Source organism: Vitis riparia, chromosome 10 (genome assembly GCF_004353265.1).
Source record: "Vitis riparia cultivar Riparia Gloire de Montpellier isolate 1030 chromosome 10, EGFV_Vit.rip_1.0, whole genome shotgun sequence".
Taxonomy (NCBI): Eukaryota; Viridiplantae; Streptophyta; class Magnoliopsida; order Vitales; family Vitaceae; genus Vitis; species Vitis riparia.
In genome coordinates this window covers 3,780,235-3,852,323 of record NC_048440.1, presented here as the reverse complement: position 1 = coordinate 3,852,323, position 72,089 = coordinate 3,780,235, and the positions used below count along the sequence as shown (strand labels likewise).

Here is a 72,089-nt window from a genome sequence, read left to right as displayed (position 1 = left end):
TCTTTGCTTCAAATATCCATGCTATATGTCTATTCTTGTATCAGATGACTCCATGTACAAAACTTATTGGATCTAAGGATTTCAACAAGGCCGTATATGCATTTGGAACAATATTGCATTCCTTTGAGGCTCTTGGATTCAAAAAATAATGATTTTTAAACAAATCATAGGACTTGTTTGATAATTGTTTTCGAAAATAATTTTAAAAAATAGTTTTTTTTTCAATTTTTGTAAAACAAAAGTCGATTCAAAAACCTAAAATGTTTTTTATTTATTTTTAATAATTTTAAATATATTCTAAAATAATTTTTATATGTACTGTTTTATTTTTAATTATTTATATAATTATTTTTTAAAATATATTTTCAAAACAAGTAAATAAAATAATTAAAAGATGTTATTTTAAAATATCTTATTTTTTTGTTTTTACTAATATAAAACCGTTTTTAATTATCAAACATGCTTTTATATAAATAGTAATAACTTTTATGTAAGATATAAAAATAGTAATTTTTTAAAATAATTTGTAAACATAGAAGATAAATATATATATATATATATATATTTAATATAAAATGTTTTATCTTTATATAAAAAAATAATTTAAAAATAAAAATAAAAAGGGTATCCGATGGACCCAAAAGTATTAATATGTTTTTAAGATTTGAAATTTTAAAAATTTTCAAAATAAAAAATAAATTCACTTCTCTTTTATTATAGTTTCTGAAATTTATATAATTTTTATTTTTAAAAATAAAAAAATTATCCTCAAGCATAAATTGATTTTTAAACAAATATTTTTATTGATGGTTACTTCAACAAAACATTTATAACATGGAAAAAGTACTATTTTCGATATAAATTAAATATAAATAAATAAGATAAAATCAATATTTAAAAAAAAAAAAAAAAAAGGAAAAACATTTCACAATAGATACAAATCAATGAGACATCAGTTGTAAATAAAATTGTTTCGATAGATAGCCATTCTGCAGTGCAGCTGGAGCCATTTTCAAAACCTATAATGGAGTCTGAGGAAGTTGGAATTTGGTTGACTGAACACGGCCCTGGAATCTCCATCACAATTGGGGCGTGAGAGGTACGTGGGGAGAAAGGAGAGTGGGGGAAGTGAGGGGGTGGGGATCACCTATCATTTATGTGGTAGAAATGTGACAAATAGCTGCTCAACTGAGTACACAGCAGTACGTACCACTGAATAGCAGGTATGGCATGCCAAAAGACTGGTCAAAGGCAGACCAGTCAATGATCTGAAACACTGCTCCTGTGAAATTACCATACTCCCCTTTTCTCTCTTATTATTGTTGGCCAGTTGCCAGTTGCCAGTGGCCACCACTCCTTGTATTATTCTCTTCTAAAAGCCAAAAGGGCTGGGATAAAAATTTAAAAACCAAAAAACTTAACCGCCCATTTTCCCATTTTGCCCTTCTCTTTAATTTTTTTATTTTGATGGGCATGGAGAAGCCACAAATTATTATTGGTAATTTTGGTGGCCATTACTGAGCTTTTCTGACAAAGGGGTTCACTAAAGTTTGATATCAAAGTATAAAAAGGCCAAGCAAATCCATTCAAGCTGACACATCAGCAAACCCGAGGTTGACGAGAAAAAGATATGGTGTTGCCTTGCCTTGGGGAGACGTCTATACCTTAGCATCTCTAGCCGATGATGTGCCTCAATCCAACGATCACACGGCTGGAATTGAATTTGTTATAAGCGTTAACCCCCAGCACCCATCACCACTGCAAATAAATAAAAAGAATTTTAAAAAAAGGCCCAATTTAATTTTTCGCCATTTGTGATTTTAATTTATTTTAACAATTAGTCACATAATCTTAAGAATTAACTAGAATTATGAATAAAAGTAAAAGTACGTTTCACAACTGTTTTTGAGAGTAATTTTTTATTTTTTAAATATAAAAATAAGAAAACATATTTAATAATTAGAAACCGTTTTTATTTTTTTGTTTTTTTTAATAACATAAAACATAATATTTTAATAAAACATCTTTTAGTTTTTTTTATTTTCACTTATTTTCTAATAACTATTTTAAAAAATAATTATATAAACCTGTAAAATGATAAAAAAAATAAATGTAAAATTTATTTTTAAAACAAATTAAAATATTTTGGGTTCCAAATAAAGACAATTTTTAAAAACTATTTTGAAAAGTTGTTTTTTAAAAAAAAACAGTTACTAATTGTAAAATTTGAAATCTTAATTAGAGTTTTTCAAATTCAATATGGTATTATCCTATTATTGATTTATATATAAGATATAGTCTAGGGCAAATCTACATTAAAAGACTAAAAATAAGAGGACGTGGTACCCTAATCATTTGGTTAGCCTCATAAACCTATGCTAACACTCTCAAAATCAATGATACACGCACATGATCATATAATATTAGAAAAAGAGGGCATAACAACGTTATGAATTAAAATTACGAAACTACCCCAAATTTGGATTCATTGACGGAAAATAACAACTTGTAGGGTTTCTTTGTAACATTTTTTAAATTTGGAATCTCATATATGAAAAATAGTTTTTAGCATTTTCATCCCATAACAATATTATATATAAAATAAAGGGAAAAGTAAGTTTTGATTGGCTAATTTTATGAATTAGTTTTATGTTCATTCACTTAAAAAATATTTTAAAATATATATACTTTTTTATAATTCAGATAATTATTTCGTATATGACATTTTACTTGTAAGGTTAATAATGTCAATTGACAATTTTATATGAGAACTTATTTGAGATTAATAAAATAAGAAATTTTAAAAATTAAAACTAACAAAACTTTAAAGTTAAAAATATAAAAATAAAACATGAACTTTCACTTAACTAAATCACAATAATAAAAACTATAGATTCTAGAAAAAGTTTAAAATGTAATGGGAGTCAATATTTTATTTTTTTAATTTTTAAGTTTTTTGGATTTAATTGTATTTAATTTTTTTTTTTTTTAGTTTTAATTGGATTTAATTTTTAAGTATTTGACTTTTAATTGTATTTTTAATTTTTAAAATTTCTTATTTTATTATTGATGTCAACTAAATTTTTTTTTTTTATTTTTAAAAAAAATTGAGAATATGAGTGAATTTATATAATATAGGATATAAAATCATTATTCATTAGGGAATTAAAAAAAAATTACTTATTACTCGAGGATCTTTGGAATTTTTGAAATATAATTTGTAAATTATATAATAAAAAAATCTAAAATTTATTTATTATAAGATACTTTTATCAAATTGAAATGATAAATTAATTTTTTTGATAATTTAATTTAATATTATCAAGTAAAAGGGTAAATTATAAAACAATTATAAAAGTTGATATATTTTAAAATATTTTTAAATGAATGAAAATAAAACTAATTTATAAAAGTTGAGTGTTCTTTTTATATATATATATTTTTTAAAATTAGTGAATTAAACCCCACTTTTCCTTAAAATAAAAGTTCTAAAATATTCTTCATATTTTTAATTATTTTAAAAATATTATATAAAAAATAATTGAAAGCACCTAAAATTTTTTTTAAAAAAAAAAATAGATCGTTTTAATAATAAATTCTTAAAATTGATTTGTAATAAAAATTTTGCAAAATAGATATTTTTTGCATTAAAGAAATGATTTTCCTTATCAAATTAAAACAAAAGATTATATATGCATCGATTTATACCCATTTTACACATCTACCTTAAAAACCCTAACTTTCTAACTCATCTACCTAAATTTAAAGCTAATTTCAACTAATTTTATGCATTTTTTTTATCTATACATAATATTACGTTTGTCGAAATATTTTACAACTTATTATCTACATAATTTTCTTTATAAATATTTGTAGTAAAAATAGTTAAAAATATATATTTAAGAATAATTTTGAAATAAAAACATTTGAAAAAGTAGAAGAAAAAAAAGTTTAAGTACAAACTTGAAAAACTAGACACATGTCTAAAGGTTAATTGGGTGCTTCAAAAACCATCAAACCCTAGGCTTTAGACAATACTTCTTGATTTATCATTTTCCATACCTCGACCAAGTGAAAAAATAATACAAAATGAGGTGAAAAAAAACATAAAAAAGGCTCTCGTAAAATCTTTCGAGATAGGAAATAATTAGTTCAAATTCAACTTATTTTGATTTCTAATTTGAAATACTTAACCCAAGTTTAACTCATATCATCTTTTTTTTTTTTTTTTTTTTTGTCATATTAAAATTAGATTGATTGAAGTATACTTGAGTTTTTGATATCATAAAGTAAAAATAAAATTATATCTTTTTAAAAATCTAACATAATTATAGTTTTATATTAAAAAAAAGTATTATTATTATAATAATATCCATTATAAATATTCTAAAAATATTAATTCAGGTTTTGGTAAGATTTAGGTTATCCTAACCTTGGTTGGAGCCCAATCTACATCGTGTTTAGATTGGAAAAACACAATCCAAATATAAAAAATAATTGTTTAAGCACCTCCCTAAATATTGAATTGCATCGGGGCTTATCCAAATAAGTTGCATTCCTAATTAGAGGTGATTTTTTGTTTATCCACTATTGAAAAATATGATTTCTTTTGAAGAAATTTGTTAAGGATTGAGAGATGGAAAAAAAAGAAATAGAGAAAGAAGAGTTGGAAGTGAACTTTGAGGGTATTTTTATCTTTTCGTGAGATGGTATTATTAATTATCTTAGAAAAATCGTAGTACAAATTCATGTACATTAAAGATTAAGGTGATGTTTGTTTTTTTACTTAATTCTAAATAGAACCTTAATGCTTAATAGTATTAAATATTAAGTTGTTTATTTTTGTAATATTTTATTTCTATTAAGTATTAAAAAAATAAAAAAATCAATATGTTATTTTTTCTATTTAGAAAAAGTTACATATTTTATCTTTTTCTATTAAGTAAAAAGTTTATAATAAGTCATGAAAAAGTAGAAAAATAAACAACTTAAATTTTAAAACTAAATCGCTTTAAGTAAAAAGCCTAAAAAATAAATACCACCTCAGTGTGGATGTGTTGCAAAGAGTAGTAGTATGGATGTGTAATTCCTGTTTCAAGACATAGCATGAGTCTTTTCACCAAAATGCAGATGTCAATTTCGCCTTTTAAGACGGGCCATTTAAAGCCTGTGAGGGCTACATGGGTAACAATTTTTTGATACTTTTTTTAGATATTTTATGATATTATAATCATGTTAATCGGGACACCAGAGGTGCACATGTCAAAGCCACTTTGACTAGGGCTTTAACCAGGGAGGATGACCCAATGGGCCCAATCGAGGGCTTGACCCGTCCCTTTCGGTGTTAGTTTTTGGACTCGAGCCTACAGAGTTTTAGGCATAAGAACTGAGGGGTATAATGGTCATTTTGAGTAGGGACTTTGTGGGAGGTTTCGGCCGTGTTTGTGTATTTAAATAGCAGGGTGGAGGCCCACTTGTCAGCATTTATATGGAGTATTATGGAGATGGGTGAACAGGGGGGTGTGAAATGTTCACACCAAAGATCAAGTCAGTTCCATTTATCCAACACTATTTATTGTGTGTGGGTCCTTCATCTAACTCTATCCATGGATGCTGGATCTTGAAAACGATATGGGCTTGCTCTTTTTATTTATTTATTTAATTTTTTTTTAAGGTGTTAGAGTTGAGTTTAGATTTCTAAGTGGGTTGGTTGAACCGGACCCAATAAATAAAAGAAATAAGGAAAGTAATTTTTAGGTGTTTTAAAATTACCTAGAAATTATTACTATTAAATAAATAAATAAATAACTAAAATTTTCTCTTAGTGAGAACTCCCTCTCCTTAAAAACCAAAAATAGAAAATATATGTTTTCTCCTCTTTATCTAAAAAACAAAGAAAGAATACATTTTTCTTTCCAAAAAAACAAAAAAATTATTTCTCAAAGGTTTTCCTATTTTTCTTCATGAAAACGCAGGTTAAAACTCTTGTGTTGTGAGAAAAGAGTGATTCTTGTATTCATAGTTCCATTTTTGAAACAAAAAAATTGGTCAGTGAAACAATTAATTAGGATTCTTGAGTATTTCAAAAAGTAATCGAAAAACCTTATTTTTCATCACTAATTATAATTTTTTTTTTTTATAAAAAAAAAATGCATATCAATAAAACAATACTAAAGATAACAAAATATGATCCAAATAAAAAAACTTGTAACACCCAATGGAAAGTATTACCAAGAGGATACAACAAAAGTATAACATCAAGAAGTTAATTTTATTTAACATAGGTTTATCCATTATTAGAGTAAGGTGGTATTAGAGCTATTTTTATTAGTTTATATTTTCTTTATATATAGTATCCTTTTATATATTAAATAAAATTTGTAATTGATATGGAATAAATGTCTACAAGTTTTATAGATTTCATAATTTCTCACATTAAAATTTTGAAATATACATAATCTTGGAAGTTATTGTGAAAATATTTATTATAAACAACCATCATAATGAGAAAAAAAAAATCAATTTGCTAATAGATTAAAGTTAAACTATATTGCATTAAAAAAGTTGTTAAGGGTCAATTATGATATATTCTAATAATAAATTTAACTCTTTCCAGTGATGGAGTTGTAAATAAATTTAAAAGAGAAGTAATTATATTCCCTTAAAATAATCTTAATGAATTTTCATGTAAAAAAATCAATTGCCTAGGAAAGTTACCTAAGATGGGGGAGGAGGGTTGGTTGAATTAGGTTTTTAAAAATCTTTTCAAAGTATAACAAATTTTTAAAAAATAAAGAGCAAATATAAAGAGATTGAGTTGGAGAAAGCAAACACAAAGTTTTATAGTGGTTTGACACTTTTGACATTATTTGCACACACCCACTTTCTTCAAGGTTTAATCGAGTGAGAGTTTCATTATCCTTGAAATTTCAACTAAACTTCCAATGTTCTACACTTGGATTTCAGTTTCAATGGGCGCTTACAAAATATCTTCAAGTATTTCTCAACTTGAAGCTTCAAATACACACAATCTCAGTTCAATAATCAATGAAAGATACTCTTAACCTAGTACAATAAATGCACTAATACAAAATAAAGCTATGATGAATTACATGGGTGCACTAGGATGGTTTGCAAGTGAAAATCAATGCACCAAAGAAGGAAATGAAAGCTTTTAATGAGAAACAAGTGGTTGGGAAGATAATTGCAATTGTTCTCTATCTTATAAATGAAGTGGAACTTGTTGGCATCTTAGATCTAAGCAATGGAAGTAATAATAATTTTATAAAAAAAAATAATTTTTTAGGGTTAAAGTACTAACCTTTAGGTTTGGATGTTCCCAAATCTTAAATTCCAAGTGTTGAAGACGACCTTGAAGTTGTTGGAAGTCTTGTAAACCGACGATTTTTCACTCGATGACTCAACTTTGTTTTTGGCACACTTCCGGTGGGGAGGAAAGGAGGGTTGAGGCTATGACTCTCTCTTTGTGTGGATGGTGGAAGACAACAGTTATAGAAACTCTAACCCCTATAGGTTATTTATAGAGATCCCAACTAGGCTAAAGTGACTTGAGCCCATATGGGTTTGGGTCACTTAATCTAGCCTAAAATGGGTCATAATTGATTAATTAACCCAATATGGCCTACTAATTAATCAATTAGACAGATCTAGAGACTTTGTTCACTTACTCCTATGCAACCTTGCGTAATTATTAAAATACCCTATTGCACAAAAGTGAACCTATAACTAATCCGACCCTCATAATCCATGCTAACAAGGTATATGAGCTCAAAGCGGGGACAATTAGGACTCATTGGAGTATCAACTCTCTCAAAATCTAATTTTGAAGTTAATTCAACATCCCACTATAGAGAATCAACTGAACTCCAGTATCCTATGTAAATAACAATAAGACACTAAGTGCTTGGGTCTATGACTTATTATACACTACATGTAAACTCCCTATAAACTGATGTCCGTAATCTAGTAGTGTTATCACCTATCAAGATTACTTCTCAAATCCTTGAGTTACAGATTTTACTTATTATGTGATCAATTGACATACTTTAACTTCAAGGAGCATATGTCAAATTCCACTAAAGGAACTACCATGGTCAGAAATTTCATGATCACATGCCCTTTAGATCACCCAAGGGGACACGTACACTGTCTCAATCTCATGAGATATCATGGTGCCTATATTGGGAATACTTGTTGCCACCAACCTCCATCAATAGTGACCCAATTTATAAGGATATATGACCCCTTTAGGGTCTTACCCAAAGATCAAAGCTTCATGTTGATTTTGGCACAAACTCAATATCCTCTCAAGGTTGAGAGTCCATGCAGTATAGCAACTTGGTGAATCATGACAATTGATAGCCTTGTGTCATGATTCACCATAGGTTCTGTCTAGTGTGCACTCACCATGAGAAACCCATCCCGATGGTCAAGACAAGCCATCCCTCCAATTAAGAGGTGGTGCACTATAGTTTGTATTGGATTGCCTAAATTTATGAATCAACTACGAATAACTTATCTACTTATAAGGAACCTATGACTTGTATCTTTTGTGCAATTCTTAATGCACCCAAGTCATGTACAATGTAAGAGACATAAACTGAATCCTCAAATCAATGTCAATGCACCAAAAGGATAGTAAGAGGATGGTTAAGTCTACTTTGTTACATCATGTCTTGCTTTTAGAGGTTCAATCTCAAAAAAATCCCATTAGCCATAAAAGCAGACTAGGCACTGCAAAAAGATTCTACTCCATAGTCATATCACCTCTCTATACAATCTCATAATAACGTAACACTTCCTTTTTATGCGTTTCCTCCTCCAGTGGTATTTTTGTTCTTTAGGCCATGCCACCGTCCCACTATTATCACATAACAGGATCTTAGACGATATAGCCAAGGGAACTACCCATAAGCCAAAAGGCTTCCTTTGTTGATATAAAAGCAATAAAAACCACTTAGAGTGTATACATACCTAGAAGTAGACTTGTGAGAGTAATTAGACTAAAAGTCAAATTTCCTAGTACAAAAGGAGTACCAACTTATCGCAAATACTCACAAACATATAATCCCTCATTCTTTAAGGATACTTGAGCATATGTTTGACATCCGCCTAAAGCAATATTAGGAAATGAACTAAAATCCACTCATTATTCCTACAACAAAGTAAATATCAAGTCTAACACATAGTATTGCATACCTAAGGCTATCCATTATAGAGGCCTTGGATACCGTCTTAATGCAATCTTTCTCCACAGATGTCTAAGGACATTGATCCTAAGAAAGGCAACTCCAAATCCAAAGAGTTATAAACTCTTCTTGGAAGTTTTCATCATATACTTGACCAAATGCTCATCAATGTAGGTGATATGACACAATTTTCCTATTCTTGTTATCTTAAAGGACCTTAACCCCAAGAATATATTACGTCTTCCTCTAGATTTTCATCTAAAACTAAGTAGACTTTCAGATCTTAACTGAGGACAATATTCCTACATCATATCCAATGAGTAGATTGTCATTTACCTACAAGATCTTAGAGCATCACCATGCTTCCCTGTGCTTTCTTGTACACATAAGGCTTTTTGCTATGAAAATGTTTGGTTGCTTTATCTCATAAATGAGACACACTGTAATAGATAGAAGTAATTTGATGGATTTGAGTATGACCACTATTGAAAAGGTTTTCCATAATTGAAACAAAGTTTCAAACTATAACCTTCAGCTACAGTCTTAGTCACATAAAACTCAAGTTTTCCATCTACTTCTGTGTTTCTTTTGTAAACCAACTTACACCTAGGGGTTTTATCTCTTTAGGTGTTTCTACGAAGTAATAAAGACATAAATAGGAGAAGACACACAAAAGGTAAAGAGAGAAATGAACAACATATATGTGTGTGTGTATATATATATATATATATATATATAATGATTTTGGATACAAGAGATAAGGAATGAATAATAATCCACATCAACAAAAAAATACAAATAAAGATAAACTAAAATATATAAACATTAGGAGGAGGCAAAGGAGATAAGGAGCTTAGACCGCTTTGAGCATGGATCCAAAAAATAATGTAGGTCAACTAACCCTAGATCTCACAGAGTTAAGTGTCTTATGAGTCCAACCTCTGAAGCACTACAGACATGGGATCCATCTCTTGAGAATTTGAGTGTGCGAAAGACGATGCTCCATGAGAAGCTCTAGATGATCTGGCACAATCTCGATTGGAGTGAGTCCTTGGAGTAACCTTTGGTATGGGTGCATCCTACTCCATGGCTCCAATCTCGTCCTTCTTAACAAGTGCTTCCTAAGCAGCTTGCTGAGTTGGTGTATCATCTTATGGGCCATTAGGAACCGAAGGAGCCATAGGACTATACACATGTCTATAGTGCTTGGCCCAAGAGCTTTTATCCAACAAGGCATAAATAGCTTGGACTCTCTATGAAGTAGCAATCTCTAAGCCAATATGCTCCAATAGTCTAGAGAGGAGGAGTTAAAAAAAAGTGCACCATGATGGAAAGAGGAGTCATGGTAGGGGGTGATGGTATTGATAATCACCTAACTAATATCGTACTACTGTCCATATGGCGTGGATGAAACAAGTAGTTGATCCTTGAATCTTGGTACGATGGGACAAGGGATAGAAAGAATATGTAAGGAAAGTAACAAGAATCTAAGTTGGCTTGGAGAAGCCAGCCAAAGGAATATATGCGAGAAGCTCACAAAGAGCATTGTATAATGAAACTGGAATCGAAAAAAGCTCTCTTGTAGTGAAAAACTAAAATTCTCGAAGGAAAGAAGGAAAACATGAAACAAGTCTAAGCATGATGAGTATACACCTAATTGACAAAGAGGTGATATGAAATGACTAACCAAACATGGTCACCTAGAAGGAGCGACTAAGAGAAACAATATGCATGTTCTCATAGAACATGTGAACCAACAGAGGATGATACAAACCTTGCAAAGTAAATAAGGATTCCCACCCTCTCTCTTTGAGAATGACGAGAATAGGAGTATCTTGAAAGACACAAAGGTTGATAGAACGCTTGACCTCGATATGACGGATCTTAAAATGAGCATAGAAACGATCGTGTGACTCTTGAGAGTAGAAACACTTTACAGGAAAATCAGAAGGGTTAAAATGACCTTAAAGAGTGAAGCCTTGAATGGGCTCAAGTGACCTAAGAGGAGTCACCTCTTGTTGACACCTACGACTAGACATAGCTAGTGGAATGCTAAGAGACTCGAAAATCGAGAAAAATACAATGAAAATCTAATCCACTAGAAATGTCCTAGAAGAGGTGCATAATAATGTTATATAGTTGAAAACTCAAAAAATGAAGAAAAATGACCTTAAATGACAAATAGATGGAGTCCTAGAGTGTTTGAGAGAAAAAAAAACGTTTGAAATATCAAAATATGTGCTAGATGGGTTTTTATACTCATACATATTGCTGGATGTAGATTACCACTTGAGTGGGATGCTCGATGGATGCCCTATTAGATGCAACTTAAAGCGCTTGAGCGTTAAAGCCATTGGATGAGGCTTGAGCATTGGATGGAACACTTGAGTGATTAGAGCCTAATTTCAATTCTAACAATGGATAGAATACTCAACTAACTTAGAAACTAGGATTGACACCAATTGAAACAAAAGTTAATGATAAATTAAGATGAATAGATAATTAAGTTAAAAAAACGCTCAACATTAGATTGATTGGTAATAACTTAAGTAAGTTACTTTAGATAATACACATCAATCCATCAAGAATGAGGTTTGAAGATTAAAGGTTAGACTTAATCATAATCTTAGTTTTGAAAGCCCAATGCATAACCATCAATGTATAAGAGAGGTAACATAGAAACATAAGTATTGATTTTCAAGGGAATATGACTTACTGTCTAGTTCTATATTTCGAAATTGATCACTTATAAGAGATCTAGAAATGCCTTTGGTCAAATTAAAGAACAAATCTAGTCAATTTGAACTAAGATCATTGGATTTCTATTTAACATGGCCTCATTGATCTAATATAGCACAACTTGACTCTCCCTTAATTTGATATCATTTTTCTTTTTCTTTTGAAAGTGGAGGCTTTGTAAACCATGATCAATATTGATTTTTCTTTTTGTTTGCATTCATGGTTGCCTTGGTATCCACCTTGGGGGTGTTTCCAAATGTTGCAAGAGAGTAGCATACATTTAAGAGCATGAATCTTAGAAAGAGAATGAAAGTTATGCTTAACCAAAAATTCAATATTTTGTACTGACTCACCTTAGGAAATAAATAATCATCATAGTCAAACAAGGTACGTGGATGATAAAATTTGAGCATGAAAATGGATCATTCCAAAGCAATCAAAGTCTACTTTATAAGTTCAACTTAAGAAGTCTCCTTCTTGGTCAAGTACAAGATGTAACCAATATTGAATTTCTCACATACAAAGACATTTAATTATTAGGGATCAAATACATCAATAGTGATTTACAAATATCTATGAATCTATCCTCATCAAATCTTGTAGATATAGTATATTTCTCTAAATCATAAACTCGAGGTATTACGAATCATGTTAATATATCAAGTAAATAAACAAAAATCATATGTCCAAAGAAAAATAAGGCTAAATGAAACAAAAAAAATATAAACATTAAGTTCAAAACCTTTGAAGCCTATACCTATGATGATCAATCGATTAGGTATATGCCTAAGGATTTCCTACGATACTTAAACCTAGGAAAATCCAGGGGTTTGGTAAGAATATCTGCCAATTGATGTTTAGTGGGGACAAACTCTAGAGAAACGACCTTTTTTTCAACAAGATCTCTAATGAAATGATGATGAATTTCAATGTGTTTAGTACGAGAATGAAGAAAAGGATTCTTTAAGATATTTATAGCACTAGAGTTGTCATAGTACACATTCATGGTTTCTTATTTAATTCCATAGTCTTTAAGCATTTGATTCATTCACAGGGTTTGCATACAACAACTCATAATAACAATATACTCAACTTCGACAGTAGATAAGGATATAGAGTTTTGTTTCTTACTAAGCCAAGCCACAAGACAATCACAAAAAAAAAGACCAATTGAGAGGTAGTTAATTGATTTGACTCTTCTTGGAGTGTGGTAGTCCAAGATTCATCTTCCAAAGCTTCCTTCACATTCTATGGCTCTAATTGAGAGGTATAGCATACAAGACCCATCTCATTTAATTTTGATTGTCTCCTAATAACCATTTGTTCATTAACATTTCCTATAACATTTGAGATTGGGTGGTTCTTAGGTAATCTGGATCTGTGCTTATTCCTTATTTTTTTAGAAGTGTCATCTAAAGGTACAACTTCATCATTGTTAGGGTCAATATCTCTTTCAGGGATATCATTAAGGATATCTTTAGCGATCTCCAAGTCTTTGGGGTTATCCCCAATTGACTCGTTGGTTAAAATTTGGTTGTCAATTATATCATGATCATGCCCAATATCATTTATAACCACATTAGAAGACTCTTGGATAATCTGTGAATTTTGATTATAAACTTTATAGGCTTTACTCATAGTAGAATAACCTAAGAAGATACATACATTAGATTTAACATCAAACTTTCCAAGGTTTTTCTCATCCTTTGGTATATAGCATTCATTGCCAAAGAACTTAAAATATTTAAGATTAGGTCTTCTCCCAGTCCATAATTCATAAGAGGTCTTCTTTGTTCCTAGCCTAAGAAAAATCCTATTAGTAGTGTATCACGTTGTATTAATAGCTTCTACCCAAAATTGCATAGGGTTATTATGCATGTGAATCATCACCCTAGCCATCTCTTGTAGCACTCTATTATTTCTTTCAACTACTCCATTTTGTTGAGCAGTAGATTGAATTTTATTATTTACTTCCATCTAGTAAGTTTTTACATATAGATACCTCTCAATTCACTCAAATTTAACTTCTAATTTGCATATATGATCTCCTTCATCTAACTTCTGATAACTTGTTCAAATTTGACCTTCAAAACAAATTTTTTTTTTAACATCTTTTTTCTTTCTTTAATATTTTTAGAAATCAAATGTAGTCAAAATAAATAAATTAATGAAAAAAGTGATTAAGAATATCATCCTTTCGGTCACTCTGCCTTGTCTTATACCATATGTGTGCCAACTACGCATGTTTTTAAACTTATAATGGCTTTTAAGGTGAAGTGGATTTCATTTTTTCATATTTTTATATTTTTGAAACGGAAGAAATTCTATTAAAGGACAAGCCTAAGAATACCTGCATTTTTCAAGCCACCTCCCAATTAGAAGGGAATAAAAGGGTCTGAGGTCGCAGAATATGACTAACCGAAACCAGCAACTTATCACCATCCCCAACTCCAAGCATGTGTTGGAAGAATCTTTTCGGGTAAGAGAGTTACCAACTTCGAGCAAGTCTATACAGTGCTTCACAAGTCTTGAGTTTTGTGTCTTAGCCTCATTGATAGGTTGAAGAAATTGGTTTCTTGCTAGACAGGAGACTACCCATTGTACTATTGACACTAACATAGGGGAAATATAAAAGGATGCACATAGGTGATCCTTCAGTTCTATCACACTGCAATTCCATTAGGTACATTTTTACGAGTAACCCAGGACTCTAAGATGTGTATAAGTAACTTATATGGTGAAGTGGTAGCGCCACATCTATTCCTACATGTTGGATCAGCATGATCAACATTCCTTTTCAAAAATCTCCTTCTCCATCCTTCTGACTTGCACTAAGAATCTGTAGAATGCTTCAATGATCTCAGTGTCACCTGAGAGCAGGGGGATACTCTTTGTTTGGGGAGTGTTCAGATATTATTTTAATAACATGAACGTCTGTCGCTTGAAGCAAACTTGGCAGTGATGACAGGAAGTAAGCCTGCGGGTCTTCAATAAAATCCACATAATTATAGGATCCTGCTCCTTTGGCACTAGTCGTTGCATTAGTGACCATATGGGTATTGTCCGTAGTTACCTACGGCATGATGTCCTGACAGAGTCCTCATGATGGTAGTGAGAATGAAGGTAAGATCATTTAGAGCGGAGAATGTGGCCACCAGCTAGCATGTCAAAGATCAACATGGCCCACACTTTTGGACTCATTGTAACTGGCCTGGAACTCCGTGTCAGAACCAATCAGATTTGCATGTGAGTAGTCGCAATTCGGGATTCTAACAGCTATATAATAAAATAAAAAAGTTGCTGATTCCCAGTTGAACGAAGAGATACCATGGGCGTATCTATTACATTATAAATATATAATTTATATATTATTAAAATTAAAAATATTATAAAAAATTAAACAATTCAATTTTAAGAACATTTCATCATTTTATCATTATTGATATTGATAATTAAATTATTATAAAGATTTATTAAATTATTAATAATTTTAATTTTATCATCATCATTTTTAATTATTAAGATAAAATAAGATTTTATTATTTAAATTTGGTTGGATTTGAATAACAATATATTTTATTATCTTCAAAATTATTAGTTCTTTATTTATATTAGTTTGATATTTATTATAAAAAATCATAAATAATATTCATTTAAAATTTTTTAATAATGTCTATATAGCTTTCTAATGTTTTTGTAACGGAAAGATGTCAACATAGCTGGGTGGCCATCTTTTGATTCATCATGCCAAAGATCCAGGTTTAAATCCCATGGCCATCTAAGTCACTTCCACACCGGAAGGATAGGAAGCAAAGTTAGTCTATAAAATTGCCTTCAATCAGCGTGCACCAAGAGCAAGGGCTTTGGGCGAAGAGTTTGGGCCTCACAATGGGCCTGAGGTGGTCGAATCTTAGCTCAGCTTTGGAGGGAAGAATGGGGTAGCTCAAGCATGGGCTCCTTGAATTAAGAGATAACAAAGAGGAATAAGTTCGATCACAAACCTTCTGACTGAAATTCCCACCAATCTCGGTAGACAGCACAATGAATCTCTATGCAAAAATTTTTCTGTAGTGAAGAACTCAACATTTCTTCATGAGCCCCTCTCAGGCCAATGCATTTATTTCCTCATGAACTCAATATTGCATTTATTTCACTCAGTTACCAACGAGCTGCTACAATAAATGTCTCGATGCATGCATGGGTCATCACACTACTGATAACAGAGAATTCAACTCTTTTCAATTGGAGGATATTTTGGTGATTTGCTTTTACTAGGGATTGTTTGGTAAACTAACTTAATAACTTAAAGTGATTTAATAACTTAATTTAAGTTATTAAATAAATTAAGTATGTTTGGTAAAATAGCTTAATAATATGACTTAAAGTAAAAAATAATTTTAAATAATAAGTAAAAATAATTAATTTATTCTTAACTCCACATCTTCATTTTACATTTTTATCCTTATTTATCCTAATTATCTTCACAATCTTTTTTGCTCTTCCATGACCTCCATTGTTATTCGACTTCTTTTCCCCTAATTATAATTTATGAAAATAAATATGTCAATTTGATGATTTATAATAAATTTTAAGTTACTTTTTTTTTTCAAACAATCTTAATACTTAAAGTGAAATTATGTAACAAGTTTTAAGTAAAAAGTATAATTTAACTTAAAGTCAACTTGAGTCATTAAGTAATATGTTATATTTTCTTTATTTATGTAGAACAATAATAACCCTAATTCTTGTAGAACAATCATAATAGCCAAGGATTTTAGGACAATATGATTTTCACAATTCTATTATTGAGAGAGAAAAAAAGAAAAAAGAAACAAAAAAAAAACTTTTAACTCATAGGGAATTTTTGAAGAGACCAAACAATAAGCGTAAAAGAAATTGTGTTTCTCTCCCTTAACCCCTTCACCCATAGGTTTTTTCTTATGTATATTATTGATGGAATAGAATGCTTATTTATAGGGTGGAGAGAGGACTAGTTTCCTTATAGAATTAGAAGTGCACTTTCCATCAAAGTGCCTTTAATTTAAGAAACTAACTTCTCGAAAACTAACCAATAGGATTTTAGCTTTATTATTTATTAAACCATAACACTTAATTTGATATATATTTAAATAAATATCACATAATAATATACACGTGGGCCACATAAAATTCTTACATTCTCCCACTTGGCCCATGTGATATTTTTTTCATTTCATGATTTAATAAATAAAACATAATGCACAAAACATCAAGCTAAGACATTTTTACATTTATCACATCATAAATCATAATTAAGTAAAAACTAGTGAGAGTCACAACGGTTGTACACAATTAGCTCTCACTTAACATGACCTATAAATGAGAAGTACAATAATAGTCTACAATAATGTCTTTGTCAAAGACTTTCCTTTTAATGCTAATTTGTATGCAATTATGTATACAAAACAGATATAAGGAAATTTCAGAAGCATATAATCGAGCTCCAGAGTGTTCGATAAATAATCATCATCATGAGACCAATACTATAATGTGCCTAAGACTCGTAATTTCTACGTGGTATTCAATGTCTTAGTAGCACTTTTTTCATCATTAGCTCTTCAATCATAAGTTGTACACATAATCAATTAATTTAACACTCTTGATTTTGAATTATCACATACACAACAAAAACTTTAACCTTATGTGCTCGATGATTGTAAAATATTTGTTGTTGAAAGAGAAATGATAGCAGAATATATTATTTTTAGCAACTTGGAAATAAAGTTAACAAATTCAAGTTCTAAAATAATATATCGCAACCATAATTCATAATTTGTGACATATTATGCCACAATACATACTTTGATAGAAGATTGTCATCCCTTTACATAATATTGTTCCTTTGCATAATCTTCAATTAATAGGAACAAATAACAAAAGTAGACTTTCAACTATCATTCAACATAATTGAATATGAAAGTAAATGGAAAGCATACAACAAGGTTGCTCTCTCATAACACTTTTAATCCATCAAATATCTCAAAAAACTTTAAATATATACTTTATGAGTCAGTCTAATAATTCATGTAACTTCAAATAGGATATGTTATTCCATCACATAATATTGTCTTTTTTATTCATTATTATTATTTATATATGTGTGTATATATATATTATTGTAAAATTTTGAGATTTTATTTCATAACTTAATGCAGTAAATAGAAATCCAGTAATAACTAGCAAGCCATTATCAATATAAAAATAAGTTTTCTCCCATTGATCTTTGGATATATTCACTAAATCATAGTAGTTTTCTTAATTACAAAGAACATTATGATATCATAGAGCTTAAGATATCACGAAGGAATATTAAAATTTGTATATAAACTTTAATTGACTTTTAGTGATAGTTTTAATTGATACCACAAGTTTATCTCTTAAACTTAATCATTAAAATATGAATCACTTAATGAAAATATGATATTCTCCCACTTGGCACACATTTTACATTAATTGAGAAACAAACTTGAAGTATCAAATAAAACTAAAAGTTGAACATTTCATGCTACATGTCTAACTTGAAAAATCTTTATGTGGTTATAATACCACATGGTTGATACTTGGAATAACAAATCTTTCCCCTTATAAGATTTATTTATTTATTTTTAATGTCATTCCTAATAATAAGAGGTCCAATTAACTTCATTTAAGAGTAATTGATCATTTAGTTGCTACTTACTAACTTTAACCTTCGTTAATAGAAAGCAACATTTTAAAAATTATAAAGTTAAAAACAACTTTATTATAACTCCTTAGGTAACCATATTTCATGGTACTTATCACTCCCATTGATATCAACATTCTTAATGAACCATAACATTATTAGTTTCAACAATCACTTATGATACTTTGATTTGGATTGTAAACCTTATACCTTTGGGGTAATAAGAGATACTTGACATACTCTTAACTGAGTAGCATTGAATTACAATTATACTTGATATAACATAAGTATCAAGTGCATACAATGTCTAACTTCATTAAAACATAATTGTCCAACTTCATACTTTGATTTTATTTGTTTTTGAATTTCATTAAAAGAAAAACTTTAATAAAATATGATTTTAATCATACAAAAGAACAAAATTTAACTGTTCTTTTAAATCATATTTTACAATTTATTCAATCCTTCAACTATTCATAATTTTCCAATAAAGTGATACTCAACATTTTGAGTTTCCTTTTATGATTCTTAATAATTTCACAAAAATCACCTTTTTAATTGATTCATTCATAATTCTTGTAGATTTTAATCATTGACCTCATATAAGTTTCATAAATCTTCAAGGGGAATGAATTTTCATCAAGTAATCTTGTTTCCTTTCAAAGAAATATGATCACCAATTCAATATATCACACTCATTCTTAATAATGTTTTGGATAGATTTGAAGTGGTCTATACTAAAACAAGATTGTATAATATGGAAATTCATCAATTATTTCCAAGCTCTTTAGTCTTGTAGTCATATCAGTTTGAAGGGTTCATTTCTTACATATCATCAAAATTCATGATGATATTAATTAGTCCCCAATCGTGAATATTCTTTATTTAGAGGAACAATAATAAACTTAATATTGAAAAATAATAAGCAAATTTGAGGACAATATTGTAACATAAAATATCCTGCTTTCGTAATTAAACTTCGTAAGCTATAAGCAAAAACACAATCAGATTCAAACAACTAATTTAGAAAAACAATACATATATACTCCAACTCTCCTTTAGGTAGATATTACAATATATAATAACTTTAGTCTTTAATATATATTTTAATGGATAACTTCATAGCCCATGTTAAAATACTTTTGCGATATTTGGATGTACAAATATAATCTAACTAAAGCATATGATTTATCCCATCATATTCATTATTCAGAAAGTGGTTGGGTAAATCCTTAAATATCTTTCAATATACTCATTCAACAAGTACTTAAATATGTTGCAAACATCCATAAGTAATGAGTAATTGAATAACATAAGTATGTACTACTCAATATGAAATTCATGAAACTTCCAAGTTCAGTCACTTTGGTGACTAACAAACTTTACATTATATGAATTCAAAATTTTGTAATAAACAACATTTACATCTTTAAAGGATGTTCCTCAACTTTCTAGTATGGTCACTTTGGTGACTAACACACTATAAATAGTATGAACTCCTATGTGATAATATAATTATCATAAAAAAAATTACTTTGTAATAAATCAATATTTAACTATTATTATAAACATTATGTAATAGTTAAACATATAAGTTTATTGGAAAACCATAATATTACAACTATCATAATCAGAATTATCAAACGTGATGAAAAAACATAATGAGACTTCGTAAATAGGGCAAATATCAAAGGCTTTCTATACATCAATAATAATACAAAATTATAAACATGAAAGACATGTTACTATAGTAAGAATATGAGATTATATGAGAAATTCTTACATAATTAGCTCCATTTATATTTATATGAATTCTATCTCAAAATCTCGTAAGTGCCAATTTGCATTACATTAACAATAATATCCATAATGTATAATTCATATAAATAATCACCCATAATAAGACCTTCAGCCAAATGGTCTTTAACCCATAGCAATTCAGTCATTCTTATATCACCTCATACATAATAGGCAATCAATAATAATATTATACAATTTGATAGACACAAAACTTTAAGGTTTGACTGCTTTGGTGACTAACAAACCGTTCATAAGTGAATTTCAAATTGTATAATATAAATAATTATTATAAAAGTTGATATTCAAGATATTAAAGTTTGGCCACTTTGGTGACTGCAAAAAAAACATAATATGAATATCAAATTAAACAAAATCTCAATCATGTTAAACTTTCATAATACTATTATGGAAGCATAAAAGACAATTTGCTAAAAATAACTTATGATCCCAAGTTGTACAATATACAATTTCTTCATAAAAGGATCAAGTTTAACATAAAGCCATAAAGAATTCAATTTATTCAAATCGTGCATTAATAACAATAAACAATTATTTGACAACAAATAATAATTGACATAAAATCATAATTCATATAATACTTGAAGCCACCATAATTGATTTCATGAAGAAATCAAATACAAAAATATCAAATAAAGAAATATCGATAAAATATTTTGATTGTAGCGAAAAATACAATCAATAAATTTAATTCTCTCATCAAAATTTGATATCATAAAAGAGACATAAAATTATAATCTTTAAAGGAAAATCATAAGTTCTTGAACCATGGCTTTGATACCACATGTTATATTTTCTTTATTTATGTAGAACAATAATAACCCTTATTCCTATAAAACAATCATAATAGCCAATGATTCTAGAATAATATGATTTTCACAATTCTATTATTGAGAGAGAAAAAAAAAAACAAAAAAATTCCTTTAATCCGTAGGGAATTTTTTGAGAGACCAAACAATAAGCGTAATAAAAACTGTGTTTCTCTTCGTCAACCCTTTCGCCCTTAGGTTTTCTCTTATACGTATTATTGGTGGAATATAATGATTATTTATAGGGTGGAGAGATGACCAATTTTCTTATAGAATTAGAAGTGCACTTTCCATCAAAGTGCCTTTAATTTAGGAAACTAATTTCTCAAAAATTGACCAATAGAATTTTAGCTTTATTATTTATTAAACCATAATACTTGGTTTGATATTTAAATAAACATCACATAATAATATACACATGGGCCACATAAAATTCATACATAATAAGTATTATGTTTTACCAAATACCCCCTCATTCTACTACTTAAAATTCAATACCATTACTTTTGTGAAAGTTGAAGATGAGTGCATTTCGTCTAGATTCTTATCCTTTAAACCATAAACTTAAAAATACTCCTCCAAAGAATACACTTGCCATTGATTTTCTTATAATATTGACATGTATCTTATATTTATTAACACCGGAAAACATGTTTGAAACTTAATGTAACGACTTGCTTCCAACCGTGTAGATATTGTTCGCTTTGGACCCAAAGGGGTCCTCACGGCTTTAAAACGAGTCTATAGGGTTAAAAGAAGTCTGTACTTATATAGTGCCGAGAACTTTCCCCCCTATCTGATGTGGGATGTCACAAACACCCCCTATGCAGACACAACGTCCTCGTTGTGTCCTATAAGATTGCGGGACCAAACAGATGAACACCCCTATGGGGCCAAACAAACCCCCACATTGGGGTCGGGGATCGGCTTTGATACCATTTATAATGTCCCACTCCCAACCATGTAGATATTGTCTGTTTTGGACCCAAAGGGTCCCTCATGGCTTTAAAACATGTCTACTTGATTAAGAGAGGCCTCTCATATATAGCGCCAGAAACTTTCTCCCCTATCCGATGTGGGACATCACAAACACTCCCCCATACAAACACAACGTCCTCGTTGTGTCCCATGGGATTGTGGGGCCAAACAAACACCCTTATGGGACCAAACAAACCCCACACCGAGGTCGGGGATCGATTCTGATACCATTTGTAAGACCTGCTCCCAATCGTGTAGATATTGTATGCTTTAGACCCAAAGGGGCCCTCACGGCTTTAAAACGAGTCTACAGGGTTAAAAGAAGCCCGTACTTATATAGTGCCAAGAACTTTCCCCCCTATCCTATGTGGGATGTCACAAATTTCTTGGGACACAACATAATTTAATTAAATTGTAATTTAATTCACTAATTAAATTCTATGCTATTTATTAACTTACACCCATCATTAATATAATTATAATACCAAAAAATTTACTTTCTTTTATTTATAAATTATATTTTCTCACTTTCAAGTTTTTTTTAGAAACAAATTTTTATATACATCATTTGAAAATGTTTTGAGTTATTATTCGTTTTATGCATGGATCAAGTATGTTTTGCATGAAAAGTATGTTAGAACCTTACATTTTGTTTATAACAGAGAAATGTGAAGATATTATGTTTTGCAAATTTGAATAATTGAAATAAGTGTTTGACTTTGGTTTGTTTGACCCTTGTCAACGGAATATAATAGTCGACCTTTACATTTCTTGGTGGGGAATGTAATTGATTTGGACCCCAACCTCAAGGGGTTTGGTTAGAGGTTACTAGTACTAGTAGTGTTTGGTTTCGTCCACCTTAAAGGAACAATTTGATGCTAGCCACCTATTTGAAAAGTCCCACCTAAATAGGCACCATTTGATGTTTGATGACCAAAGTAAATAAATAATTTGAATGTTTTGATTTAATTTGATATGAAAATGTTTGAATCAGAAATGAAAGTGTACAGTTAAAAGTTTTGAATGTATTGGCAAAACTGGCTCAAAGGTTTATGAAAATAATTAGTTATAATATCTCCTATTTTGCAAGTGAACTCGAAATATTTGATCCATGGATTGCATTAATGTTCCTTATTGGACTTTGGGCTCCTTCTTATTTGTTGATAATTTTTCAGGTACCCTTAGTTCAGACGAAGAGTGATGGCTAGGTTGGGGAATGGTCATCATTAGGATTTTGCTTAGGATGTTATTTTTGGACATTGTTAGCTTATAAGTTTATGTTCATTTGGATTATTTGATTTTTGGAAGCTATTTAGATTTGAACTTACAATTTTTTTTTATGATAGTTTGAAGTTGAGATTTGGAGATTATGAAAATTTGTTAGCACTTGATTTTTTTGAGTTTGCAATCTATTTGGATAATGGATTTTGGTTGATGGATGCTTAGTTTTAAAGTTAAGTTTGAAGATTTTAGAATTTTGTTCCACTACTCTGAATAGGTATTTGGTAATTGGTTACTTCCAGTTATAATATGATTGTTTGGGTCAGGTTACACTTTAAGCCTTCGGGTTTGAGGTGAGAAATGACTGTCATGCCCTTGGAGTGGGTTTTGGGGTGTGACACTTAACGATCATAATATGTTCCCATCTAGATCAATTCATCAAATGCATAATGTAGTTTATTTTATTTTTTTAGTTATAATTTAATTTAAAATGTTTTTTTGCATGGCAAACAATAGAAGAATATAGGTTTAGTGCATTCAGCTGTTTTATGATTTCATGCATTCTTAGTTAATTGGAATGCTTTCTCATTGAATTATGAAGCCTCTTTGATTTAGTTTCCTGGGTTGATTATTGTTGTTGATTTCTTTGTTTCAAAACTGTTGGATTCTTTTATATATATAAATTCTTTTTTAGAAAAGTGAAATAAAAAATATTCAAAAAATAATAATAATGTATTGAGAAGCTTTAAATAAATTTTTATGTAATTTTAATGAAAGTTTCAACTAAACACAAGTGAGTTAACAAAGAATTGAGAGTTTCTAAATTGCAAGGCCTTTTTTTTTCCTCCATTTTTTTTGTGAATTGTCTTGATTGTTCCAGTAACTAAAAATTAGCTATTTAAGTTTTGAAAAATGTTGATATATATTTTTTTTTAAAATGAAATCATTCTAGTTTAATTTTGATTTTACAAAATTTAAAAATATGAATTTTAATTAATTATTGTTTTTGATGTAACATATAATTTCCTAAAAGCGTTTTTATAATGTTATTATAGATGAATTACCAGATTTAATTATTAAAGATTCTAGAAAAAATATCTTAAATATATTTAAAGCCTGTTTGACACTACTTCGAGGGGAGGTGTTTTTATTGGATATGACACTTTTGTGAAAAACGCTTTTATGAGAATTTGGAAAAGTGATTCTAATAGTTTTTTTTGATGATATATCGCATAAGTAAAAAAGTGCTTTTAATAATAATAAATTACTAAAAATGACATTTATTGCAAAAACAATTATAATAAATCAAAAACTTTTATTACAAAAAAAATATGAACATTTAGTATATTGTTAAAAAAGCTAAAAAAAATTATTTTTATGAAATGGAAGTGAAAGATGAAGATGAAGTGAGAAGGAAGCTGAGAGAAAGGAAACAGAAGATAGCGGGAAAGGGTATTTTAGGAATATATGAAAATTTTTGAAGTGTTTTTTTTTTAAATAAACACCTCCCAAGTGTTTCTCTAAAAAACATTTCCAATGTTTTTCAAAATATTGCCACACCTATTTTTTACTTTAAAAAACTAAGGGCTTCAATCACTTAATTTAGCCCAAAATGGGTCTTAATTGATTAATTTATCCAATAGGACCTACTAATTAATCAGTTAAATCCAATATCTTGTTCACTTACCCTTGTGCAACCTTGCACAATTATCAAAAAGCCCTTACGCACAAAAGTGAACCTAGACCAATCTAACCCTCATAAACTGTGTCAACAAGTACATGAGCTTGAGCTAGGACCATTAGGACACATAGGAGTACTGGCTCCCTCAAAATCCAATTCTGAAGTTGATTCAACATCCCACTATAGAGAATCAACTGAACTCCAGTATCCTATGTAAATAACAATGACACACCATGTGCTTGGGTTCATTACCTGCTATCCATTACGCTTAATCTTCCCATGAATTGGTGTCTATAGTCTAACAAGGTGAAAGCTTCATGACTACCTCTACTATCCTTGAGTTGCTAATCCTTCTATTGTGTGTTCAACTAATATTCTTAGCTCTCCAAGGGCTAATGTCAAGTTCCACTTAAGGAACTACTATGACCATAATTTTCATGAACATATCTCCTTAAGATCACCTAAGGTGACATCCTGTCTTAATCCCATGAGATATTATGGTGTCTTTATTAAGAATATTTATTGCTATCAACTTCCATCAATAGTGATCTAGTCCATAGGAATTTTATGATCAACTTATGATCTCACTTGTAGGTCAAAACCACTACTAACTTTAACACAAATTCAATATTCTCTCAAGGTTGAGAGATAACATAACGAAATAACTTGGTAAGGTCATGATTACTTGATAGCCTTATGTCATGATTCATCATAGGTCTTGTCCATTATGTAACCATGGATACTAGTGCACTAATTATGGAAAACCAATCCTCATAGCTAAGACTAGTCCCTCCTCTGATTAGGAGATGGTGCATTACAACCTCTAATGGATTGTCTAGACCCATGAACGGATAGTGAACAAGTCATCTATTTGCAAGGAACCCATGAGTTGGATCTTCCATACAACTCCTAATGTGCCCAAATCACATACAATGCAAAAGATGTTAGGTGAGAATGCTCATAAAGTGTAATGCATGGAACAAGGATAGATAAAATGAAACTAGAATATCAGTAAATAATGAATTCCAAATTTATTACTTCATGTCGTGCTTTTAAGGGCTCTATCCTAACATTCTCCCACTATCCCTCAAGGCATAATGCTATCAAAGTAAACTAGATACTCATCTAAAACATATGCTATCCTTGTGACCAATAAAGACTCCCAATCAATGTCTCAATGAAAGGATCTTCTAGGTTATTCACAAATGGTATCTTGTCAACCATCATGTCACGCTTCTATATTATCTCAACACTTTAGAACACAAGCACATAATCCCTTGTTCTCCAAAGATACTTGAATATATGCTTGACATAGTGTAATTTTTCTAGTCTTGCAATCCCTAAGGACTTTAAGTCCAAGAATATATTTTGTATCTTCTAGATTTCCATCTAGAACTAAGTTGATAAACTAATCTTAATTGATGACAATATCTCTACATTATTCCCAATGAGTAGATTGTCATCTACCTACAAGATCTTAGAGCACCACCATGATTTCTTACATATTCTTGTATATAAAAAGGCCATTTGCTATGAAAATATCTAGTTACATCATATAAATGTTAATATCAAGATAATCGTTTAAGAACACTATATTGACATCTTATTGTCATATCTCATAGTTAAGATGCACTATAATAGATAGGAGTACTCTGATTGATTTGAGTATGGCTATTGGTGAAAAGGTTTCCTATAGTCAAAACAATGTTTTAAACTGTAACCTTTAGCTACAACCTAGCCATGTAAATCTTAACCTTTCAAGTGCTTCTACAGGAACCTAGACTACATTAGAATAATAAGGATTCTAACTATCCTTTCATAGCCCATTGTCTAGTTATGAGCATCAATACAATTATTGCTTCATCATAATCTGTGGGGTATAAACCTCCCACAATAATGAGTTACTAATGTATTGGAAGTAATAGGAATGGTGTGTCTCTATACCTCTGGATCCATAATATCTAGTGTATAGTGGGACTATCTTCTAGTGTTCTCTAGTCTATATCACTGTGTGTCTTATTACATATCATAGTATTTATTAGAAATTTGGTATTTGTAGCAACAAACATCTTTTGATAATCCTAACTATAAAGTAATAATCCTGAAATCCTCTTGGATATCTTATAAACTGAAAAACCCCATACCTTGCTTCCAATTAGTCTACCTTTGCTTTTAGCACGAGTATTGGACACTCCCATAAGCAAATTTGTCGTAAACTAAGTTTACAAAGTGTTTACATATCTCTGGAAGAGAAATGTACCAACCTAGTGATGGAGGTAAGATACAACCTTTGTGGAATATCGTAAATGGATATGGGAAGTGATGAGAAACCAATCATCAATCTTACTATGTTTATGAAAGTTCGATAACTTCTTTCCCATTACTCCATTTAGCAATGGAGTCTCTGGTGCACACAATTGGGATATTATCTCATGCTCTTTATGGAAAGAATCAAGCCTACTAGACACACCACCTCATTTTAATCGAAGTGTCTTGATATGTTTAGCTAATAAGTTATCCAATTCCGCCTTAAATTTAATGAATGTATTCAAAACATTAAATTCCTTGTGCATTAGGTACTCATATCAAAGTCTAGAGTGTTCATCAATAAAAAGGATGAAGTACCCATACCCTTACCCTTACCATGTATAAACTTTAATAGTTCCATACACGTTAGTATACACTAATTCCAAACATTCATTGGTTATATGTCCTTTAATAATAAAGGGCCTCTTGTTTATTTTACTACCTATACAGGATTTGCAAATTGGAAGATCCTCTAAAATCAAAGTGTCCAAACTTGACCAGCCTTTATATCATATTTAGATTAATATGACCTAAGCATTAGAAGCCAAATATTTGAGTTCTTTATTTTAGTGAGATCTAACTATTCTTATTTCTTGGAAAAGTGATAATGAAGTCTCACATACAAGAAATAATACCTGGCACTAACCTGCACAAGTAACCTTACAACTGAAGCTAAGTTAAATACATTCCCATCATATATCTTTCTCACTTGTTGAAAACCTTGTAAAATATTACAAGTAATGGGCTTAGAATTTATCTACCATAGTTAGTGAAATCCTTCACTATTTATTCAACAATGAAAATATGATGTGTAATTTCTTTTTCCCTTAGGTAAACTAAACATTCCTTTTTTTAGTATCCCAAAGGGTTACAAAGGAATCACTACCCTTAAGCTTGTTCTCTTAATCATTTTTTAAAAATTTCTTTATTTGGTGTTGTTCTTTTTCTCTTTGGTGGAACAACTTGAAGATGTAAGGAAAACTGGATAACTCCATTCCTTAGCCTTGGATCATGTAGGGTGCATGCAAACTATCCTAGGATTTTCTAAATATATCAAAGTAGAAACATATGAATACAAAAACCATATTAAGATAAATATCTAAAGAAGAAAAAAAATCATACATGGATTTGGATGATCCCAATTCAATTCCACGTGGAGAAGAAATCTGAAGGTCTTATACACCTAAAATTTTTCGCCTAATAATTCGAACCATGATCTTGACACTCCATAGTGTGGGCAATGGAAGGGAGGAAACTTTGGCTTTTTCTTTCTCTCTTTAGAGGTGGAAGACAACTAATTGAAAGCTATTAGGAAACCCTAACCCTTAAGGGGGTATTTATTAGGTTGCCCACTTGGCTTAAGTGACTTGAGTCCTTCAAGGGTTGGGTCACTTAATATAACCTAAAATAGGTCCTAATTGATTAATTAACCATATAGACCCATCTAATTAATCAATTAACCCAATTCAGAGACCACGATCATTTTCCCTTATGCAACCTTGCATAATTATCAAAACGTCCTTATGCACAAGAATGGATCTAGAGTCAATCCAACCCTCATAAACCATGGTCATCATGGCATATAAGCTAAGAGTGGGGACCATTGACACCTATAGGAGTATTGGCTCCTTTAAAATCCCATTCGAAAGTTGATTCATCATTCTACTAAAAAGAATCAATTGCACTCTAATACCCTATGTAAATAACAAGGAGACAAAGCTTAGGTTCATGACCTATGATCAATTGCATGTAGACTCCCCATGAACTGGTGTTTGTAATCTAACAAGGTAGTGTTATCACCTATCAAGATTACCTCTCAAATCTTTAAGTTACAGATCCCACTTATTATGTGATCAAATGACAAACTTTAACTCATAAAGAGCATATATCAAATTCCACATAAGGAATTATTACAGTGCCACAAATTTCATGATCACATGTCATTTGGATCGCCTAAGAGGACACATTATCTCAATCCCATGAGATATCATGGTGCCTCTATTGAGAATACCTATTGCCACCAGCCTCCATCAATAATGACCTAATTCTTAGGGATATATGACCACTTTAGGATCTTAGCCTTAAGTTAAAGTCTTCTATTGATTTTGGCACAAAATTAATATCTTCTCAAGGTTGAGAGTCCATACAATATAGTAGCTTTATGAATAATGACAAATGATAGCCTTACGTCATGATTCACTATAGGTCTTGTTCAATGTGCATCACATACACTAGTGAACTTACCACAGGAAACCCATCTCGATTGCCAAGACAAGCCATTCCTCAAATTAGGAGGTAATGCACTATAGTTTCTTTTGGATTGCCTAAATCCATGAACTAACTATGGACAACTTATCTACTTACAAGGGACCCATAACTTCTATCATTTATGCAACTCCTAATGCACCCAAGTCATGTAAAATGTAAGAGATATAGGCTAAATGCTAAAATCAATGTTACTACACCGAAAAGGATATCAAGGAGACTGTGGACCCGCATTTTTCATGTGCGTCCCCACTCGACGGCGAGACTCGTTTTTTATTTGTGAAAAAAAGTTGGAGTTGCCACTTATTTAATTTTTTTAAGGGAAAACAAAATAAGAAATAAAACCCTAAAAATGACTACTTATTTTGGAAAACCTTGTTTTCGAAAACTTGAGTCTAAGCCCAGGGGGTTAAGTTACCTATCGGCAGGGTACCATAATGGTAACACCCCTTTAAGCCCTACACTTATGGTCTCTACCAAGGAGATTATGACAATTAATTAATTAATCATTGATATCAAGATTAAAGACATAAATCAATATACACAAAAATAATGATGAAATCAAATTACAGGAATGTGCAAGTAAATGACAAGAGAATTATGTAAATTGATTTATTTAACTTATTAAAAAAAAGATATTTCAAAAATTACGAAAGGAGTTTATTAAAAACTGTTTCAAATTAATGATTTTAATTTATTTATTTACAAAAAGGTTTTGATTCATTTCCCATAAGTGATTTGATTTTATTCATATTCAATTTTCAAGAAAGTTATTTGCACTCATTATTATTTAAATAATTTATTAAAAATTTCAAATTAACTTTGTTTACAATAAAAATATTTTCTATTTATTTTGTTGGAAAAAAGGATGATTTTTTATAACTTTATTTAAAAATGTATTTCAATTTGATTTTATTTATAAAGGAATTAATTTCTTTCAAACTTTATTTATGAAAATATTTTCAATTCAATTTTATTAAGAAAACAATTTCTATAACTTTAATTTGCAAAAGTGACTCTCATCCTATTTTCATTAAAAGGTTGTTTAAGACTTTCATTTACAAAAATTACTTTTAATCTCATTTTAATTAAGGAAACATAGTTTTATTTAAAAAAAAAAAAAAACATGTTTTGGGCAATTTTACTAAAAGTTAACTTTTGGGACAATTTTATTTACAAAACAATGTTTTTGGGACAATTTTTATTAAATAAAAAAATTTTCAAACAATTATTACTAAAAACATTTTTTTTTGAATTTTTATTAAAAACTATTTTCCAGATTTTCCTAAAAACATTCTTTATTAAAAAAACTTTCTTTTATTAAGAAGGATATTTTCTGAACTATTATTTTTTTATTAAAACATAATTACTTAACATTTCTTTTATTAAAAAAAAAAAAATCTAAACTATTAACTGTTCAATTTTGTGTACACCCAATAAATATATACAAAAAATATTTATAAGAACCAATAGGAATGAAACTAAATAGAAGTAGGAAAATAAAATGTGTACCAAAACAAGCTTAATGTTTTCCTACAACTTTTTGAGTCTCATTTTCTTCCATGAAATTCAACACTCCATATGTCATAAATCTATTCTCAGCCAATAGAATGTTAATAGAGTATTGAAATGGACCCATGCAAAAACAAAAATAAGTCAAATGTTAATATCCAGAAATGTACAAAGTCCAAAACAAATATTCAAACTTCAAATTAGTCCAATAAATTCACCAATTAAAATGAGTTCAAATTAGCAAATATAACTCAACAGATATATCCCTCATGTTATAGGCCCTAGCCCAAAATTTTCAAATTAATAACCAAAATACAATTATAATCAACCAAACTCAAATATAACAAAAATAAATAAATAAATTCAATTAGGCCTAAGTTCAATATCCCATAATCCAACTCTAATTTAACATACAAACCCAAATCCATAATCAAAGTTAGCCCAATTTAATATGCAAAGCCAAAATATCATCCAAAATATATCACAATATTGTTTTATGCTCAGATCAAATAATTCAGTTGAGCAAAGATCATATCAATTATCAACCCATTCCAAAAAATTCCACCAACGACAAATGAGCCCAAATTCAATATTAATTAACAAGTAAAAAACATGACAAATCAAAATAAATTCAATTAAACCTAAATTCAATTTCTCATAATCCAAGCCTAATTCAATACTCAAATCCAAAATCCAATAATCATTAAATCCAAATAAAACATAAACTAACAAACCCGAATTATGGACACAAATCAAAATACATGGTCCAAAATGATACCCAAATTATCCAAACTTAACCCAAAGCTTAGAAACAATATCTCAATCAAGTAAATGCAAACCCAAAAATAATAAAAATTAGCCAAACAAATAATCTCAATAATAAAAAACAAATTGTTGTATAAATTAAACAGAAATCGTAAAAATAAAAGGAAATAAACTTACCCAAATTTGAAGAACCCACTGATAGAAGGTTCTTGAAGGGTGATAGTGTTGAAAGAGGAGAATGAAAATAAAAATAAAATAAAAATAGAATGAAAGAAAATGAGAGAGAAAGAGAAAGAAAATGGTGAGATGTGAGATGGATTGAAGGGAAGAATGAGAAGGGGAAGGGGGGTCGCTGGCTGATAGTGGCTTGCCGTGTTGTTGGCAGTTAGGGTTGAGTGAGTGTGGTGAAAGAGAAATGAAGAAGAAAAGAAGAAAAAAATGAAAAGAAAAAAAAAAAAAAAAAGGAGGGAGGGGGGGCATGTGACAATCTTTGGAAGTGTGGGTGGAGTAAAGGAGGAAGAAAAAGGAAAGAAAAAATGGGAAAGGAAAAGAAAAGAAGAAAGAGACAAAAAAGGAAGAAAAGAGAGGGAGGGGAAGGGTGGTTGTGGGAATGAAGGGGTATGGTAGGAGAGAGAAAATGGAGAGTGGGTAGAGTTGGCAGAGAAAAAAAAGAAAAGAAGAAAAAGAAAGAAAAGAAAAGAAAAAAGTAAAATAAAATAAAATGCTAAAAATAATAAAAAATAAAATACAAAATACAAAATAAAAATAAAACAAAATAACAAAAATTTAAATTTAAATGGTATAAGTGGGCTAAAAAAATCAAATGTAATTGGTTTGAATATGAGAATAAAATTGGGCTCAAAACCAATGTAAAAATAAAATTTGGGATAAATTTTAGTGTTTATAAAGACAATCAAGTCTAACTTTGTTACTTCATATCTTTCTTTTAAAGGGCTCAATCCCAATAGAAGAACCCTTGACTCTCATATGAACACCTTTCCGATCTTTTGAGAATCCCTTAGTGTTCATAATAGTCCTAAGGACAACTTATCTAGTGGACTTACCCTTATCACCAAATAATCCTTGCAACCTTAAAGAGACATCATAGACCATGACAATGACATGTGTTGCTATTGCTAAACATTATCCAAAGACCTAAGTATGAGACACTTTGTCTTTTGATCCATCTAATGCCACCTTTGGTATGCCACTTTTTCTTTCTGCTAGGTTAGTTCATAAGGAATAGCTAACTCTACCTTACTTAGCTTCTTTGCAACTAATACTATATACATATCGTATTTTAGTCTATGACTAGTTCCAACTCAAAAGTGATGAGAATAGAGGTGATTAGGTTCATATCCGTAATAAATAAAATAATTTCATGCATTTATAAAGAGAACTGAACATTCAAGGTAAGTTGATAATTTAGCAAAAAATTTGTGCTCTCAAACTACATGTCATTTTACAAGGTGTCTTAATATCATAAGTATCATGCCTACTTTAGGCAAGTCATGATACTTATTACTAGGATAAAGACCCTCTCTAATTAATCAACCTACCTTAAACCTTCAAACATTATCCTAAGGCAATGATTAACATACCTTTTAATTTAGCCCTTAACCCATGCAAGTGGGACCACTTCATGTCTAAGTTAAGTGTATAACCAAGATCCTTAACGTTAATGTTACCAAGTGAAGGGTTCAATCTTCAGGATTGATCACTCCCACTACAAACATATATATTCTCGTCCATAAAGGATAGTCCATATCTCTTGATTCCTAGGGTTACCCCATATTCAGCATGGTGATGTACCCAAAATCAAGATAAGCTCAATCTTAAACAAAAAATAAACACCAAACAAAAGAAAGCATATAAAAATTGGAGAAAATGAATAAGAAATCAAATACTAAGATCAAATAGGAAAAGAATAATGTGATCATCCACTATGATATCCCACGATCAAACATGAAAAAAAAAAAAAAATTCCATGATCAAACAAATATAAAAGTAGTGCATGAGATTAAACTCTCTTTCATGAGATCAAAAATCCAAAGTCCCATTAAAGATTAAACTCTCTAATACCATGTTGAAATCCAAAAGCAATTCAAAGAGGAAAAAAGAGAGAAGAAAATCTAGGATTTTTTATTATGAATTCTCTTTAAAATGGGGACAACATCATTAGAATTTAAATAGTCCTAATAAATGAAAATAAAGACTAATTTACCCTTACTTCTAAAAAGAAAGAAAATAATTCTAATATAGTAACTAAATAAATAAGAGATAGAGTAACTAAATAAATAAATAAATATTTCTAATATAGTAATTGAAGATGAATCTCACCTATGGATAACAGTTAGAGGGCGAGTAAATAGGTGCTTTTGCAATAACTATAAAAAGTGTCTTACAAATGCTTACAATTCCCTTATTTTTCTTTTATGGATTGATCTTCTTTTTCAATCCTACGAATAAACAAGCAAATTACAAGCAAAAATGGATGCACCAACACTCTCCAAAACAAGTTACTCAATGCAAGTCACATGCAAATGAAACAACACTCCCCAAACACGATATATAAGACATTGCATCAACACAAACACTCATTTTCAATTTCCCCTTAACATCAATCAACAAAAATTGAAATATATCTTATTCTTTCAAAACTTCAATAGTCGAATTTCAACTCATGCTTCAATTAAACAATCAACATAACTCAATGAAAATATCATAAGCTAGTGAAGTAGTAATTGAAAGACAAGATAGAATAAAGAGACAATGACACTAATTTTTTTAATGTGGAAAACCTTTGAAAAGATAAAAAACCATGGGCTTCAAGCAATCAAATAATCCACTATGAAGAAAAATTAGTTGAGTACAAGGTTTTACCTAGCCCAAGTCTTCTCACTACAACAAATATGTGTTTTTGCCATGAATTAATTTATGGTTAAAAAGAGTATTTTGTGGTAGAAGAATTTTTCCACAAAAATTACTGGTGATGAGTTTGTTGCTATAAGTCCTTCAACAATCATTTTTAACCATCAAATTTAATTTTATTACAAAATAAATCATTTTTCCACAATAAGATTCGTGGTAACATGCCATTTTTCACCACAAAAAAAATAAAAAATAAATTTGTGGCAACAGGTTATTTTTTATCACAAAATAAAATTTGTGACAACATATCAGTTTTTATAAAAAAAACTCATGGTAAAAGATAACTTTTTTTGCCAGAAAAAAAAAATTTATGGTAAAAGATCACTCTTTTATCAAGAAATTTAATTTCTAGTAAAATATATTTTAGTAAGTTGCTTGGATAGAAAAGCCTACGCTTGCCAAATTATTTCTGGTGAAATAATCATGGCAGGGTTTATACATTAAAGGAGTTTCAAAATAAAATAAAGAACCATCCCATGCATTTAAGAAATAATTGAAATAACTAATAAGGGCATTTCCAACTGCATGTAGTTAAAATCTGTCGGATTGTCTCATCTATCATGCCAACCATTAAAAATTATAGAATTAAAAGAAAAAACACCTATAATATTATAAAATTCCATTTCAAAATGGGATGTACACCAAATTAGTTTCAATACCAGCCACAAGTGTAACATCCACGACCCCCATAAAAACTTGTCAAGTATATTTATATCCAACCAACCATTCTTCTATTATAAATATGTTGTCCTAAATAAAAGCTTCCTCAAGAAAAAAACTTTATGACAAGCCAACTGTCCCAAGTAAAAATATAAAAAGAAAAGGGGAAAAAATAGAAGAAAAATGAAAATAACTAGATAATATTCGCCCTTGCATCCAAGGCCACCCATCCATAGGAATAGACTCTCTAGTTACCTCAAGCCTGCAACCATAGAGGAAAATATCATGAAGAAAATGAGGGAATAAAATAATAGAAATATAAATCACCTCAAAGTTCATCATTATAAATCTCTCTCTTGGAAATAGCCCTGGTAGTTGGTCAATCTAAGTGAACTTGAGCATAAAAAAGTAGTAGACAAAATAATAGTTAATGATGAAAGAGTAGAATAATTATATGTCAAATTGAAGTCTTGTATTCTAGCCCTAAAACTTTCTTTATAGGAGAGAAAGAATTTTTGAATTCATACCTTGTTTAACAATATTGTTGGAGAGCCAATCCAATCCCTTGTAAAGCCTTTCACCAGAGGTTGTACAGGTGCTCTTAGTGTTGCCAGAAAGAGTGGTGGACAAGCTTATTAGTTATCTCTACAACATTCATTGTATTAGGGAGATCTTGTTTGTTAGCAAATACAAGTAGCACAATATCACGAAGCTTATCTTGAAATCATAAATCATTTAACATTAGTCTTTTAGCCCTCACTTTATTTTAATTTTTCAATTTTTAATTGAAAACCAAAATTGTTAGTAAATGTTTTTGTTGCCTCTCCCACTAACAAGACATCAAAAAATTTTAAAAATAAAATAAAAAATAAAAAATAATGGATTGCAAGTAAATAATGCGATAAAAAGCCTTCTCTAGTCACATGGTCTTGTTAATAGGTAATAACACAAACAAATTGCCATATAGTGTTGGGAAACTTAGATTTCTCTGTTCTCAAGCCTTGTATCTTGTAATGTGCATACATTTATTCCTAAGCATATTTAAATCTATCATAGCGGAAAAATATGGCTATAAAAACCATTATTAACTATAGATCTAGAGATATAGTATTCATACTTGTGATCTGGGATGTTCCTAAATCAAAATCCATCTAATGATGAAGAAGCATGAAGAGTTTGAAGGTCTCATACATCTAAGATCTTTTGCCTAATGAATTAAACCATGATCTTGACACTCTAAAGTGTAGCAAATGGAAGAGAGGAAACATTGGCTCACTCTCTCTCTCTAGAGATGGAAAATGACTAACTGAAAGTCATTTGGAAACCCTCACCCATAAGGGGGTATTTATAGGGTTGCCCATTAGGCTTAAGTGACTTGATCCCATCAAGGCTTGGGTCACTTAATCTAGCCCAAAATAGGTCCTAATTGGTTAATTAACCACATAAGGCCATCTAATTAATCAATTAGCTCAATCTATAGACCTTGTTCGTTATTCCCTATCCAACATAAACGCCCTTATGAACAAAAATGAACCTAGAGCCAATCTAACCCTCATAAACCATGCCATCATGGTATATGAACTCAGAGTGGGGACCACTAGGACCCATAGGAGTACTGGCTCCCTCAGAATCCAAGTCCGAAGTTGATTCAACATTCTAATAAAGAGAATCAACTGTACTCCAATACCATATGTAAATAACAACGAGACGTCGGGTCCGTGACCTACTATCCACTACATGCAGACTTCCCATGAACTGGTCTCCATAATATAACAAGGTAGTGTTATCACCTATCAAGATTACCTCTCAAATCCTTGAGTTACAAATCTCACTTATTATATGATCAATTGACATACTTTAGTTCCACGAAGCATATGTTAAATTCCACCAAAGGAATTACTATGGCCATTGATTTCATGATCACATGTCCTTCGGATCACCCAAGGAGATACATTGTCTCAATCCCATGAGATATCATGGTGCCTTGATTGAGAATACCTGTTACCACCAACCTCCGTCAATAGTTATCCAATCCATAGGGATATATGACCACTTTAAGGTCTCACCCTTAAGTCAAAACTTCCTAATGATTTTGGCATAGACTTAATAACCTCTCAAGGTTGAAATTCCATGTAATAATATAGTAGCTTAGTGAATCATGATTTTGGGATTGAGCCCCAAAAAACAAGACATGATGTAACAAAGTTAGACTTAACTATCCTCTTACTATCACTTTGGTATATTGACATTGATTTGAGCATTCAACTCATGTCTCTTACATTGTACATGACTTGGGTGCATTAGGAGTTGCATAGAAGATACAAGTCATGGGTTCCTTGTAAGTAGATAAGTTGTCCACAATTAGTTCATGGATTTGGGCAATCTAGTAGAGACTGTAGTGCACCTCCTAATTGGAGGATGGCTTGTCATAGCTATCAGAATGGGTTTCTCATGGTGAGTGTACTAGTATATGTGATGCACATGAGACATGACCTACTATGAATCATAGCGCAAGGCTATCAATTTTCATGATTCACCAAGCTACTATACTGAATGGATTCTTAACCTTAAGAGGATATTGAGCTTGTGCCAAAATCAACAGAAGGCTTTGACCTATGAGTGAGATCCTAAAGTGGTCATATATCCTTATGGATTGGGTCATAGTTGATGGAGGGTAGTGGGAACAAGTATTTTCAATAGAAGCACCATCATATCTCATAGGATTGAAACAATGTGTCCTCTTGGGTGATCCAAAAGACATGTGATTATGAAATCTGTGGCTATAGTAGTTCCTTTACTGGAATTTGACATATGCTCCTCGAAGCTAGAGTATGTCATTTGATCACATAATAAGTGGGATTTATAACTCAAGGATTTAAGAGATAATCTTGATAGTTGATAGCACTACCTTGTTAGATTATGGACATTAGTTCAAGGGAGTCTGCATGCAGTAGATAGTAGGTCACAAACCTAAGCATTTGGTATCTCGTTGTAACATACATAAGGTATTGGAGTGCAATTGACTCTCTATAGTGGGATGTTGAGTCAATTTTAGAATTTGGTTATGAGGGAGCAAATACTTCTACGGGTCCCAATGGTCCCCACTCAAAGCTCATATTCCTTGTTGGCATGACTTATGAGGGTTGGATGGGTTTTGAGTTCAATTTTGTGTATAAAGGTGATTTAGTGATTACGCAAGGTTGCACAGGGATAAGTGAGTAGTATCTCTGGATTGGGCTAATTGATTAATTAGGCCTTGTATGGTTAATTAATCAACTAATAATTTTTTTGGGCTAGATTAACTAACCCAAGCCCATGGTGGGCTTAAGTCACTTAAGCCTAGTAGGAAGCCTATAAATATCCATTTAGGGTTTAGGGTTTTCAAGTCTTGTCATTCTCCCATTCTAGCCTCCATCCTTGAAATCTCCACCATCTTAGTGCCTAGACACAAGAAAGAGTCATTAGACGGAAGATCATGGTGTTTTTTGAGATCCATTACTACTTGGAGTTATCCACATTGACTAGAATCGATTTGGGAACATTTGGATAAAATGTATGTAACTTTATTCTATAGATCTATGTTTTCTATGGTATCCTTATTATTATTTTTTTGAATACTTGTTTATCCGTTGTGATAGATCTAGAGAGTCCTAAGGATAGTTGCATGCACTCTACATGATCCAGGGCATGAGAACAGAGTAATCTAGGGTTCTTAACATATGACAATTGGTAGCCTTGTGTCATGATTCACCGTAGGTCTTGTCTAATGTGCATCATATACACTAGTGCACTCATCATGGGAAACCCATCTCGACAGCCCAAACAAGCCATCCTTCCCATTAAGAGGTGGTACACTACAGTCACTACTGGATTGCCCAAATCCATGAACTAATTGTGGATAACTTACCTATTTACAAAAAACCCATGACTTGTATCTTTTATGCAACTCCTAATGTACCCAAGTCATGTACAATATAATAGACATAGGATGAATGCTCAAATCAATGTCAATACACTAAGAGGATAACAAGGGAACAATTAAGTCTAACTTTGTTACATCATGTCATGCTTTTAGGGGCTTAATCCCAACATCTAGCATTCGTTTATGCAGATGACATTTGCCACTTGTTTTTGGCCAGATTAAAATAACTAGCATTATTATTATTATTATTAATTACTTTGTGGTAGAAAAATCGATGACTCAATGGAATACTATCTAATAACATGCTTAAGTAATGCTGCAAAAATGCTATTTACTTTTACTTCAATTTTGTTCCTTCATCCAATATACCCCAATATTCATCAACAACATATCATGTAACATAGCATATTTCATAAGGTGCTACCATGCTAACAATAAAAATTAAGATGCACAAATCCATCAAAGGAGTAAGCTAGAAAGGGCCTTTGATCACCCTTATTTGCTCACTTATACTGTTTTTTTTTTCTTTACATTAATTGGTTTCCTCGGCATTACACTTTTACGTGACATCAAGAGCTATCCTGATCATAGTGTCCTAATTACACTTCTAGATGCATCTATATGGGATGAGTTAAAGGAGGAAGTGGCATTGGGGCAATAGCCATTCATGCTAGCTTAGTTAGTTTTATGAGTATGATGTGGCTTTCATGGCCTATTTCTATGATAATCTAGAGTGGTTTTCGGGAAAAAAAAGTTGACATCAAAATTCTTCCAATTTTCGATCTAAAGGCTAGGTTTTTGGATCTAAAACTACATTTAGTGGGAAAACAAAAGCAAAATCTAATACTGGTTGATCAAGATCCATCATCTTGAAGGTATCCATATCAATAAATAAGCAATATGAGTGGGATGAAGGAGAGAGCAATTTTCTTACACAAACACATGGAGCTATGGAAAATTGTTTCCAATATTAATTTGCTACCATGTAAAACCAAACAAAGCAAAATTTATGTCTTGCTTTTTATAACTTTATTGTTGAAAACACTCCTCTAAAATGTGTATTTGTACCATATGTTTACCCAAGGACACAAAAATAAGCCTTGCCACCCATCATTTGGGTAAGAATAAGAAGGAAAACTACTAGATATTCTTTAATTTTTTTTCCAAATTATTTTTAAGAAACAAAAACAAAAAGTCCAAAAGAAAAATGCCATCATTTTTTCTCCTAACCAACCAAGTAACTTTTTTTTTTCTTTAATGTCATTATTACTACGAAACTTTAAAGGATAAAAATGATATCAATGAAAAAAAATCAAAGAGTCAAACCTCAAATAAAATTGGACAATGGTCCATACCCACACCCATGTCATGTCATGTCAACATGGGTACATTTGGTTGAAATTGAAGGATCCAATATCATAGGTAGAAAGAAACATGTGGGATTTTTTATTGTTGCTAACTCCTCCTCATGCCTAGGAGTAAAGGCTGTATCAACCTTGCCATTTCTGAAGTCCTGTGACACAAAAGTAGCACATACTAAGAAAGGTTAGATAGGTCCAATAACTTTAAAATCAAGACAGAAATATTGTCCATAAACACACACAATAACTCATCTTCAAAATAGAATTGAATACATGGAAGAGCAAGAACTAATTATTAATTCGCCACACAAAATTTCAATCTTTTCAACAATTAAAAAAATGATTCTGATATTAGGTCCAACTCTCAAGTTGGAGTTCATCTTTTAGAGAAAATCTAATAAAACAAAACTAGTCCTTAGATTGAGAAAAATTTAGAACTCAAATACTAAAATACACAAAATTTCAAATCAAATTAATCATATAATTGGTTACTGAAAAAATGTAGGAAATGAAAATGGAACCCTCTACTCATCAAAGACTAACTACCTCTCTTGCACTTTTTTGCACCAATTTAACAAGTTGCAAGCAGATGACAAATGAAGAAAATGAAGGCCATATGTATTTAGAAAATACTCACCTCCTAGACCTAATTAATATCATGCTATTTGATAGTCATGAACTCCCTTAGAAATTGGGATTCCTCACTCTTTTTCCTTTAAGCATATTCAATAGTTCAAATAAAAGTAGAAAACGAAAATGAAGGAGATTAAAAAGCTAAAAGAGACATATAAGGAAAATTGATCCTATAGAAAGGAGATCGGAGGGTTACAATTACATGTTAGAATTGTGATATAGATTAACCTGCCGTCCTTGAGAAAAAATGCTTCTACCATCTTCAAAGCTTAACCTCTAGATATTCCTTAAATTTCAATTGATAATACACATCTAAACCCTAATTATGTCAAGGTTTCTATATTTAATTTCAAAAACCAAACCATAAAGAACTCCACTTATGTAACACAACCACCAAAACGCAAGACCCACATACATTGATTTACAAAAAACATAGCAATGTGATCATAGAAACTGAAATTGAATTTCTCAAAAAATCAATATATCTTATCAAAATTTGAGACTTCAAGCTAAAACTGGTACCTTTATCCTCTCTTATTATATAGATTTTTGTATCTGATTTTCGAGACAAAGCATGGAATAACTTCCAAACTCTACTAATCAAAGTCGTTTTTTCTTAGGGTTTTCAGAATCGTTTAGGGTTTCCGAAATACATGATGGCTATGCAACTACAATTCAGACCCCACCAGTGCTCTGCAATGATCCATTTTAAATTAGGTTCCATGATTTTATTTTGGTTATTTTAGGTATTTAGGAATAAGCTAAGTTTGGCAATTGCTTGATTTTTTTTGATTATATGGTTTATGTTTTCCATTATCTATGCTTTCCTTTTATTTTCATTGAGTCTTAGGTATAAAAAAGGACCGGTTTCTAAGTAGAGACAACATAAAATTTATTCAATAAAAAAATTCTACTTTTTCGTAGTCTACACTATGTCTTCTTCTTACTAGTTGTTTCATTGGTATCAGAGTCATGACCTGGCACCAAGAATGGCGGATGGGACTTGAACACAAGAAGTTCGTTGTTTGGAGGATTCTGTAAAGCGATTGAAAGAGACCTCAGATAAGCAATCGACAGAGCTGAAGGAGTTAACTCGTATGATGACAACGATGAACCTCAAAATTGATCAACTAACGGAAAAATCGTTGGTTCCAATGGTTTCCATGGAGGTTAGTAGTTTAGTTCCAACCAAGCCAAGAACAGGTTTTGCTTTTGGCACAAATCATTCACAAACCAAATTTTCTAAATTGCATTTTTCAACTTTTGAAAGAGGAAATCCTATAGGTTGGGTGCATAATTGTGAGAGTTTTTTCAAATACGATGAAGCATTGGAACAGGAGAAGGTTGGGATTGCCTCTATTCATTTAAAGAGTAAGGCTCTATAATGGTTTCGGGGGAAGGGGAAAGGGGGGGTTGGAAATCCTACGGGTTGGGTGTATAAGTGTGAGAGGTTTTTCAAATACAATGAAGTTTTGGAATAGGAGAAGGTTAGGATTGCCTCTATTCATTTAGAGGGTAAGACTCTAGAATGGTTTCAGGGTTATGAAGCTTCTATCGCTGTAGATGTAAATGTGCGATTTGGACTGGGAACGTATGACAATCCGATGGGCTAGATTACTAAATTGAGGCAAACCAGACCAGTACGAATTCATCAAGAGCAATTTGAAGTCTTAATGGCAAGGACTAGAGGCTTAACTGAGGAATTTTTTGTGCAATGTTTCATAAGTGGTTTGAGAGATGCAATCAAGAATCAAGTCATGATGTTTCAACCTACTACACTGATTCAAGCCATAGGGTTGGCTTTACTACAAGCGAATACCATGGAGACAATGATTAAGGAAGCCAAGTCCTCATCAAAGATCACTACTAGCCTGTTACCATGCACACAGGAAATAGGAAGAGGAACCCTTGGACTAATTCCCCAAATAAAAAAAATATCTCAAGTTGAGATGTAGGACAAGAGGGAAAAAAAGCTATGTTACTACTGTGACGAAAAATATGAACCTGGGCATAAGTGTAAAAGGAGACAAATTTATTTATTAGAAGGAAATGGGGGATGATGAAATCCAACTTCTGGTATAAAGAAGACTTTGACAAGAATCCTACAGGCTTTTTATTGGAAGAAGATGTGTAAAGAAATAGGTGCATTTATGGCAGAATGCGACGTATGTCAGAGGAACAAACATGAAAATGTTTCTTACCCTGGGCTACTACAACCGTTACCCATTCCGAAGAAAGTTTGGATAGACATATCCATGGATTTTATAGAAAGATTACCCAAGTCACATGGTAAGGAAGTCATATTTGTGGTGGTAGATTGATTAAGTATGCTCATTTCATGCCTATGAGCCATCCTTATACTGCTTTGGATGTTGCACAATCATTCACAGATAATATCTACAAATTACATGGCCTACCAAAGTCGATTGTAAGTGATCGGGATCCTATTTTTACTAGTAACTTATGGCAAGGCTTATGTTTTCAACTGAATGTTGGTTTAATGAGGAGCATTACTTATCACCCTAAAACTGACGGTCAAATAGAAATGGTTAATAAGTGCTTGGAGTAGTACTGAAGGTGTATGACAGGTGATAGACCAAAAGAGTGGACTAAATGGCTTCCTTTGGTCGAGTGGTGGTATAACACTTTCTATCATTTATCTACTTAACTAACACCGTTTGAAGTTGTTTATGGCCGGCCACCACCCACATATGCTACTTATATACCTGGCGAGTCTAGTGTGGCTGCATTTGATCAAAGTCTAAGGGATCATGATGCCATGATACGACTACTCAAGGCTAACCTTATTCAAGCCCAAGCTAGGATGAAGATGTATGTAGACCAAAAAAAAGTGAAAGGACATTTGAAGTAGGAGATATGTTTTCCTTCACCTACCACATTATAAACAAATTACTGTGTCATTCAAAGGAAATAGGAAGTTGTCTTCTCGATTCTTTGGGCCATATAAGTTTATTCAACGGGTTGCACAAGTCACCTACAAGTTGGAGTAACCAGTTGAGTAAAAAATCCAACTGTGTTTCATGTTTCTTGCCTAAAGAAAAAAATTGGGAAGTCAATCACTCCTTTCATGGAGTTACCAACAACACGAACGAGAAGATGGACAGCTGCAACTTGAGCCCACTTCTGTCTTGGATAGGAGAATGGTTAAGTGAAACAATCATCCGATGACACAATGGTTGGTTCAATGGTCAAATTCCTTTTTGGAAGATGCAACGTGGGAGGATGCATTTAAGTTACAACAAAAGTTTCCTCTATTTCAACCTTTAGGACAAGGCTTTTCTGAAGGGGTAAGGAATGCAACGATCCATTTTAAATTAGGATTCCGTGATTTTATTTGGTTATTTTAGGTATTCAGGAATAAACCAAGTTTGGCAATTGCTTGATTTTTTTGATTTCGTGATTTATGCTTTCAAATATCTATGCTTTCTTTTTATTTTCATTGAGTCTTAGGTATAAAAAGGGATTGGTTCCTAGGTAGAGACAACATAAAATTTATTCAATAAGAAAATTCTATTTTTTCATAGTCTACACTGTGTCATCTTCTTCGTGGTTGTTTCATGCTTGCACAATCCATTTTCCCCTATAACGACCTTGAACTTTTCGGCCAGGCAATCTTCGGCGAAATCACCAAGAAATTGAGAGAGTAAATGGTAAAAGAAATGAAAATGAAAATTTTGTTTTCTATAGGTTTCCTTTGGTTCTGTTGAGCAGGGAAGGCCTTGGATGAGGACTTTATATTAGTGGCAAAAATGAAATTTTTTTATATCTACTCAAATTGATAAATATCTTTACAATTAAATAAAAATAATGCATGTCAAAATCTTATGGAAAATTATTTGCCTCAAATATATGATGCAGTTAAATATAATATTTTGTCATAAGTACAAATTAATTAGGTAACCTATTTATGAGGATAACTATCTTCTATACCTTTTTAGATGGTACAAGAATTTATCCACATACGGAGGAGTAGTTAAGTAATTGATAAAGATAAAGTCTTTTGAATCAAATGTTGCGGAATTATGGAAGTTAACTAATCAACCGCCCTGTTTACTCTTTTCAAATTGTTGCATTACTTTTGGCATCCACATGGCTTTGCTTCTGTCACACAAATGCAGCTATCATGCAGCAGACTTCTTAGTTACAAAGGGAAAAGGCAATTTGTTATTTTATTCTTTTCTTTGTATTACTCTCAACAATCTTTAAAAGAACACGGTGGATGTTTATACAACTTTTGAGGGAATTTCATCTAGATAACGAAACTGTAAGAACTTGATGTCTCATCCCTTTTAACTTGAGGTTACTAATGAAGCCCTCCAACAAGCACTAATTTGAACCACAAACATCAATTTTAATAAAGAATAAAAGATGTTACAAATAGAAGACATATATGTCTTTATTAACTCCTATTTGATTTAATTGGAAATTGTCCCCTTCTGATTTTTTTTTCCTTTCACTCAATTTGTAGCCCCAGCAACGCTATGCAGCACAACAGTTTCAATGGTCAAACCTGGCCCAAAACCAAATAAAACGCCCCAATCTAATCCTTCACCTGTGGTGGTCCTTTCTTCCTTGAGTGATTTCTTTCTCATCTCATCCAAAATAAACAACACACATGCACTTGACATATTACCGTACTCACTTAAGATGTGTCTTGTTGCTTCAAGTTTCTTCTTCTCCAAATTGAGTTTTGCTTCGATTGCATCCAGAATGGCCGGGCCACCTGGATGAGCGATCCAAAACAAGGAGTTCCAATCACTAATACCAAGTGGGCCAAAAGCTTGAGTCAAGCACTTCTCTATATTCTCGGAAATCAGAGTAGGCACATTAGGCCACAAATGAAAGGTTAGACCCACCTCACGTAAGTTGCCAGCAATAGCACCTTGTGTATTAGGAATGAATGTTTGGGCTGCTGAAACAAGTTGGAAGAGTGGTCGTTCAATGGAGGTATCTGGATCTGATCCAACAATTACAGCTGCTGACCCATCACCAAAAAGGGCTTGACCCACTAAAGAGTCTAAATGGGTTTCAGAAGGCCCACGAAAAGTTACAACCGTGATTTCAGAGCATACCACTAGAACTCGTGCTCCTGCATTATTCTCTGCGAGATCCTTAGCAGTTCGGAGAACAGTCCCACCTGCATAGCAGCCTTGATGATACAACATCACTCTTCTAACTGATGTTTCCAGGCCTAGAAGATTGGCTAGTTTATAGTCTGCACCGGGCATTTCTACTCCCGAAGTTGTACAAAATACAAGGTGAGTGATCTTGGACTTAGGCTGGCCCCACTCTTTAAGAGCCTTCAATGCGGCCTCCTTACCAAGCTTAGGTACCTCGGCAGTGATAATTTCTTGGCGTATGTTGAGCGATGGAGCCATGTAAGCACCCATATTTGGGTGCTCTTCTAGCATTTCTTCAGTCAAATGAACGTATCGCTTTTTGATCATTGATTTCTCACCTATATATAAGTTAAAGGAATTTAATATATTAGCTAATGGACTAGCAAAGCAAAATTCATTCAGCAATAATGGGCAGCTTCATTATCACTCAAGATGATCAACATAAATATAAAACAGATTATTACTTATTATTACAATAACTATGTGTTCCTAGGCAGGGCAATTAATTTATATAGGATTGGAAAGAGTTATTACGAAATATTAAATCAATGTATAGCGCTCATTTTTCACAGATTTAATTAGTTTACATAAAAGCAACACACAGGAAGCTTGAAGAAAACTTGGCAATTCTTGCAGGGGAATCTTAAAGCATTATGATAATTATACATATATGTATGTAATGGATGTTCCAATTGATGCATGAATATATATACTTACATATGCGGTTGAACTTCTTCTTCAAGTCGGTCATGTGCTCGCTTTTAGTGACCCGGAAATAGTAATCAGCGTAATCGGACTGGTAGACACAGTTGTCTGGAGTAGCAGTGCCAATGGCTAGAATGGTGGCCGGCCCCTTGGCACGTTGAGCGTTTCTAATGTCCTCCACAGATGCCATTGATGACTAGTAAAATCCCCACAGAGCTTCAAAGCGGTAGAAGAAAAGAAAAGAGTATGCGGACTAGTGCTTGAAGATGGGTTGCCAAAGCAGTGTGTGAGCGTTGGGTATTTATAAGTATCAGAAATGCTGTGTCCACTTGCAACCCACTTGTAGCTGGTGGTGGGGTCTTGTTCAATGCTTCCGTGCTGATTTGAGTCACGTGGAGGGGATTACTGAGAAAGTAGTCAATTTTGTATGACATCGGCCCTTCAGCCTCCTCCCTCCACCCTCCAGTTGCGATTTTTTAAAAAGGGATAAATCTCTTGCGCTGTCTCATTTGACCATTGTTTTGGCTGAAGCATTTTTCTTGCGTTAAAATATTTGGCAGCATTCCGAACAAACCTCAACTTGAATACCCTACTTCCTAGAAATATATATATATATATATATATATATATATATATATATATATATATTAGGTAAAATTTGTGCTTTTATTTTTATTTCTCCTTTTATAACGAAAATTGAATTTAATTTGTAAATGGTTGGATTCATATATTTTTTCTGTTTTTAAATTTCACAATAGTCTTTTTGAGACTATGAGAAGCGTAAAACAAAACTAATAAAATATATTTATTTTGAAATTTAAAAATATTTATTTTTAAATAGAAAGAAAAATAAAATAAAATAAAATTTCATCCAAATGACATACGGTGTCCAAGTTCAACGAGTGTAGGTTGGTGAAAGTTTCCTAAATTAAATAATTCGTAGATTTTTTTTCTTTTCAATTTTGGTTGGTTCCCACATAGATGTGAAGTTGCCTCTATGGAGTGGAGCCTGTGAGGTTAGTTGGTGAAGAGTTCATGTTACCGAGGAAGGTCTTGGAGACTTACTATAAACAATAAAAGAAAAATAAAAGAAATATGTTAGGACCACTCAACAACCAAAATTGTGAATTTTGTTTATTAAAAAAAATTAAATATTTTAAAACACTGTTCAGGAATTAATAATTTATTCTAAAGATATAAAACTATTATTATTATGAGTAAATAATATATATTGGACTTAAATTTTTAAAAATCACATTACAACTTAAACTTTCCGGTTGTAATTTATTTTATTTTATTTATAGAATAAAGGCAGTGGATGCCACTGAAGCCAATATAACAGAGGCTTCAGGATCAGCTGATGAAGCTAGAAAGGCATAGCCAAAGTTAGCATTCCAATCTAGTTACAACCCTAATTCAATCCCAAATTAAGACTGTAATTAAGGCATGGAATATTAACCGAAACCAAGAAGTCCAATCATAATTGTTTTAAAACATTTTTTGAATCCAACATTTCCTTATGAAGATATAAAGGTATTATTGTTATATTTTTAATAGCAGATTACTCAATAATTTAAAATAAAATACATATTATAAAACAAAGGAAATTTGATTTTTAAAAAATTATTTTATGTTCATAAATGAAAACATTAATAGATATTCTCTTAAAACTAATAAATAATTTTTTTTTATTTAAAAAAAAAAAGCATCTTGATGTATCTCAGAATATTTTCAAAGTCGAACCAGTTATTAAATAAAAATCGATCAATAGTTCACTGATTAGATCAATGATTGAATTACATAGAATAATGATGTGAACATGACATGATAAATATGTAATTTACATATAATTAAAATTAAAAATATACAAATAATTAAAATTATTTCATCTTTTTATAGTTAAAATTTAGCATATTATATCATAATTAGGATAAACAATGAAATGTAAAAATATGAATGTTTCTAATTCTATTACATAATATAAATGTATCATTTAAAAATATGTGCAATGGTAAAATAAAACTTTGTTAATATTTAGCTTGATTAACATTCCAATAGTCATACATTATACCATTCTATTATCTTAAAAACTGCTTCTTCTTTTTTCTTTCTTTACCAGTATTATTTTTATGTACATTATACTAATGATTACTATTATTACTATTTTAAAAATAAAAAGCAAGAACCATATTTAAAACACATAGAAACGTTAAGACCACTTAACAACCAAAATGTGAACCCAAGTTTTGTGTGTTTAAAATAGTAAAATAAAAATAAAAATTATTATTGCAAAACCATAATAAATGCAAAACCATATATATTACTTTAATAATATATAATGGGGAGAAAGAAATTAGAGAAGAAAATTAGGAGAGATGAGAGAATGAAAAACAGAGAGAATGAAAGACTGCTTCTTTTCTCAGGATGCTCCTTGCATAGGGGATGGAAAACCTTTCTATAGACTTTCTAAATGCCTTCCATTAATATTGAATTAATGGAAGTCATAAATAATGTTTAATTAACATTTATTATAATGATGTGGCGGCATTCACTACTTCATTTATAACAATTATTTTAAACATTTTTTCAGGAATTCAAAATTTCCTCGTTAAGATATATTATTATTATATTTTTAATAGCAAATTAATTAATAATTATAAATAATTTAATATAAATGTATGTTGTAAAAGAAATGAAATTTGATTTTTAAAATTTATTTTATTTTTATAAATAAAAACAATGTTATTCAAATGTTTAAAGTGAATTAAACATATATGTAGACCCTCAATTTTGTCCCTTTAGCACATGTCTTTAAGTTCACTTCTAGTGCTCCATAGTAGTTCCTTGGTGGTCCATTGTTACTCATACTACTTACTTTTTTTTTAGCCACCTCAGAGACTTTGATCGAGAGATTTATCTAACCTCATTCTGACCATCGGCAACCTTAATTTGCACTTTAGGTTAGACTCATCTAAGTTCACCTAGGCCCACTTAGATTCACCTAGGCACCTTCCAGCTTGCACACATTCACCCTAGGTCACCTAGGCACTTTTTTCAGAATAGGTCATTTTGGACATTTGTTTGGACTTGATTTCGATTCTTGATTGCATCCGTTTTTCATTGTTTTCTATTGCATTATTTTTACTTTCAAATTCTAATTGCCCATGTGATATTTATTTATTCATTTATTTACTTATTCTTTTGTTAGGTTATTCGTTCATTCATTTATTTATTTTTTTAGGAAATTGCTTGAGATTTTGAATCTAATCTTTTAAGTTACAGGGAATAATATTATTTTTTCTACTTAACTACGTATGTGATTGATATTTTTTATTTTATTTTTGTTTTCCCCTCATTGCATCATTTGAGATTTTATTTATTTATTTATTTTATATTATTATGTAATTTCTAATTTTTATTTTTTGTATTTATCTTTGTATGATTTTGGTGGAGATACTTGGGATCCGTTAATGGAGAAATTTTGGGAGGGTTGCAACCGACTCATCTTTACATAGAGACGTGGTGCACGCTGAATTTTAGTGAAGCAAAGCACACTAACTTGTCTTCAGACGACTGCAAGGGGATGCATGAGATGGATGTGAAGACTTTTTCATGGCAATTTTTGGTAGAAAATCACGAGTATGAAGAGTAGAGGGTTATGGAAGACATGAATAACTTAGGGTCCCATTGGGGCTTTAGAAGCTATGAATAGCTCAAAGTTGTGGATGATATGAACATTTCTTCATCGTAAGCCAAAGGCTTTAGTTACTATGAACAGCTCAGGGCTGTGGATGACATGAACGACTCTGGGTCGTGACCTTAGGGCTCTAGATTCTATGAACAACTTAGGGTTGTGGTTGACATCAACGACTTTAGGTCGTGAGCTCAAGGCTATTAAAATGAACAACTCAGGATTCTGGATGACATGAATGATTTTGGTTGTGATCTCATAGGTCTATATCTATGAAAAGATTTGAGCAGTAGAGCACATGAATGACTCCATGTCATGAGCTCAGGTCTCTGAATTTTATGAATAGCTTAGGATCGTGAATGATATAAATGACTTGAGGTTGTTAGCTTAGGGCTCTAAATGAAATGAACAACCCAGGACTTTGGTTGACATCTACGACTCTGAGTCATGAGCTCAAGGCTCTAAATACTATGAACAACTTAGGGCGGTAGAGGACATGAATGTCTGCATGTTATGAGCTCAGGTCTCTAAATGCTACAAAAAACATAAGGAAGTGTAGGATATGAACCACTTCACCTCGTGAGCTTAGGTCTCTAAATTCTATGAACAACTCAAGTTCGTGGATGATATAAACAACTTGGGGTTATGAGCTCAAGACTCTAGTTGCAATGAACAACTTAGGGTTGTGGTTAACATGAACAACTACAGGTCATGAGCTTAGGGCTCTAGATGTTATAAACAACTCAGGGTTGTGGAAGACATGAACAACTCCAGGTCGTGAGCTCCAAGCTCTAGATGCTATGAAAAACTCTAGGGCTATGGATGACAATAACTAATCCGAGTCAGGAGTTCAGGGCTTTTGATGTTATGAACGGCTCAATGTCATGTATGATATAAATGTCTTTGGGTCATGAGATAAAAGGCTATGGTTGATGTGAATGACTTTGGTTGTGAACCCATGGCTCTAGATTCTATAAAGAGCATAGGATTATGGATGACATGTGCTACTCTAAGTCGTGAGCTCAGGGCTCTGGATCATATGAACAACTTAGGGTTATGGATGATATGAATGAATTGGGATCCCAAATGCAAACATAAGATTTTTATAATGGTTTGGCGCAACTTAGCCTACGTCCACTCTCCTCTAACTTCAATCCCAAGCTTGAAGTTTCATTAATTCAAGGCTTCCAACCCAAGCCTTCAAGCAATCCAATTGGATTATGGTTCCAATCAACCGTCTTGGACTTTTGGCTCCAAACACCCTTTACAATCCTCAAGAGATGCCTCACTCTTGGACAACCCCTAAAGTGATACCTCACACTTGAGAATCCTTAAGTGATACCTCACACTTAGACTTTTCTTCTCAAAGATTTACAAATTAGGATAAAAAATAATCTCACAAAATCCTAGTACAAAACTTTAAGTTCAAATGATAAGAGATAAACTAGGATTGAAAAATGTGTTAATGATATGCAAGTTTCATAATAATGATGCACTCAAAAACACTCTCCCAAGGCTTAAGTATATTCAAGAAAGGTTTTGGAAGGTTAAGCTCTTAAAACAATGAAGACTAGAGTTTTTTTATAGAAGAAAAATGTTAAACTAGCTGTTAGGGGTTGGTTCGGTTGAGCTCCAATTCGATCGGTTCATTAACCGTTGACATTTAATGCATGACAAGTGACCAATGAACCTCAACCGTCCCTTGACCACCCCTCGATTGGTACTCAACCAGATGAGGTTTAGCCTCGACTGGTTGAAAAAGCAATCTAGAATATAGAGAAGGTTTTTGCACAATTCGATCGGTTGAACTGAATAGGTCAATCAATTCTTTAGCCAGTTTAGCCGGTTAAGCCATTTTTGGCTCAACAACCATTTTTTTCAACTTAAAACCTTTTAAACAAGTTTAGAAAACATTTGACACAAAGTTTTAGTTGAAAACATGAAATCATCCAATTTTAAAATATTTGAAACAAAATAACTCTTGGATGATTTTGGTGCATAAGTAAATAATGTAATGCATAAAAAAGTAAATGCACTAACAACCTTACAAAGAGATCCTATGAAACTTAGGTCTTGAAAGACACTTCTCTTTGAGGTCTTCTTCACCTTATTGATTTCCCTTTGGCTTGATTTTGTCTTTATGATTGCCACTTTGAAAATCATCTCGACTAGTCACAATTGAAATATAATCATAATTCCAAACCTTATTTTGTTATCATCAAAACAAAGATTGACCAAACCTTGGTTTCACAACTTAATAATTCTAGTGAATTCTCTTCCCAAACATTTCTTGATTATTGTATGTCGGTTAGTATTGATGTTGAACATCTTATTGCTCATACTAACACTCAAAATGGATTAGTTGAATCTCTTATTAAGTGTTTGCAATTGATTGCAAAACCATTATTCCTAAGAACAAAATTGCCTTTATCTACTTGGGGACATGCTATTCTCCATGTAGTTACTTTAATTCAGATTTGCTCTACAACTTCATGAATTCTCACATTTACAACTTATTTTAGGCTCCCAACTAAATGTTTCATATTTACTTATTTTTTGTTGTGTTATCTATGTTCCCATAGCTCTACCTCAATGTTTTAAGTTAGGTCCTCGACGTCTTCTTGGTATATATGTTGGTTTTAATTCTCCCTCCATTATTAGCTATCTTGAACATTCAATAGGCGATGTTTTTATTGCCCACTTTGTAGATTTTCATTTTGATGAAAATATTTTCCCACCATTACAAGTGACAAATCAAATCCAGAATAATGGCGAGACATTACATGTTATGTATCCTCTTTGTCTCATCTTGATCCTCGTGCAAGGCAGTGTTAACTAGAATTTCATAGGATTATTCATTTATAAGGACTTGCAAATTAGTTACTTGATGCTTTGACAAATATAATGAAAGTAACAAAGTCACACATACAAGCTGTGAATACCCTAGCACATATTGATGTCCCTAAAGGATAATAGGAGAATGTCATCGCAATTGAATGTAAGACACGCCTAACGCATGGTAGACCAATTGGCTCAAAGGATTCAATTTCTAGAAAAAGAAAAATAATGACATATGAAAAACTTGGTACTCTTGAAGAGCTTACAAATAGGAAAGAATCAAATGTTGAAACCCAACTTGATAAATAGTTAGCCCCTAAAGAGGCACTAATTGATTAAATACTGGTATTTAGAACTAAAGAGATCTCAATGAGTCACACAGGAGAAACAAGGAACCCCAATGACATTATCATAGACAACATATTTGTGTTCCAATTGATTATGGACATTATGATAAATAATGAAGATCAAGAACAACAAACCGTGGATGAACATCGAAAAAGGATTGATTAACCAAGATGGAAAGAAGTAATCCACATAGAGCTAAACTAGTAAGCAAAATGAGAGGTTTTGGACCTGTATTTCAAACACTTGAAAACACAAAGCCTGTTGGATATAAATGGGCCTTTATGAGAAAGTGAAATGAGAATAATGACGTCACAAGATATAAAGCATGACTTGTTCAAGGTTTTTTGCAAAGACCTGTTATAAACTATGAGGAAAATTATTCTCCTGTAATGGACACAATCACATTTCGATACTTGATAAGTTTAATAGTTTCTAAAGGACTAGATATGCGTCCCATGGATGTTATTACAACTTATTTATATGGGTCTATAGATACTGACATATATATAAAAATCCTTGAAGGATTCAAATTGCTTGAAAACAACTAATTCAAAACCTTGAAATATGTACTCAATCAAACTACAAAGATCTCTATAAATTAAATCAATTTGAACACATGTAGTATAATCGTTTGAGTGAGTATTTATTAAAAGACTAATATGTGAATAAGCCATTTTACCCATGTGTTTTTATTAAGAAATCATAATCCAAGCTCACAATAATTACAGTATAAGTGGATGATTTGACCCTTACAGGGACTCCTAAAGAGCTCACAAAAATAACCAATTATTTAAAGAAGGAATTTAAAATGAAATATTTAGGGAAAACAAGATATTGTCTCGGCTTGTAGATCAAGCATTGTTCAAATGACACATTAGTCCATCAGTCAACATATATAGAAAAAATGTTAAAACAATTTTACATGGACAAATCACATCCAGTTGTTGTTGTTCTCTTTCTCACAAGGACCTAGAGGACTATCTTTGGTGTTGTTATCTTTCTCACGAGGGGAGAGCCTAGAGAACCACCTAACCAGAAACAATAGGAAAGTTCCAAAAGGGATGCCAATCCAATAATAGAAACATCCAATTCTAAAATAAATAATACTTGGTGACAATCCTCATGAAAATTTATTTTCTATAAGAAAATCCAAAATTACCATTTTTGAAAAACTTTTTATTCAACTTCTTATCATATGCAATATAGAATAGAAACATAAAAGAAAATAAAATAAAAAATAGGGAATCCCATGGACTTAGGGGTCCTATTGCTTATTTGGTAGCCTAAATATTAAATTTTCATTATCCAAACATACCAAAAAATCCATAACAAAAATAAGGTTAGTGGTTTTACAATAGACCAAAATTACCCCTAAAAACCCTAAAACGATTACTAGTACATTTAAGAGCACTTGAAGGAACTTTAGAGAGCTTGAAATGCTTCAAGCATTAAATGTTGCTTTTGAGTGTTAGAAGGAGTGTTTAAGCACTTGATGAAACCGAATCTGAGAATGAATTTTTGTACCTCTAGTAACTGTTTTCCTTAAAAGGACTTTTTTTTTTTTTTTTCCGGTAAGGGAATGTAAAAGAATTTGAATGCTTCCATACTCATTATGGGTTACATAAATTGATGTAAACTAGACTTTCACATCAAAACCCTATACTCCAATCATTTGAACTTCACAAACCGATCTATAAAAAAAAAAAAAAAAAGATTTTTATAGCAAATAAAAAAATCTTAGACTTATTATAGGGTTTACAACTCATCTAGAGATTAAAAAAAAACCAATCTAACAATCAATCACTATATATATTCATCATAATAAAAGTTCAAAAATCTCATGCATATACCTTCATCCCTAGGACCATCAAATGAATAACAAATCCTATAACACAAGGATTAGCACACCCTAAAATGGATCATGTGTTTCCCTAACCTAAGCTTTTGATACCAGTTGTAGGCAATGTTTGATTAATCCGTTCTCTATCCTAAAATCAGGTTAGATACATGCAATCCTCCCTATGCTTATCTAATTACTATGCATAGTGGAAAATATGCATTTAAAATCAATTTTAGGATCTAGATAATGAGATTAGAGTGCTTACTATTGATTTAGAATTCCCGAATCATTTCCTTGCTATGAATAACAAATTCAAAGTTGCAAGAGATCTCATAAACCCATGATCTTCCGTCCCATGACTCAACCTTGAAGCTTGGCACTTAAATAATGGAAGTTTTGAGGGTGGAGGCTTGAGATCTCTCTTTGAAATGTAGGGTATGGATGGAAGAAGCTTGAAACCTTAACCCCTAAATGGGTATTTATAGTGATTCCTACTAAGCTTAAGTAACTTGAGTTCACTATGGGCTTAGGTCACTTAATCTAGCCTAAAAAAGGTCATAATTGATTAATTAACCCAATAGGACTAAATAATGAATCAATTAGCCAAATCCAGAGATACTGTTCACTAACCCCTATTTAACCTTTGTGTAATTACCAACATGCCCTTGTGCACATAAGTGAACTAAGAGTCAATCCAACCTTCATAAACTATGTCATCAAGGTATATGAGCTCAAGTGAGGATAATTGGGACTCCTATGATAGTATTGACTCCCTCAAAATCCAATTCTGAAATTTACTTTACATTTGACAATAGAGAGTCAACTACAACACTCCAATACACTATGTAAATATAACAAGATGCTTAGTACTTGGGTCGGTCTATGACCTAAGCACTACGTCTCCCCATGAACCAGTGTCCATAATCTAACAAGGTAAAAGTTATCAAATTTTGAAGATTACCTCTACCATTTTTGAGTTCCAAATCCTCTTAGAGTGTGATCAATTGACATATTATCTAAGCTCACCAAGAGCTAATGTCAAATTCCACTTAAGGAATTATGATGACAATGGTTGACCTAAACACACATCCTTAAGATCACCCAAGGGAACACATTGTCTCAATCCCATTAAATATCATGGTGCTTATATTGAGAATACCTGTTGTTAGTAGTTTTCATAAACAGTGACCCAATCCATAAGGAATATATGATCACTTTAAGATCTTACCCATAGGTTAAAGTCACTACTAACTTTTGCTCAAGTTCAATATTCTTTCAAGGTTGAAAGACAATACAATAAAGTAGCTTAGTGAAGTCGTGACAACTTGATAAACTTACAGTATGGTTCACTATAGGTCCTGTCCAATATGTAACTATACACTTTAGTGCACTCATCATGGGAAACCCGTCCCGATGGCCAAGACTAACCATCCCTCCAATTAAGAAGTCTAATATATTGTCTAAGTTCATGAACCAGTTGTGAACAACCCATCTACTTGTAAGGAATCCATGACTTGGATCTTCCATACAACTCATAATGCAAAGATGTAGGTCTAAATGCTCATAAGGTATAATGCATGGACTATTGATTAATTAAAGTGCAATTGGAACTTTATTGAATAAATAATAAACCCTAAATTTTTTAAGGGCTATATCCTAATAGTAAGGAAGAATATGTGACACCATAGGGAGCTAAAGCTACTAGTTTAAGTTGTAAATATAACAAACAAGAAATTATGAGATACTACGGGGTTCAATAGTGGTATTTTTTCCATTTCCTATAATAATTCCTATGGTAGTAAAATTATTCTTTCTAATTCATGAATGTAGGTATGGTTGGTAGAAAAGAATTGAGAAAATAAAGGCTAATGTTAAATGAGAAAAACACCCAAGAGGGGGGTGAATTGTGTTTTAAAAAATTCTTTTTAAACTAATAAATTTAAGCACAAGAGAAGAAAATATAAAGAGATAGAGTTAGAGAAAGCAAACTCAGATTTTATAGTGGTTCGACACTTCCTTGCCTACATCCACTCTCCTCAAACTCCTAACCGAGTGAGGATTCCACTAACTTGAAGCTTCAACCAAGCTTCTAATCACCTTTACACTTAGATTTCGACTCCAATGGGCTCTTACACAATCTCTTCAAGTTTCAACACTCAATTAACAAGAATGAATCTCTCAGCCTAGCTCAACAATAGCTCAAATACAACTTAAGGGTAGGATGAATAACAAAGGTGCACTAAAGGATATGCAAATGGGAATTTAATGCACCAAGAAAGGAATGAGAGCTTTTAAGGCAAGAACAAGTGAGTAGACAAATAAATGTAGGTGTTCTCTTACTTAAAAATGAAGTGAAACTCTCTATTTATGGGTTTCTAACCTCGGGAGACAAGAAAACCAAAAAGTAGCCTCAACCGGTTGAGCTGGGGTTGACCAGTTCACTAGTTGTTGGAGCATTTAATGTTTGGTAGGTGACCGTTACCCTTGACCGGACCTCGACCGGAGGTCGACCAGGAAGGCAAATACCTCGACTAGGAAGGAAAGGCTACTGGAAGAGAGAGAGAGTGCTTTTTGTGCTCCTCGACTAGACCTCGACCGAGAAGAGGGAACGGGTCAACTGGTTCACCATTTTTTGCCTGAAAACCTATCTTTTTGTGTTATTTTCTCTTCTAACACTTAGGCAAGGTCTTTAGGTAAATTAATATGCCAATTTTGAAGTAATTTATCTAAGGTGGTTCATTTGATAAAACTCAGGTTTTGATGAAACTGTAACTTTAAATAATAAACCGAGTTTTTCAAAGATGCATGAAATGAGATGTAAAACCTAAGTGCACCCATGCATTCATCTTATATATGTTTCCTATGATTAAAGGTATTCCAAAGGTCTTGATCTTGCATCCATTTAGTCCTTTGATGAATTCTCGAATTAATAAATGAAATTCTTTATAATTCAAACCAATTAGCAACTTAACCATGGTTTGTTATCATCAAAACCTGATTATGAGAACCCTTGGGCTAACAAGACTAAATTGAGGTTTTGGAACCTAAGCATTCTTAGATTGCAATAGAGATTGATATTCTATGTGTCAATATTTTTTTTTCTTTTTTTTTTTTCTTTTTTTTTTTTTTTTTGTAAATAATATACTTAGTACACTTATATTGTAAAATATTTAAAAAAAAAAATTGTTGTAGGGATAAACATAAATTATAAAAATAATTGAGTTTAAATATGATAGTTTTGATTACTAAATCTTTGAAAATATTTCTTTGTGGTGAAATTAATTTTTCTTAAAATTTCTTTTATGAAAAAAGAAGCTCATTTTAATTAATGTTTCATCACATCCATTTTTTATATATTTACTGCACGTTTTCTATAAATAAATTTATTTTTTAAAATTAATATATTTTAAAAAACATTGAAATATTGTGAATCATCTGAAATAAAATTATCATATTTTTTTTCATAACTTTGTGTGTGATACTTAAATTATTTTGTTATCGTAAAACAATTGATGTAAAAATTTTAAATGAATCAATTTATACTAAAAATAATTTTTTTTTAGATTAAATATTTTTAATAACTATGTAGTGTTTGGAACAATTCTGTTTCTTTTTTTAAAATAGAAAAAGCTAGTAACTCTTATATAAAATGTAAGAGCTTTTTGTTACTTACAATAAAAATATAATATTTTAAAAAAAAATTGTTTAGAAGTATATATTTTTCTAATAAAAATTTACATTTCATACAAAAGTTATAATCATTTTCCATTTTTAAAAGTAGTTAACACTAAGTATATAGAAACAAGCACTAAATTTTTGCATCGATCCTTTCATTGTGATAAAATGGATTTAAAAATAATAATAATTCCTTACGAAAATTAAATTCGCCCTTAATCATGATTCATCAAAATTCATTTTTTATTTGGTTATAGCACTTTATTTGTAAATAATTTAGCCTTAAAAATATGTTATGCTTCTTAAAACCTTTATTAAATGCTTCTTCATGTACGGTCCCATAGTTGCAAGTAGAGAAGGACTCAGGTATTATACTACAACAACCTAACTTCATTATCTTCAATATTCTTGGATTGTCTCTTAGCAATAGCAAGATAATGTAGAGTACTGCCAAGGCTTTGCACTAGAAGTAGAATCAGAAAGTAGCATAGAAGAAGCTTTGTAGAGTCTAATTTATTGGAGACTGGGGGTGGAAAAGAAGGCCTTCAACTATAAAAAAATTAAAGGCAATTTAGTTTGTAATTTCATTGTCTTTTATACCTTTTCTCGTATTTGTTGTTGAATGATAAATATATTAGAAGTATATTAAACAAGTACATATGATAAATGTGTAATAAGTATATTAAAAAAATCATAACTAAAAATAACTTTTCAATAATAAATTTGATTAAGAATAGTAATTAATACATACTCAAATCCAAGTTCCTAGCAACGGAATATATCATATGTATTGAGGGTAAAGAGCTTTTCACAAAAAGGGGAAAAAAAGAAGTTTAAGGAGTAGTTAAGGAATTAATAAAGTAAAAATATTTTAAAATCCCTATCTTGTTGAATTATTGAAGATCACCTAATTAATTAGGCAACCTATTTATGAGGATAACTATCTTCTATACCTTTTCAGATGGTATAAGAATTTATCCACATACGGAGGAGTAGTTAAGTAATTGATAAAGCTAAAGTCTTTTGAATCAAATGTTGCGGAATTATGGAAGTTAACTAATCAACCGCCCTGTTTACTCTTTTCAAATTGTTGCATTACTTTTGGCATCCACATGGCTTTGCTTCTGTCACACAAATGCAGCTATCATGCAGCAGACTTCTTAGTTACAAAGGGAAAATGCAATTTGTTATTTTATTCTTTTCTTTGTATTACTCTCAACAATCTTTAAAAGAACACGGCGGATGTTTATACAACTTTTGAGGGAATTTCATCTAGATAACAAAACTGTAAGAACTTGATGTCTCATCCCTTTTAACTTGAGGTTACTAATGAAGCCCTCCGACAAGCACTAATTTAAACCACAAACATCAATTTTAATAAAGAATAAAAGATGTTACAAATAAAAGACATATGTCTTTATTAACTCCTATTTGATTTAATTGGAAATTGTCTCCTTTCACTCAATTTGTAGCCCCAACAACGCTATGCAGCACAACAGTTTCAATGGTCAAACCTGGCCCAAAACCAAATAAAACACCCCATTCCAATCCTTCACCTGTGGTGGTCCTTTCTTCCTTAAGTGATTTCTTTCTCATCTCATCCAAAATAAACAACACACATGCACTTGACATATTACCGTACTCACTTAAGATGTGTCTTGTTGCTTCAAGTTTCTTCTTCTCCAAATTGAGTTTTGCTTCAACTGCATCCAGAATGGCCGGCCCACCTGGATGAGCGATCCAAAACAAGGAGTTCCAATCACTAATACCAAGTGGGGCAAAAGCTTGAGTCAAGCACTTCTCTATATTCTCGGAAATCAGAGTAGGCACATTAGGCCACAAATGAAAGGTTAGACCCACCTCGCGTAAGTTGCCAGCAATAGCACCTTGTGTATTAGGAATGAATGTTTGGGCCGCTGAAACAAGTTGGAAGAGTGGTCGTTCAATGGAGGTATCTGGATCTGATCCAACAATTACAGCTGCTGACCCATCACCAAAAAGGGCTTGACCCACTAAAGAGTCTAAATGGGTTTCAGAAGGCCCACGAAAAGTTACAACCGTGATTTCAGAGCATACCACTAGAACTCGTGCTCCTGCATTATTCTCTGCGAGATCCTTAGCAGTTCGGAGAACAGTCCCACCTGCATAGCAGCCTTGATGATACAACATCACTCTTCTAACTGATGTTTCCAGGCCTAGAAGATTGGCTAGTTTATAGTCTGCACCGGGCATTTCTACTCCCGAAGTTGTACAAAATACAAGGTGAGTGATCTTGGACTTAGGCTGGCCCCACTCTTTAAGAGCCTTCAATGCGGCCTCCTTACCAAGCTTAGGTACCTCGGCAGTGATAATTTCTTGGCGTATGTTGAGCGATGGAGCCATGTAAGCACCCATATTTGGGTGCTCTTCTAGCATTTCTTCAGTCAAATGAACGTATCGCTTTTTGATCATTGATTTCTCACCTATATATAAGTTAAAGGAATTTAATATATTAGCTAATGGACTAGCAAAGCAAAATTCATTCAGCAATAATGGGCAGCTTCATTATCACTCAAGATGATCAACATAAATATAAAACAGATTATTACTTATTATTACAATAACTATGTGTTCCTAGGCAGGGCAATTAATTTATATAGGATTGGAAAGAGTTATTACGAAATATTAAATCAATGTATAGCGCTCATTTTTCACAGATTTAATTAGTTTACATAAAAGCAACACACAGGAAGCTTGAAGAAAACTTGGCAATTCTTGCAGGGGAATCTTAAAGCATTATGATAATTATACATATATGTATGTAATGGATGTTCCAATTGATGCATGAATATATATACTTACATATGCGGTTGAACTTCTTCTTCAAGTCGGTCATGTGCTCGCTTTTAGTGACCCGGAAATAGTAATCAGCGTAATCGGACTGGTAGACACAGTTGTCTGGAGTAGCAGTGCCAATGGCTAGAATGGTGGCCGGCCCCTTGGCACGTTGAGCGTTTCTAATGTCCTCCACAGATGCCATTGATGACTAGTAAAATCCCCCACAGAGCTTCAAAGCGGTAGAAGAAAAGAAAAGAGTATGCGGACTAGTGCTTGAAGATGGGTTGCCAAAGCAGTGTGTGAGCGTTGGGTATTTATAAGTATCAGAAATGCTGTGTCCACTTGCAACCCACTTGTAGCTGGTGGTGGGGTCTTGTTCAATGCTTCCGTGCTGATTTGAGTCACGTGGAGGGGATTACTGAGAAAGTAGTCAATTTTGTATGACATCGGCCCTTCAGCCTCCTCCCTCCACCCTCCAGTTGCGATTTTTTAAAAAGGGATAAATCTCTTGCGCTGTCTCATTTGACCATTGTTTTGGCTGAAGCATTTTTCTTGCGTTAAAATATTTGGCAGCATTCCGAACAAACCTCAACTTGAATACCCTACTTCCTAGAAATATATATATATATATATATATATATATATATATATATATATATTAGGTAAAATTTGTGCTTTTATTTTTATTTCTCCTTTTATAACGAAAATTGAATTTAATTTGTAAATGGTTGGATTCATATATTTTTTCTGTTTTTAAATTTCACAATAGTCTTTTTGAGACTATGAGAAGCGTAAAACAAAACTAATAAAATATATTTATTTTGAAATTTAAAAATATTTATTTTTTAAATAGAAAGAAAAATAAAATAAAATAAAATTTCATCCAAATGACATACGGTGTCCAAGTTCAACGAGTGTAGGTTGGTGAAAGTTTCCTAAATTAAATAATTCGTAGATTTTTTTTCTTTTCAATTTTGGTTGGTTCCCACATAGATGTGAAGTTGCCTCTATGGAGTGGAGCCTGTGAGGTTAGTTGGTGAAGAGTTCATGTTACCGAGGAAGGTCTTGGAGACTTACTATAAACAATAAAAGAAAATAAAAGAAATATGTTAGGACCACTCAACAACCAAAATTGTGAATTTTGTTTATTAAAAAAATTAAATATTTTAAAACACTGTTCAGGAATTAATAATTTATTCTAAAGATATAAAACTATTATTATTATGAGTAAATAATATATATTGGACTTAAATTTTTAAAAATCACATTACAACTTAAACTTTCCGGTTGTAATTTATTTTATTTTATTTATAGAATAAAGGCAGTGGATGCCACTGAAGCCAATATAACAGAGGCTTCAGGATCAGCTGATGAAGCTAGAAAGGCATAGCCAAAGTTAGCATTCCAATCTAGTTACAACCCTAATTCAATCCCAAATTAAGACTGTAATTAAGGCATGGAATATTAACCGAAACCAAGAAGTCCAATCATAATTGTTTTAAAACATTTTTTGAATCCAACATTTCCTTATGAAGATATAAAGGTATTATTGTTATATTTTTAATAGCAGATTACTCAATAATTTAAAATAAAATACATATTATAAAACAAAGGAAATTTGATTTTTAAAAAATTATTTTATGTTCATAAATGAAAACATTAATAGATATTCTCTTAAAACTAATAAATAATTTTTTTTTATTTAAAAAAAAAAAGCATCTTGATGTATCTCAGAATATTTTCAAAGTCGAACCAGTTATTAAATAAAAATCGATCAATAGTTCACTGATTAGATCAATGATTGAATTACATAGAATAATGATGTGAACATGACATGATAAATATGTAATTTACATATAATTGAAATTAAAAATATACAAATAATTAAAATTATTTCATCTTTTTATAGTTAAAATTTAGCATATTATATCATAATTAGGATAAACAATGAAATGTAAAAATATGAATGTTTCTAATTCTATTACATAATATAAATGTATCATTTAAAAATATGTGCAATGGTAAAATAAAACTTTGTTAATATTTAGCTTGATTAACATTCCAATAGTCATACATTATACCATTCTATTATCTTAAAAACTGCTTCTTCTTTTTCTTTCTTTACCAGTATTATTTTTATGTACATTATACTAATGATTACTATTATTACTATTTTAAAAATAAAAAGCAAGAACCATATTTAAAACACATAGAAACGTTAAGACCACTTAACAACCAAAATGTGAACCCAAGTTTTGTGTGTTTAAAATAGTAAAATAAAAATAAAAATTATTATTGCAAAACCATAATAAATGCAAAACCATATATATTACTTTAATAATATATAATGGGGAGAAAGAAATTAGAGAAGAAAATTAGGAGAGATGAGAGAATGAAAAACAGAGAGAATGAAAGACTGCTTCTTTTCTCAGGATGCTCCTTGCATAGGGGATGGAAAACCTTTCTATAAACTTTCTAAATGCCTTCCATTAATATTGAATTAATGGAAGTCATAAATAATGTTTAATTAACATTTATTATAATGATGTGGCGGCATTCACTACTTCATTTATAACAATTATTTTAAACATTTTTTCAGGAATTCAAAATTTCCTCGTTAAGATATATTATTATTATATTTTTAATAGCAAATTAATTAATAATTATAAATAATTTAATATAAATGTATGTTGTAAAAGAAATGAAATTTGATTTTTAAAATTTATTTTATTTTTATAAATAAAAACAATGTTATTCAAATGTTTAAAGTGAATTAAACATATATGTAGACCCTCAATTTTGTCCCTTTAGCACATGTCTTTAAGTTCACTTCTAGTGCTCCATAGTAGTTCCTTGGTGGTCCATTGTTACTCATACTACTTACTTTTTTTTTAGCCACCTCAGAGACTTTGATCGAGAGATTTATCTAACCTCATTCTGACCATCGGCAACCTTAATTTGCACTTTAGGTTAGACTCATCTAAGTTCACCTAGGCCCACTTAGATTCACCTAGGCACCTTCCAGCTTGCACACATTCACCCTAGGTCACCTAGGCACTTTTTTCAGAATAGGTCATTTTGGACATTTGTTTGGACTTGATTTCGATTCTTGATTGCATCCGTTTTTCATTGTTTTCTATTGCATTATTTTTACTTTCAAATTCTAATTGCCCATGTGATATTTATTTATTCATTTATTTACTTATTCTTTTGTTAGGTTATTCGTTCATTCATTTATTTATTTTTTTAGGAAATTGCTTGAGATTTTGAATCTAATCTTTTAAGTTACAGGGAATAATATTATTTTTTCTACTTAACTACGTATGTGATTGATATTTTTTATTTTATTTTTGTTTTCCCCTCATTGCATCATTTGAGATTTTATTTATTTATTTATTTTATATTATTATGTAATTTCTAATTTTTATTTTTTGTATTTATCTTTGTATGATTTTGGTGGAGATACTTGGGATCCGTTAATGGAGAAATTTTGGGAGGGTTGCAACCGACTCATCTTTACATAGAGACGTGGTGCACGCTGAATTTTAGTGAAGCAAAGCACACTAACTTGTCTTCAGACGACTGCAAGGGGATGCATGAGATGGATGTGAAGACTTTTTCATGGCAATTTTTGGTAGAAAATCACGAGTATGAAGAGTAGAGGGTTATGGAAGACATGAATAACTTAGGGTCCCATTGGGGCTTTAGAAGCTATGAATAGCTCAAAGTTGTGGATGATATGAACATTTCTTCATCGTAAGCCAAAGGCTTTAGTTACTATGAACAGCTCAGGGCTGTGGATGACATGAACGACTCTGGGTCGTGACCTTAGGGCTCTAGATTCTATGAACAACTTAGGGTTGTGGTTGACATCAACGACTTTAGGTCGTGAGCTCAAGGCTATTAAAATGAACAACTCAGGATTCTAGATGACATGAACGATTTTGGTTGTGATCTCATAGGTCTAGATCTATGAAAAGATTTGAGCAGTAGAGCACATGAATGACTCCATGTCATGAGCTCAGGTCTCTGAATTTTATGAATAGCTTAGGATTGTGAATGATATAAATGACTTGAGGTCGTTAGCTTAGGGCTCTAGATGAAATGAACATCTCAGGACTTTGGTTGACATCTGCGACTCTGAGTCATGAGCTCAAGGCTCTAAATGCTATGAACAACTTAGGGCGGTGGAGGACATGAATGTCTGCATGTTATGAGCTCAATTCTCTAAATGCTACAAAAAACATAAAGAAGTGTAGGATATGAACCACTTCACCTTGTGAGCTTAGGTCTCCAAATTCCTTGAACAACTCAAGTTCGTGGATGATATAAATGACTTGGGGTTATGAGCTCAAGACTCTAGATGCAATGAACAACTTAGGGTTGTGGTTAACATGAACAACTACAGGTCATGAGCTTAGGCCTCTAGATGTTATGAACAATTCAGGGTTGTGGAAGACATGAACTACTCCGGGTCGTGAGCTCCAGGCTCTAGATGCTATGAAAAACTTAGGGCTATTGATGACAATAACTAATTCGAGTCAGGAGTTCAGGGCTTTTGATGTTATGAATGGCTCAATGTCATGTATGATATAAATGTCTTTGGGTTATGAGATAAAAGGCTATGGTTGATGTTGGTTGTGAACCCATGGCTCTAGATTCTATAAAGAGCTTAGGATTATGGATGACATGTGCTACTCTAAGTCATGAGCTCAGGGCTCTGGATCATATGAACAACTCAGGGTTATGGATGATATGAATGACTTGGGATCCCGAATGCAAACATAAGATTTTTATAATGGTTTGGCGCAACTTGGCCTACATCCACTCTCCTCTAGCTTTAATCCCAAGCTTGAGGTTTCACTAATTCAAGGCTTCCAACCCAAGCCTTCAAGCAATCCAATTGGATTATGGTTCCAATCAACCTTCTTGGACTTTTGGCACCAAGCACCCCTTACAATCCTCATGAGATACCTCACTCTTGAACAACCCCTAAAGTGATACCTCACACTTGAGAATCCTTAAGTGATACCTCACACTTAGACTTTCTTCTCAAAGATTTACAAATATGGATAAAAAATAATCTCACAAAATTCTAGTACAAAACTTTAAGCTCAAATGATAAGAGATAAACTGGGATTGAAAAGTGCGTTAATGATATGCAAGTTTCATAATAATGATGCACTCAAAAACACTCTCCCAAGGCTTAAGTATATTCAAGAAAGGTTTTGGAAGGTTAAGCTCTTAAAACAATGAAGACTAGAGTTTTTTTATAGAAGAAAAATGTTAAACTAGCTGTTAGGGGTTCGTCCAGTTGAGCTCCAATTCGATCGGTTCATTAGCCGTTGACATTTAATGCATGATAGGTGACCAATGGACCTCAACCGTTCCTTGACCACCCCTCGATTGGTACTCAACCAGATGAGGTTTGGCCTCGATCGGTTGAACTGAATGGGTCAATCAGTTCTTTAGCCAGTTTAGCTAGTTAAGCAATTTTTGGCTCAACAACCATTTTTTTCAACTTAAAACCTTTTAAACAAGTTTAAAAAACATTTGACACAAAGTTTTAGTTGAAAACATGAAATCATCCAATTTTAAAATATTTGAAACAAAATAACTCTTGGATGATTTTGGTGCATAAGTAAATAATGTAATGCATAAAAAAGCAAATCCACTAACAACCTTACAAAGAGGTCCTATGAAACTTGGGTCTTGAAAGACACTTATCTTTGAGGTCTTCTTCACCTTATTGATTTCCCTTTGTCTTGATTTTGTCTTTAAGATTGCCACTTTGAAAATCATCTTGACTAATCACAATTGAAATATAATCATTAATTTCAAACCTTATTTTGTTATCATCAAAACTAAGATTGATCAAACCTTGGTTTCACAACCCTATTAAGACAATTTGTCTTGATAATTCTAGTGACTTCTCTTCCCAGACATTTCTTGATTATTGTATGTCGGTTAGTATTGATGTTGAACATCCTATTGCTCATACTAACACTCAAAATTGATTAGTTGAATATCTTATTAAGCGTTTGCAATTGATTGCAAAACCACTATTCCTGGGAACAAAATTGCCTTTATCTACTTGGGGACATGCTATTCTCCATGTAGTTACTTTAATTCAGATTTGTTCTACAACTTCATGAATTCTCACATTTACAACTTATTTTAGGCTCCCAACTAAATGTTTCATATTTACTTATTTTTTGTTGTGTTGTCTATGTTCCCATAGCTCTACCTCAATGTTTTAAGTTAGGTCCTTGACGTCTACTTGGTTTATATGTTGGTTTTAATTCTCCCTCCATTATTAGCTATCTTGAACATTCAATAGGCGATGTTTTTATTGCCTACTTTGTAGATTTTCATTTTGATGAAAATGTTTTCCCACCATTACGGGTGACAAATCAAATCCAGAACAATGACGCGACATTACATGTTATGTATCCTCTTTGTCTCATCTTGATCCTCGTGCAAGGTAGTGTTAACTAGAATTTCATAGGATTATTCATTTATAAGGACTTGAAAATTAGTTACTTGATGCTTTGACAAATATAATGAAAGCAACAAAGTCACACATACAGGCTATGAATACCTTAGCACATATTGATGTCCCTAAAGGATAATAGGAGAATGTCATCGCAAGTGAATGTAAGACACGCCTAAAGCGTGGTAGACCAATTGGCTCAAAGGATTCAATTTCTAAAAAAAGAAAAAGAATGACATATGAAAAACTTGGTACTCTTGAAGAGCTTACAAATAGGAAAGGATCAAATGCTAAAACCCAACTTGATAAATAGTTAGCCCTTAAAGAGGCACTAATTGATTAAATACTGGTATTTAGAACTAAAGAGATCTCAATGAGTCACACAAGAGAAACAAGGAACCGCAATGACATTATCATAGACAACATATTTGTGTTCCAATTGATTATGGACATCATGATAAATAATGAAGATCAAGAACAACAAACTGTGGATGAACATAAAAAAAGGAACGATTAACCAAGATGGAAAGAAGTAATCCACATAGAGCTAAACTAGTTAGCAAAATGAGAGGTTTTGGACCTGTATTTCAAACACTTGAAAACATAAAGCCTGTTGGATATAAATGGGCCTTTATGAGAAAGCGAAATGAGAAAAATGACGTCACAAGATATAAAGCATGACTTGTTCAAGGTTTTTTGCAAAGACCTGTTATAAACTATGAGGAAAATTATTCTCCTGTAATGGACACAATCACATTTCGATACTTGATAAGTTTAATAGTTTCTAAAGGACTAGATATGCGTCTCATGGATGTTATTACAACTTATTTATATGGGTCTATAGATACTGACATATATATGAAAATCCTTGAAGGATTCAAATTGCTTGAAAACAACTAATTCAAAACCTTGAAATATGTACTCAATCAAACTACAAAGATCTCTATAAATTAAATCAATTTGAACACATGTAGTATAATTGTTTGAGTGAGTATTTATTAAAAGAGTAATATGTGAATAAGCCATTTTACCCATGTGTTTTTATTAAGAAATCATAATCCAAGCTCACAATAATTACAGTATAAGTGGATGATTTGAACCTTACAAGGACTCCTAAAGAGCTCACAAAAAATAACCAATTATTTAAAGAAGGAATTTAAAATGAAAGATTTAGGGAAAACAAGATATTGTCTCGGCTTGTAGATCAAGCATTGTTCAAATGACACATTAGTCCATTAGTCAACATATATAGAAAAAATGTTAAAACAATTTTACATGGACAAATCACATCTTGTTGTTGTTCTCTTTCTCACGAGGACCTAGAGGACTATCTTTGGTGTTGTTATCTTTCTCACGAGGGGAGAACCTAGATAATCACTTAACCAAAAACAATAGGAAAGTTCCAAAAGGGATGCCAATCCAATAATAGAAACATCCAATTCTAAAATAAATAATACTTGGTGATAATCCTCATGAAAATTTATTTTCTATAAGAAAATCCAAAATTACCATTTTTGAAAAACTTTTTATTCAACTTCTTATTATATGCAATATAGAATAGAAACATAAAAGAAAATAAAATAAAAAATAAGGAATCCCATGAACTTAGGGATCCTGTTGCTTATTTGGTAGCCTAAATATTAAATTTTCATTATCCAAACATACCAAAAAATCCATAACAAAAACAAGGTTAATGGTTTTACAACAGACCAAAATTACCCCTAAAAACCCTAAAACTATTACTAGTACATTTAGGAGCACTTGAAGGAACTTTAGAGAGCTTGAAATGCTTCAAGCATTAAATGTTGCTTTTGAGTGTTAGAAGGAGTGCTTAAGCACTTGATGAAACCGAATCTGAGAATGAATTTTTGTATTTCTAGTAACTATATTCCTTAAAAGGATTTTTTTTTTTTCCAGTAAGGGAATGTACAAGAATTTGAATGCTTCCATTCTCATTATGGGTTACATAAATTGATGTAAACTGGATTTTCACGTCAAAACCCTATACTCCAATCATTTGAACTTCACAAACCGATCTATAAAAAATAAAAAATAAAATATTTTTATAGCAAATAAAAAAATCTTAGACTTATTAGGGGTTTACAACTCATCTAGAGATTAATAAAAACCAATCTAACAATCAATCACTATATATATTCATCATAATAAAAGTTCAAAAAATCTCATGCATATACCTTCATCCCTAGGACCATCAAATGAATAACAAATCCTATAACACAAGGATTAGCACACCCTAAAAGGGATCATGTGTTTCCCTAACCTAAGCTTTTGATACCAGTTGTAGGCAATGCTTGATTAATCCGTTCTCTATCCTAAAATCAGGTTAGATACATGCAATCCTCCCTATGCTTATCTAATTAGTATGCATAGTGGAAAATATGCATTTAAAATCAATTTTAGGATCTAGATAATGAGATTAGAGTGCTTACTATTGATTTAGAATTCCCAAATCATTTCCTTGCTATGAATAACAAATTCAAAGTTGCAAGAGATCTCATAAACCTATGATCTTTCGTCCCATGACTCAACCTTGAAGCTTGGCACTTAAATAATGGAAGTTTTGAGGGTGGAGGCTTGAGATCTCTCTTTGAAATGTAGGGTATGAATGGAAGAAGCTTGAAACCTTATCCCCTAAATGGGCATTTATAGTGATTCCTACTAAGCTTAAGTAACTTGAGTTCACCATGAGCTTAGGTCACTTAATCTAGCCTAAAAAAAGGTCATAATTGATTAATTAACCCAATAGGACTAAATAATGAATCGATTAGCCAAATCCAGAGATACTATCCACTAACCCCTATTTAACCTTATGTAATTACCAACATGCCCTTATGCACATAAGTGAACTAAGAGTCAATCCAACCTTCATAAACTGTGTCATCAAGGTATATGAGCTCGAGTGAGGATAATTGGGACTCCTATGATAGTATTGATTCCCTCAAAATCCAATTCTAAAATTTACTTTACATTTGACAATAGAGAGTCAACTACTACACTCCAATGCAC

The 72,089-nt window shown here is 31.6% G+C and overlaps 2 protein-coding genes across 2 annotated transcripts; both read right to left on the bottom strand.

The window, feature by feature from the left end:
* Window positions 1-45,691: 45,691 nt before the first annotated feature.
* Window positions 45,692-47,564, bottom strand: LOC117923380 (stilbene synthase 2-like). Its single transcript, XM_034841640.1, has 2 exons — window positions 47,373-47,564; window positions 45,692-46,993 (listed from the first exon to the last, which is right to left on the bottom strand). Exons 1-2 carry the CDS (start codon window positions 47,548-47,550, stop codon window positions 45,993-45,995), a joined length of 1,179 nt encoding a protein of 392 aa, XP_034697531.1. The 5' UTR covers window positions 47,551-47,564; the 3' UTR covers window positions 45,692-45,992.
* Window positions 47,565-61,204: 13,640 nt separating this feature from the next.
* On the bottom strand, window positions 61,205-62,815 carry LOC117923436 (stilbene synthase 2-like). The gene is made up of 2 exons (XM_034841718.1): window positions 62,594-62,815; window positions 61,205-62,214 (listed from the first exon to the last, which is right to left on the bottom strand). Exons 1-2 carry the CDS (start codon window positions 62,769-62,771, stop codon window positions 61,214-61,216), a joined length of 1,179 nt encoding a protein of 392 aa, XP_034697609.1. The 5' UTR covers window positions 62,772-62,815; the 3' UTR covers window positions 61,205-61,213.
* Window positions 62,816-72,089: the final 9,274 nt, after the last annotated feature.

Excerpts from the sequence above, each read along its gene's own strand:
- LOC117923436 (XM_034841718.1), bottom strand. The coding sequence starts at position 62,771 with ATGGCATCTGTGGAGGACATTAGAAACGCTCAACGTGCCAAGGGGCCG. Across the intron at positions 62,215-62,593 it reads GAAGAAGTTCAACCGCATAT|GTGAGAAATCAATGATCAAA; the intron begins GTAAGTATATAT and ends ACTTATATATAG.
- LOC117923380 (XM_034841640.1), bottom strand. The coding sequence starts at position 47,550 with ATGGCATCTGTGGAGGACATTAGAAACGCTCAACGTGCCAAGGGGCCG. Across the intron at positions 46,994-47,372 it reads GAAGAAGTTCAACCGCATAT|GTGAGAAATCAATGATCAAA; the intron begins GTAAGTATATAT and ends ACTTATATATAG.